This window comes from Rutidosis leptorrhynchoides, chromosome 10 (assembly GCF_046630445.1).
Source record: "Rutidosis leptorrhynchoides isolate AG116_Rl617_1_P2 chromosome 10, CSIRO_AGI_Rlap_v1, whole genome shotgun sequence".
Lineage (NCBI taxonomy): Eukaryota > Viridiplantae > Streptophyta > Magnoliopsida > Asterales > Asteraceae > Rutidosis > Rutidosis leptorrhynchoides.
The window spans coordinates 35952408-36024496 of record NC_092342.1 but is presented as its reverse complement, the minus strand read 5'-3'; the positions used below and the strand labels follow the sequence as shown (position 1 = coordinate 36024496).

The 72089-nt window shown below is 34.4% G+C and overlaps 2 protein-coding genes across 2 annotated transcripts; one reads left to right on the top strand and one right to left on the bottom strand.

The window, feature by feature from the left end:
• Nucleotides 1–22257: 22257 nt before the first annotated feature.
• On the bottom strand, nt 22258–24964 carry LOC139869967 (uncharacterized). The gene is made up of 3 exons (XM_071857819.1): nt 24774–24964; nt 23387–24600; nt 22258–22840 (listed from the first exon to the last, which is right to left on the bottom strand). The coding sequence occupies exons 2-3, from the start codon at nt 24595–24597 to the stop codon at nt 22585–22587; spliced, it is 1467 nt and encodes a 488-aa protein (XP_071713920.1). The 5' UTR covers nt 24598–24600; nt 24774–24964; the 3' UTR covers nt 22258–22584.
• Nucleotides 24965–47022: 22058 nt separating this feature from the next.
• LOC139870190 (cell division control protein 6 homolog B-like) lies at nt 47023–50871 on the top strand. Its single transcript, XM_071858030.1, has 16 exons — nt 47023–47320; nt 47451–47553; nt 47657–47877; nt 47975–48049; nt 48144–48253; nt 48396–48502; nt 48585–48644; nt 48776–48849; nt 49092–49142; nt 49256–49305; nt 49562–49628; nt 49762–49851; nt 49966–50028; nt 50116–50211; nt 50299–50388; nt 50839–50871. Exons 1-16 carry the CDS (start codon nt 47117–47119, stop codon nt 50869–50871), a joined length of 1494 nt encoding a protein of 497 aa, XP_071714131.1. The 5' UTR covers nt 47023–47116.
• Nucleotides 50872–72089: the final 21218 nt, after the last annotated feature.

The following is a 72089-nucleotide window of genomic DNA, read 5'->3' as shown; positions in this document are numbered from 1 at the left end:
CTTTTAAAAAAAAAAATGTAATTATATTATAATAATTCTAATTAATTAATTATAATTATAATAATTATTATAATATAATTAGTTGGCGTCATTAAAACTTATTTAGAGGATTGACTCACAATTAATACTACTAGTAACGTACACTTGCCTATTACTAACCTGGCTTATACAGTTATACTATATGAATTCAGTATACTTATATATATGGAAGATGGAAGATTTGATGGCTATATCTTGGCACAACTATTACTTAATTTAGCCCTAAAGTACACTCCAGTTCCGAGAGGTTTGTGGTTTAATATCTTCCTAATTTTAGTTATCACAACCTAATTAACAAGCGTCAACCTACATATATACACAAATAATTGTTAAAATAAAAAGTACGTAGTATAATAAAACCGAATAAACGATCTTGAGCTGAAATTTTGCATGCAGTAGCTGATTTTAGACTAACCAAAATAAAGAAACAATGAAAATTAAAACAACTCAATTTATTTGTAGCTAGCACAAATTAATTAAAAGAAACTAATTATAAGAGCAATATACCACCTACAAATCATCTGCAAAGAAAGAATCAATGAGATTATATCAAACATTTACTACCCTAATAAGAAAACTGGGAAGATAACACCATCTCCATTAGATCCAAATCATTATTCCCATTTGATGACAAATCGGAACCACCACTCTTTTCGGTCTCAAATACCGAGCCCGTATTTGCCTGTTCATAGCAGCCATGATCACTAAACATAGTGGACGATCCTTCCAAGAGATAAGAGATATAAACATCCGGAGCGTATTGGGTTTTTGTGGAATTATCATTATTATTATTATCATGATGAATTGATGAAGATAAATCAAATCCGTATTGTGAACTTTCACCAAACCCTAGTGTAGAGATTTTCGGACTGATTTGGAATGACGAATCGCTGGAGATTGATGAAGGTGAAGTAAAACCGTATCGTGGACTACCATTAACACGAAGGGGTTTCAAATCTTTGAGTTGGGCTGATCCATTTGATGAATATGATGAAATCTTATATTGTGAATTGCTATTTATAAACCCTATGGGGTTATTCTTAATGTTTAAAGAGGATTTTGGTTCGTTGATATGTACCGATGGCTCATTCGAATCTTGTCCACTTCGGTTTCTATCGCCGAAAAATCTTTGCATGAATGTTAACTCATCGTCATACGATTCAGTGATGTCTAGAGATGCATTCTCATTAGAGTTTGAATTTGGTTCGTTGAGAAAATCGAGGTTTAACGTAAAGTAAGGATCTTTGAATGGGGCGGTAGTTGTGGTGATGGTGGTGGTGGAACTACACGAAGTTGTTTTTCCGGTGGTTATGGTGGTGGTGGTGGCAGAAGGAACGTTATGATCATTAGCATTAGATGCATTTTCGCTTTTGATGTACTCTTGTAGAATAGATGAGCGCGACTTTACGTTCTTGGATTCATTTTTCTTGATCTTACGACGAGAATTTTGACGCCTTTTGGTTGCATTCCAATGGTTTTTGATTGCATTTTCTGTCCTCCCGGGAATTACTTTTGCGATTTCAGCCCATTTGTTGCCTACCTTTCGATGAACTTCAACCAACATTCTCTCTTCATCTTCAGTCCATGTATCTTTCTGTTAATTCAAATAGCAAACAATACGTACCAAATCGATCATTTTTTTAATTTTCTAAACAATATTGCTTAAACATCTTAAAAACCTTATGTGCATAAATGGAGTACTGACATAAACTATATATAGATCAACCCACTTCGGTTTGTAACAAAGTAAATATAAATTATAATAACACAGAAGCTTAATGAAAGGAAAAACATGATCAAGAATGGTCAAGATTGTTTAGTTATACAATGGATTCCTCACTAATATTAATTTGTGGTAATAAAGTTAGGTATACAAACAGTATGTTTATGGAAAAACAATTTCGAACCCTAAAGAGATTTTTGCAACATTTTGCAACTGTCTAAAGTGATAAGGAAAAAAATTTGTAGATGAAGAAAGTAGTACTCGATTATCAGCAAAAAGATTACCTTCAAGTTTTATAACAATGGTAGCTTATTATTTATTGATAAGAAGTCTTTATTTTTTAATTATAGAATGGAAAGAAATTAGGGTTTGACTTTGAATGGGATAAAAATCAGGGTTTTGGTTTTATTGTAAACTCCTGAATCACATCACAATCTGATAAAAATCTAAACGAAATCCACATTTCATAGATCATATAATTTTTGTATGATCCATGCATGTTTTAACCCTATTTCATAAACTTGTTATATTTAGTGCCAACAAATTGATTGTTAACTCGTTATATGCAATGAGAGACCTTAATATCAGGACGCAAATGATTATGCCAACGCTCACGACACTGCTTCCCTGCTCTACCGATCATCTGCTCAGCGATGTGGGCCCATTTTCGAACTCCATATTGTTTCACTAGCGTATAAAGTTTACTACATAAAACAAGTATACAAAAAAGTTGTTCATATATAATTCAAGATAAGAGTATGCATAAATTAGTGAAACCATATATATATAACAAGGTATTAGAAATTTGGTTTGTATAATAACCTGTCTTCTTCATCTGTCCATTGTCCCTTGATCAAATTCTTATGACCACCTCGTTTCGTTTTTATCGTCTTACCAAATTTGATCTCCATATCATTGTTGTGTTCAATATTTTGATAATTATTAGAAAAACCACCATGAATATTAGTAGCAGATATTTTGTCCATAGGGACACAATTAGATACTAATGAAATATGAGACGATTGATCACCGTACAAGCCACCGATCCTTCCATTAGAAGACGATGAGAATCCATAAACTCCATTCGGAGAGATGAATGCTCCTTTGTTCTTCTCAAAGTTGTGATGAAAATATTTGTTTTGACTACTTTGACCTTGCAAGAACCTACCAATGGCAGTCAATGGAGGAGGAACAAGAGGTTGTTTTTGTAAATTTACATAATTAGGAAACCGTCCATTATGATGACCATGAACACCATCTTCCATAGGCATCATTTCTCAAAGAAAATTGTTTAATTAGATAAAGAGAATGAAAGTGGCCTTTTGGTGTCCTTTATTTCTCTTCTTTATAAGAAAACTCAATAAATATGGTGAGTAGAAGTACATGTCCGTAGGATGATCCTGATCCAACGGCTAAGAATGTTTTTTGATTATAACTCCTAAGCTTCCTTTCTTGGACAAATTGGTAATTAATCATTTTTGTTCTTCCATTATTTAATGGTAATTATTGAGGAGGACCCTAATGGGGAGAACATTAAGCCCAATTTAATCGAATTTCTTAGAATTTTTTTTTTTTTTTTTTTTTTTTATTTACTTCATATGCAAAGTAAAATGCATGGTATAAGCTCTTGATTTCCTTTGAATCCTTTGGTTTCTACTTTTGTATTTTATTGCGAAATTCAGATAGAGTTGACCATGGTTTCTACTCTTGACTATATTTAATTTAGCTCCACACATATTCTCGTTAGTACTAAAGTAACTCATGGAAGCTAAAAATTGGAATTATGTTATAAATTAATAAACAATTTAACCATGACGTTATTATCCGAGTTCAAGTACAGGAGTGGACCATATATTTGTGGAAGAATTTGTGTAGGTGTGAATTGTACTTGTTTCTAAAGAAATCGTTTAGCATGTTAAAATGTTGTTGACTATTGTTTTGACTTTTGTGAGCTTCATACAATGCAATGATTTGTTCAAACCTTGTAATTTTAGATGGTTAAAGTACATTAATCAGATTTACGTTATAACAATCTCAGTAATGAATGGCTAGTTTCTATTTTCGATACAAAAAAGCCTCAAGTTAAACCAGAAAAAAAAAAACATTCATTATCGGCTCTCAATAATATTAAGAAAACCACAATTTATTTCGTCATTGGTATATTATTACGATATTGATTGTCATCAACTACAATCAAATTCATTTAATTCAAAGTTACTGATACTATGTAGTGACTCTTGACATGATCTAAAATAAGCTTATATAAGGAAAAATGTACCTTTAATTAGAATTAGGATGGATATTATATTAAATCTCTACTAGTCTTATGATTATGATCAGGTTTTACTAAAACATACACATTTTTGTTGATCTATTTTAAAACTAACAGTTAAGTTAGTTGTATGCAATTCGCCTCGAGCTTTCACTTAAAGTTAACAGGGTTCCGAGATGTGAACATGTAGGCTCCTTTAGTATCAGATAAGAATCATGAACATTAGTTTTAAACAATCATCTAATTTGTCCACAATGATCAATATTTGCCATGTTTTGAAGATTTGAACTAACTTCGTATGCAGATTACAAGGTTAAAGGCGGGTCGAATTAGTCTAAAAACAATATACTTTATAAGTTTGAAGAATATACACATTATGCTTGCCAATATGGATAATATTGGATGTGGATGTTGTAAAAAGCAATGATCTTTGGAACATTTCTTCTTTTGTTGCAGTTGGTTGAATTGCAGATCATATTTGTGAGTGTAATTGATATCCTTCACTTTTAGGAGGCTGATAATTTTCAAGCTTATAGTGATAGTGATACAAGTGCCAAATTTGAAAAACTAACATAAGCAGATTAGTATTGATGAAAGTGTCAAAAAAGAATTGACTAGTAATAGACCTTGGAAAGCAAGTCACGGTTGTAACAATATCATAGTTTAATTTGGCATTTATCTTGTAGAATATTAAGCCTAAAATAAAGGCAATCCAGTTACTATAGATAGTTGATTACCTGTGTATATATAGGGACCGATACATGAATGAAAATATCAAGCGTTTATAATCTTTCATGGTATCAGATTAGAATACCGATCCTATCTTCATGTCACTTTTCTTCTTCATATCTTTTTATTCTCTATCGATATTACACCAAACACCTTCTTCCAAACAATGGCAGATAATGGAAAATTCCATCCAGCCATCACCGTTAACAATATCAAAAACTTCATCCTGATAATTCTTGATATGGATAATAGCAAATATGTCTCATGGGTCGAATTATTCAAGATTCACTGTCGCGCATTTTCCTGCACTTGGAAAAAGAACTAGAAACAGGAATAAATATAGTGATAATTTGATTCTTCGTCGTCGTAGTAAATAGGAGAGACAATTTTTGCTGAGCTACTAGGCGCCATCCTTAAACCAGACACCACGGCTGCCCAAGCCTGGGAACGTCTCCAATCGATCTTTCAAGACAACAAAAACACACGAGTCGTTCACTTACATCACAAATTTGCAAACACTCGCCTTGATCAATTTCCAAATATCTCTGCCTATTGCAACGAGATTAAACTAATTGCGGATCAACTTGAAAATGTGGGTCCTGCCCTAGAAAATGATCGAATCGTTCTTCAGTTGATTGCCGGCCTTGATCGATCATAAATGTCGATCGTGTTTGATATTAAGAGATGAATTTTACGTGTGCATGTGAGGTTTAAAAGGCTATTTTATAAGGTTTTCATAATGGGTAACAAGTCAAGACGAAACGCGAAAACGAGGATTAAAACGAGAAAAAGGCGCGAAAAAAGTGCCCAGCCGCAAATTGCGGCTGGTGAGCATAAGGGGCGGCTGGCTTGGTGTAAAAGTTTTGTTCAGGTCAGAAACGGGCATAAGGAGGCGCTTGGTTTTTGCGGCTGGGCGTAAATTGCGGCTAGTGAGCATAAGGGGCGGCTGGACGTATTTTTGGATAGAATTTAGAGCCGGATTTGAGGGATTTCATGTTTGGGGAATACCCTACTTCATCCCTATATAAGGTAAACCCTAGGCTACGAATTAAACACCTTTTCCATCAGTTTTAGAGCCAAAAACACACAAAATTACACCATCAATTATCATCAATCAAGGATTCAAGCTAGGATTCAAGGAGTGTTCATCATGCAACTTCAAGAAACAACCATGATCATCATCACCAACATGCTTGGCTAGTTTTCTTATCTTTATCCTTTTCATGAACAAGTAAACATGTATTCTTTCATTCAAGTTTATGTGGTTTATGATGTTTTAATACTTATGTCTTTTGGATTATGATATTGTAAACCAATCAACTATTGATCAATGCAAGTTCTATGCTTTTGTTATTGTAAGTTGAATTAATGTGATTTAACATTGTGTTCTTGATCCAACTTAGTGTTAATTAGATTAAGGATAAAGATATATTGTCTAGGTTGCATAGTTCAATCCCAAGATAGTAGAATTGATGAACTTAAGAGGTCTTGTCTATGAGATTTGATCAATACTTGGTAAATATAATACTTGTTTGAATGAATGCATGCTAGATTGGGATTGTGAAAGAATAAAGGCTTTTAATCTCATTGTTTACATTTCAACATTCTCAATTGCACTTTAGTTTAAGTTTTAAGCTTTAATTTAGTTGATTAATCTTAGTAGCTCTTAGTTAAACAAACAAACCGATCCTAAAATTGCTTGCTATTAACCACTATTTCTCGTGGAACTAATTCTGCCTACCCTATCTAAAGTAGAGTAATTACCCTATTTTTGACCGATCCTTCGACACCGATCAGGCCTCAATGATAATTATAACACCAATGCTTCTCAATTATCATATACAACCCCTCTTCCGACCTTCTACGCCGCTCGTTCGGCACTCATACTCGAAGAAAACCACAAACTACAACAAACATGTAAGACCCGTTTATTCGTACGATGTATATATGTAGAGCATGTACGACGTATAACGGATATATATATATATATATATATATATATATATATATATATATATATATATAAAGGGCGTACGATGGGCTTAACGAGATAATATTCGAGTTATGACGCGTAATAGAAGTGTTTGGGTGTTAGAACGGAGAATATAAGTGTGTAGGTATATATGTATGGAATATATACGAGGTGAAATAAGTATATTAATGTTGTATATGAATATAGAGTACGAGAGTGATCGAAGGGTGGTTATACATGTTCTAAAGTGTACATACATTGCACAAATGAAGAGTTCGAAGCGTGTACGAGAGGAAGGATTCTAGTACGCGAAAAGGTGGCAAAATGGCTGTTGGGTCGCGGCGCGGAGGAAGAAGGCGCAGCGTGACATTTCAAGGGATTCAAGATCAGGAGGCACGACAACAAACCACCAGACCATGCACGATCTCGCAGCGTAGAGAAAGAAGGCCGCGGCGCGGCACTTCTGGGTGTTTGGTTCCGGATTTTGCAATATTAAAGGGAAAGTGAGGGAAATTTGGTCATTTCACGTATGGGGCAGATTTAAGCCCCAATTCTGGTCCACTCATTTCATTTTATCATTTTCATTTCCTTTTTATTTCTCATTTTCCTCTCAAAACTTCAAACCCCAATTTATTCTAAGTGTAAATCAAGGAAGAGGAAGCGGGATTCGATCTTTGGAACAAGAAGAAACGTTATTCTCCTCGTTTTTAGCTACTTGTTGATACTAGCGGTAAGCTCTAACTCCGAATTTCTTTTTCGTGTTCATCATCTAAATTTAGGGCTTTTGATTGTATGTTCATAAATGGAACCTCATTACTTGTTAATTGAAGATTAACACCAAGATTCGGGTTTATAAGTGATGAAGGCGGGTTTTGGGTTTGGTGTGCAAGTTTAAACATGTGAGACTTGCAAAGAGTGAATAATCACTAGTATTAGTGATTATTGATGTATTGGAAACCATTTGAGTTCGATTGGTTGACTAATTTTGAATAGAGTCAAAATTAGGGTTTTATGATGTTTGTGCCCGATTGTCGATTTAGTTGAGTTTATAAACTTAAAATGAGTTAAGTTAAAGTATAAACTTGTGTTGGTGGCGTTTTGAAGTCAAAACTTGTAAATGTGATAATTTGACTATGTAAAGGGTCAAAATGGGTTTCCAAGCGAAACACGAGTTAAAATGCGTTCGAGTGCTAAAGTTGGTGCATTTAGGTATTTCGGGTACGCGGGAATTGGTCTTGTTGGTTTCGGACCTTTGAGTAGTATTAAAAGTGCAAAAGGGTGTGATTTGCACTTGTTGTTCATTTGGGCGGGTCGAGAGTCCAAATGAGTTTGTATTGATGATTATATGATAAATGGAATAGGTACGTTCCATTGGCAAGTTGCAGGATTGGATTGCACTTCATCGAGGCATTTAAGGTGAGTGTAAATTTACTATACGTATATGTATGTATAGGATGGGTGCGTGTGTGTAGGGTGACCCTTGCTTGGGTTTACTCTATATTTGTGTGGGAGAATGGACTCCTCTTGTGCTTCGGGTCCATGTGATATGCTTATGCATTTTGGGTTACTACCCTTGGTGTTGTGTTTGGCTAGCGTATTGGATAAACCCTTTGGCGATGGGTTTTGCTAGCATTTTTTGTTGAGGAGATGAATTTCAGGTAGTTTGGATTCATGATGACTCGGGTAGTTAGGTCATCTTGGCGATGAGGTGGTGAATTTCGGGTTGTGCGAATTCACTAAGGCTCGGGTAGTTCGGCCAACCTCGGTTGTTGAAGCGGGAATGAAGTGAATCTCATGTAGTGCGAATTCACTAAGGTCCGGGTAGTTCGGCCAACCTTCATGTGGTTTAGGTTAAGGGGTTAACCTTATTGACGTTGTTGATTATATTTATTGTATATGCGTATATACTTATTGTTGTATTGTTGATCCGGAGGATCATAACCAATCTTCGAGAAATAAGGAGCTAGTCAAAGGAATAATTGAAGTTTTCGTTAGTTCCTCAACTGGTAGTTATTTTGACTATGTAAAAACCATGATCCGATTTACATGTGGATGGTGGAGAGTATGCCATTTACTTGCCTATATATATGGAGTATATGAGATCATAGGGGTTTAGCCTTTAGTTGCAAAAAAAATCCAGTACATGTAACTAAAGAGATATCAATGCAAAGATAAAATTCCCAATTGTGTTTGCTCTTTATTTACGTACAAGCTAAAACTCATATTCATATTCTATTCGAATAACACAAAGCATTTATCCCACTACACTTTATCTTCTCTGACTGTTTTATCCGTTGCTTAATATCTAAAAACTAACCCAACTTTTCAAGATCCTTACGAATACGTTGTGCCATCTATTCGTAACGGATCAAGTGGTATCAAGAGCCGTGTTCCTACCTCGTGTATGGTGCACACTAAATCCGCATATAAAGATTCGGGCGAGCCATTGTTAGAGCTAAAAAGCCATCGCAAAATCACCACCAATAATCAAATGACATTGACAATGACAGGAGAAGGAAGCACACCACTCGGGCTAAACGAATTGTCCGCTAAGGTGGATCGATTGGCAGATCAGCTTGCATCCGTGTTGGAATGGATACAATCTCAATCGAAACTAAAGGCTCGAGAAACACCTTTGAAGAAGAGAACAGAGGAGGAAACCGATTGGAAGAGTGACACGGAAGACGATCGTGACAGTGAATCTAGTATGACGTGTGGTCGTGATTCAAATAGGCCTTTTAAAGTTGAAGCGAGAATCTATATCCCCACATATGATGGCGTAGTGGATGCCGAAAAGTTAGATTCCTGGATTGATCAACTCGAAACATACTTCACACTCTACGGTTTCAAGAGCACCGAGAAAGTCTCGTTCGCACGGTTGAAGCTCACAAGTCACGCTTTGGCTTGGTGGAACGCCTATTTGAAAACTGTGGGCGATGATGAAGTGAGATGGTCTGAATTTACCCGGCTTTTACGCAGTGAGTTTTATCCTATGGGTTACTCTCAAGATCGTTGGACGCGATGGCATCAGTTGCGTCAACAAAATAAGCAAACGGTGCAAGAATATACTATCGAATTCCGTCGGTTAGCGGTGTCATTGGGTATTTCAATTGATAATGAAGAAACCATCACAAAATATGTGGCGGGTCTGTCTCATCAAATTAGAACAGAACTACAATTACACTCTATTTTAATTATTTCCAATGCTAGCGGTGTAGCAATGGCCATTGAGAAAAAAAATGAGATGGGTCTTCAACAGCTAAGTTATAAGGCAAAGGGTGAAGGATCCAGTAGCAATTTGTTAAAAGGAGATTCTCAAAAAACAGAAGCCTTCTACAAATGCTAATAAATATTGTGATCATTGCAATATTGGAGGCCATGTCAAGGAGAATTGTTGGAAGGCCAATCCATCATTATTTCCAAAAAAATGGATCAAGGACAAAGAGAAGCACACAACCGCTACTAACACAATCAAGGAAGCCATAGAACTCGGGACTGTCGAAGAGGTGGACAAAAGTTTAATCCTCATGACCAACTCAAACAAGAAATCCTCAACTAACGAAAAGGAGGAACTCTTTAATTTGAAGATTCAAGTGAAAAAAGAGGTGATTGAGGCGATTGTTGATACGGGAAGTGAAAAGAATTTAATTTAGGCTAGTCTCGCGCAACGATTGGGGATGAAAACGACTCCACATCCACGTCCTTATGCGTTGGGATGGATACAAAAGGGGAAAGATACACACGTAACCCTTCAATGTAAGTTTCGTTTTGCCATTACCAATCAATACGTGGACGAAGTTACTTGTGAGGTTGTTCCCTTGGATATTTGTCAGGTCATATTTTGTAGTCCCTATCTGTGGGAAAGAAACGCTATTTATTATCGACGTGAGTAGAAGTACGAGTTTGAAAAAGAAGGCAAGAAGTATATCGTCAACAAAAATAAAACTGATAAGGGCATTGATTTGGTTGCGGTTTGTAATGTTAGAAGGCCAAGTGTAGTCATCAGGTGTTCTCCTAACACTTCTGGTGAAACTAAAATTCATCGTCATCATTGAGAGTAGGAACAGCAGGAGCTGTTTCTCTTTGCCGGAGAAGGGGAGATGTGATCCGGAGGATCATAACCAATCTTCGAGAAATAAGGAGCTAGTCAAAGGAATAATTGAAGTTTTCATTAGTTCCTCAACTGGTAGTTATTTTGACTATGTAAAACCCATGATCCGATTTACATGTGGATGGTGGAGAGTATGTCATTTACTTGGCTATATATATGGAGTAGATGAGATCATAGGGGTTTAGCCTTTAGTTGCAAAAAAAAATCCAGTACATGTAACTAAAGAGATATCAATGCAAAGATAAAATTCCCAATTGTGTTTGCTCTTTATTTATGTATAAACTAAAACTCATATTCATATTCTATTCGAATAACACAAAGCATTTATCCCACTACACTTTATCTTCTCTGACTGTTTTATCCGTTGCTTAATATCTAAAAACTAACCCAACTTTTCAAGATCCTTACGAATACGTTGTGCCATCTATTCATAACGGATCAGTTGTAGCTAATCTTGTGGCGTTAGCTTGGTGATTATGTAGCGTGTAGCTACTTTGTGTATGTGCTCTTTTGTAGCTTGTTTACCATGCGGAGGTGGTATGTGTTTACCTTTGTGCTTGGTGATGCGTAGTCATTTTATGCATATGTATGTGTATAGTACCTTTACATTCACTAAACATTAGCTTACCCTCTCGTTGTTGATATTTTTATAGGTTCGCGTGGTGGCGGCTCGGGTAAGCATGGGGATTAGAGATCTTGGCTAGGTTGCTTTAGAAGAACTTGCTTTTGGACTAGATTTAGGATTGGGTAGCGTAGTCCCAATCACCATGCTCGGTTTTGTGTAAAAGTAATTAGTCGGGCCATGTGACGTATATTGGTTTAGTCAAATGGGTCATGAGTATAACCCGGTTTATGATTTAATTATGTAATGTACGTTTTATTAAAGTCGTTAGACGTAACATGATAAAAAATACGTTTTGGAAATTGTGTAATGGGACCTAAAGTGTTATTTAATGTATATTAAAAGGGGGAAAATTTTATGGGCTGGTAATCGAAGGGTTGAGTCGTTACAAAACATCTCAATCACAATGGCAAACCACCACCACCAATACTGCCCTAGTCACCGCCATTGCTTCACCTTCACAACCACCGAATCAAAATCGAACAACGGGGCAACAATCACGTGGACGAGGTCGTGGATCTATTAGGGGTAATTTCAATCGAGGAAGAGGACAGTACAGAGGTCCGGGTAGGTTTACTTCTTATTCAGGTTCCAATTATTTTTATCCAGGTTCAAATCATGCTTATCCGGGTTCAAATCATCATTACAGCTCCTTTCCTAATTGGGCTGGTCAGCCCACTTACCCGAATCAGCCCACCTATATGAACCCACCACCCTGCCCCTATCCCACACAACCATGGGTCAGGCCCACTTCTGGTAATAACCCACAACAAGGTATATTGGGCCCCTGACCTCAGAATGCATATGCTCAGTCCATTAATTCTACACCTACAGACATCGAATCGACAATGTACACAATGAGTCTCAATCCACTGGACAACAACTGGTACAAGGACACATGTGCAACTTCTCACATGACAGGTTCACAAGGTAAGCTCCTATCTTATTCTCAATCAAAACTACCGCGTCACATTACTGTTGGTAATTAGAACAATATCCCATACATGGTTCGGGCCACTCATATCTTCCATCTATTACACGCCCTCTTTATTTATCTATTGTTCTTTTTGCTCCTCACCTTATAAAAAAACTTATTTCTATACATAAATTATCTACTGACAATAATTTTTTTCTTAAGTTTGATCCCTTTGGTTTTACTGTGAAGGATTTTTCGAAGAGGACACCAATTCTACGATGTAATAGCTCCGATGACTTATATCGATTCAACGCTTCTTTACTCCAAAAACATCTCACCAATCACTCTACCTTCTCCGCAGTCTCTTCTGATTTATAGCATCATCGACTCGGACATCCGGGTCCTACTATCTTAAAACAACTTAGTTTTAAGCGTTACATTTCTTGTAATTCGAATATTAGCAATAAACTTTGTCAATCTTGCGTTTTTGGTAAACAAGTGAAGTTACCTTTTTATGCATCTTCTTCTTCTACTTTTGCACCATTTGACATTATTCATAGTGATCTTTGGACCTCGCCTTTAATAACTAATGAAGGTCATAAATATTACTTGTTATTATTGGATGATTTTACTAACTACTTGTGGACATATCCTCTTAGTCAAAAATCTAATGTGTACACCATATTCGAACAATTCCATTCCCATATAGCCACACAATTTCAATCACAAATCAAAACCTTTCAATGTGATAATGGGGCGGAATACATTAATAAAAAGTTTCATGATTTTTGCAACAAGAATGGCACGGTGTTTCGTTTTTCTTGTCCATACACCTCTTCCCAAAATGGCAAAAAGATTCGAGCCATCAACAACATTATTCGAACTCTTCTAGCACACTCTAAAGTTCCGCCTCAGTTTTGGGAACATGCACTCTCAATGGCCACCTATATTTAAAACATTCTCCCATAAAAGAACTTACATCACCAATCTCATACACAATTACTTTACCAACGCACACCCTCATATCAACACTTAAAAGTTTTCGGGTGTCTATGTTATCCTCTCATTCCCTCAACACAAAAAAATAAACTTCAAACACGTTCTCTTCCATATGTTTTCTTAGGCTATCCCTCTAACCACCGCGGGTATAAATGCTATGATATTTCCTCTCACAAAATAATCATTTCTCGACATGGCATATTTGACAAATGGATCTTTCCCTTTGCCACCCCTCACGACTCATCTCCTGATCCTTATCAATTTCTCCATTCCACCTTTCATCCCCTGTTCTTTCCTCCATTATCTATCTCAGAAACAAAAAAACACTCCTTCCAGTTCATCTCCAACTTCGACCCAATCATCGGGCCCACACCTTTCCGCTAGCCCACCATCATCCCCTACTCAAACCAATAATTCTCCTCCTAACACACCCAACTTATGGTACACCTTCACACCATCTCCTAGTCCGTCCAATAATGTTCGGCCCAATATCACTTCCTACCACAGCCCGCCATCACCAACCATAAATACGCCACCCTCTAATACTTAACATGCTATTGTAATGACCCGACTTTTTCGACTTGTATTTGTGCTTGTTACTTTCTGCGAAACTGTGTATTTGTGCGTACCGTGCTATATTATATTCTGGAATCTTATTTCATGATTAATTACTTTCGTTCATACCTTACAACGTGCCATTAAGTACTTAGTTACTTAACTTGATCCCCGAATGATTTTATGACCGTTAGTGTCACTTGACGTTTAAAACGAGCTATGTATTCTGTTACACGTTTGACTTTGGTCATAATTGGAATATTATGACTACGTAATACTAATTGTTATTTTATAATGACAATTACTTGGGCGTTTGGTTGCTTAATTACGCTTAGTAATTTACTTATGCTCACTAGTTAGTCTTGTTGGACTTTCTACGTTGTTGGACTCAAGCCCACCCTACTCTAGCTAATGGACTATTTAATTAGCCCAATTTTAATAAGTTAGTGACCCATTAATATGAAAGACAAATGCCCATTTATTAGAGGGAACATACTAGCATTTTTGTTAACCATAATCACAATTGTTGCATGGGATCCCAACATAAGCACCAACTTTAGACAACCATTAACCAAAAAGCAAAAGTTTGTTCCCCTTGTCCCCCCCCCACGGCCGATGATCACCACCACCATGCCACCCATCACCTCCTATAAATACCATGCTAATTTCTCACATTTCACACTTGATCTCATTCACAAATTACACACACTTACTCTCTTATTCTCTCTCTAGTCTTTCTCACTCTAAAAAGTGTAAGTTTTAAATTTCATTCTTCTTCTTCTTCTTCTTCTCTTCTCATTGTCGACATCATCATCATCATTAAAGGATATAGCTTTTTAGCTTTTTGATCTTGTTATATCTTGTAGATTCAAACTTGGGTTTGAATCCTTCAAGATCATGAAAGATTCAAGCTTTCTAGCTTTGAATCTTCATTTACTTGTTAGATCTAGGTTTTCTAGCTTATGATTCCTTTATTTTATTATAAAGATCAAAACTTGTGTTTATGATCTTCAGGTAACTTGAAGATCTAGTCTTTTGCTTTAAGGATCTTCAAGAACATTAAAGATCCAAGCTTTCTAGCTTAGGGTTTCATTATTATGTTAAAGATCTTAGCTTTTTAGCTTATGGTCTCATTACTTTTACTAGATCTTAGCTTTCTATCTTATGGTCTCATTAATCTTGTAAAGATCCAAGCTTTCTAGCTTAGGGTTTTCTTAATACTTGAGATCTAAGTTATTATTGTAGATCTCACTTACTTGGAACCTTTTTGTGATTGTTGTGATGATAAAGATCAAGTCTTTATCATCTTACATGATGTAGATGCATAAACTTTTGTAGAAAGGACAAAGGTTGAAGCTTTATTGGGTTTATGCAATAAAGAGGCAACCTTGATGTTCAAAACTTGTAGAATGATAGCTTTTACTCTTAGTTGTGTGTTGATGGTTGAAACTTGGTCAAAGTGATGCTAAAACATCAAAGAGTTGTACACTTGAAGCCTATAGCTCTGATACCAAATAATGCAAAGAATAACGTGGCCAAACAGAAATTAAAGAAAAAATAAGAACACGAAAAAAGCCTATAGCTTTCCTTCACTTCACGTGAATAATAACTAAACAAAATTCAAAACTGAGTTGTCATGCACTTACAATTGAAAATATATAGAAAGTTAAACTAGAAAATAGGAAATTTGAAATACAGAGTAAAAGATAAATACTAATAAAGATAAGAATAAATTTAAATAGAGACTTTCAATTCAATCCCAATTCTTCTTGCTTCCAACCAACGTACTACTATCCACAAAATTTATAAACTTAAGTCCACCTGGATCATATGGATATGCATCATTATTCCCTTCTTCAAAAAGACTCGTCCTCGAGTCTAAGAAAATGTAACACGCATCGGTAGAGAAAATATCCTCCAACTCCTTCATTTTGACTTCAAATTTTTCAAACTCTTGCACCATTTTTTCAGTGTCTTTCTTTGATAACTTTCCCTTAGGAATAAGACTTTTGTACTTATGACCTTCGAATACTTGAACCAAAAAACCAGGTTGATTATTATAATAGGTTGTGAAAACTTGTCCTTTTGGTTCCTTTCACCCGTTAATGTAACACCTGGGACAGCTGCACCATAAGCAACAATTTCCTCTTCCTTAATTTCAAAAAAAGAAAAATATTCCTCACCATCAGTATCATAGATAGGTTCGGTATCATAAACGGATTCTCCATCATCACCATCTGTATCATAGATGGGTTCAGAATGATAGATGGATACTCCATCCTCACAATATGTATCATAGATGGTTTCTGAATTGATTCGTTTCGAATCGTACAGTGCAGGGAATCGTTGTTGGTTCAGTTTCAACTCAGCGATTCGCTTGTATAATCGTTCAATTTCTGCGTCTGGAGGGTCTTCGTTGGCTCTTTCGGCGTGTCTACGATTATCCTCATCACTACCTCGATCGGCGATTCTGCAATAGTCTCCTCGATAACCTCCACAAAACATTGTTTGGCCAAAACCTGAGCTCTGATACCAAATAATGCAAAGAATAACGTGGCCAAACAGAAATTAAAGAAAAAATAAGAACACGAAAAAAAACCTATAGCTTTCCTTCACTTCACGTGAATAATAACTAAACAAAACTCAAAACTGAGTTGTCATGCACTTACAATTGAAAATATATAGAAAGTTAAACTAGAAACTAGGAAATTTGAAATACAGAGTAAAAGATAAATACTAATAAAGATAAGAATAAATTTAAATAGAGACTTTCAATTTAATTCCAATTCTTCTTGCTTCCAACTAACGTACTACCATCCACAAAATATATAAACTTAAGTCCACCTGGATCATATGGATATGCATCATTGAAGCTTACACGCATCAAGGATGAGAACCGTGATGAGCATCAAGCACCAAGAAACTCACCGGAGCACTTGTTTACTGTTTTTCGGGGTCTGCTTAGACTCCTGGACTTCTGGAAAATTTATTTTCAGATATTTTGTTTCGAGTAGATTACTTTTCGTTTAGGCCTCTCCTAAATTCGATATACGGTTTAGAATTTATAGCCTTCCGAAAGTCACTACGCCTTTGTAACGAAGTGCTGAAAAATTCTGACCTACTTGCACTTAAACCGTCGCCACGGTCAAACGAAGACGAGTTAGGTTATGAAAATTGGACATCGGTTAGAGGACTCACATACGGAGCCTTGGCCACTAACCACGCATCTTTTCGTTTTATATAGAGGTCATAGCGGCTGTCCGAATTCAGCCTTTTGTTTCGATCTCTATTCTTTTTGAAAACTTACTTTATCTTTTACGAATGATGATGACGATGATGATGCTTAGGACTTTACTTACATAATTTTAAACCTTTTGGGACAATATACTGACTTAGTAACCTTTAACTTAGGTTGACGAACTTTCAGACCGACTTACTACCTGCATACTTTTCATATCGACTTTTACTGCTTATTCACTGTGAGTTATAGCTTCCCTTTTTACTTTACTATTTTTGGGACTGAGAATATATGCGCTTTTTATGTTTTACATACTAGACACGAGTACTTAAACTTTACATATGTGTGGGTTATATAACGGCACAAAGTTTTCCCTTAGCACGGTAACGTTTAATCATTGGTTTTTGAACTGGTGAACGCGAATATTAGATATGGATCCATAGGGTTTGACATCCCCACTTGGGCTAGTCGCGCTAGCATTTAATGGGTGTTTGATACTTCGAGAACATACGCACTCTCCAAGTGTACTTTTAGGGGGTGATACTATTATTACGTTAAGTTAGTTACCGGGTGCCCACGGATAAGCATATACTTTTCATACTGTTTTGAATACGAAATCTCGTGGTCTACATTACATTACTGAATACAAACTATAGCTCACCAACATTCGTGTTGACCCTTTTAAGCGTGTATTTCTCAGGTGCTTAGACGTTGTTGCTTCCGATGTTAGACTTGCTGTTACAGACCCGCTGTGTTAGACTTCCGCTGCATTACTTAGAGATGTCTCAATCATGGAACTTTTATCTTGCATTCACAACTTATGTTATTTGAATAATGGCTTGTAACGACCTTTGTGTCACGTTATCTTTTGTAAAATGTTATCCTTTTTGAATGCAAAACTTGTTTTAAAACAGCATGTAGTATTATACCGTGTAATGGACATGTTGTTGACGATTCATACATGATGGTTTTGTACGGGGCGTCACAGCTACTACTTCTCATAATCCTCTAAATTCTACTACTTCTCCAACAACATCCTCTGGTCACTCACGTATATCCGACTTCCATTCTTCTCCTCTCTTATCCTCTCCACCTCTCCGCACAATGACCACACGCTCTATGCACGGTATTTTTAAACCTAAAGCTCCGCTAAATCTTTCCTCCACTACTTCCATTTGTCCTATTCCCACAAATCCCAAACTTGCTCTTTCCGATCCAAACCGGCAACGAGCTATGTATGACGAATATAAGGCTTTGATTGATAATAAGACATGGATTCTTATTCCTCATGAATCTCATATGCAGGTAATCAGGTCAATGAGGATTTTTCGGCACAAGTTCAATTCAGATGGTACTTTTGAAAGGTACTAAGCAAGACTCGTTGGTGATTGACGCTCTCAGCAACTCGGTATTGACTGTCATGAAAATTTTAACCCGGTAGTCAAACCCGCTACTATTCGCACGGTCCTAAGTATTGCAACGTCAAAGTCATGGCCTATTCATCAATTAGACGTCAAAAATGCATTTCTACATAGACATTTAAAAGAGACGGTCTATATGTATCAACCTGTTGGTTTCCGTGATCCTCGTTGTCCCGATCACATGTGTCTTTTACAACGTTCCTTATATGGCTTAAAGCAGGCACCACGGGCTTGGTACCAACGTTTTGCTGATTTTGCAGCTACTATTGGTTTTAAACATAGCAAATGTGATCACTCTTTGTCCACATATCACAACGGTTCACAAATTGCTTATCTTCTCCTTTATGTCGATGACATTGTTCTTACGACCTCTACAGACTCGCTTCGCCAACAGCTCATGTCACTCTTTCCTAAAGAATTTGCTATGAAAGATCTCGACCCGCTTAGTTCTTTTTTGGGGATCTCGGTTACTAAAAACAAGGATGGTCTATTTCTAAACCAACAAGCATATGCACAGGATATCATCTATCGAGCAGGTTTAGTGGATTGTGTGATGACCCGAAAATTTCTGACCAAATTTAAACTTAATCTTTGTATGATTAACATTTCCGACACTATAAGCAAAGTCTGTAAAACTGAATCTCAAAATTTTTGAACTACTTTTATATATTTAAATACCCTTCGGTTGTTTTCAACGATTCGCGAACAATTATATGTAAATAGATACATATATACTATAACTTGAAAAGGTAACAATGTATTAATTATTTGATACCGTACATTAAACTTATTGGTTTAAATATTTATTTGAATATATATGATAAGTTGAAATATTTATTATTAAAATTTATTTATAAATAACTTCCAATGTGTATTTAAAAACTGATTTATGTATATTAAAAAGATATATACATATATATAATTTCAAGTTATTTAGTAAACGATAGTAACATTTTCAAATTGCTACAGTACCCAAAATGCTACAGTGTTTTTGAAAATCACTATTTACTACAGTGAATTGCTACAGCAAAAATTGACTTTGCTACAGTAACTTTGCTACAGTGGTATAGTTTATGGATGATTTAAGACTATATTTTGACAAAGGTACGAGTCACGAAATGTAAAATGCAAGTTTTCTAAGCGTACGAAAATGCGTTCGAGAAACCGGAACCGGGACATAAGTCGAGTGACGACGTACGACATATCGGAACAAAAATTACAAGTCAACTATGCACGTGAATTTAATATAATATATAATTAATTATATAAATTATATATATTATATATTAATATTTATATTATGTCAACAAAGATAAAAACAAATGAACCAGGCTGGTGACAGTTGGCCATGCGATCGCATGGCCATATGCCCATGAAACCATGCGATCGCATGGAAGGAGAAATCAGGCCACACTATAAAAGCTCGACCATTTCTACTTGTGATTTAATTTAATTTTACTCCGTATTATTTAAATTATTTAAATTATTATTATTATTATTATTATTAATAAGATTATTATTAATCTTATTATTTTTATTATTAGTGTTATTATTTTTGCGATACAAAAATAATAATGTACATAAAATATTACGACGGAGTGCTGTCCAAGTAATTTTCAAAACGAATTTCCGAGCGAGCTAGAGCTAAGGAAAATATGGGTTATTACCAAGGAAATTATGGGTAATGTTCGGGGGTATTTTTGTGAATCAAACCTCGTGTTTATCATCTCCGATGCGTCTACGTGCTTTCCTGCAATATTGTATATCAATATTAAACAGTGAGTTTCATTGATCCCTTTTTAATTGCTTTTGCAATATATATTTTTGGGCTGAGAATACATGCACTTTATTTTAAACACAATGGATACAAGTACATACTAAATTCTACACTGAGTTTGAACCGAAAATCCCTTAGCTTTGGTAACTAGTAACTGCCAGTTATAAGAACTGGTGGACGCGAGTAGTAGTATATGAATCCATAGGGCTTGATATCCCCGTCCGAGCTAGAGCACTAGCCTTTTAACGGACGTATGCTATTTGAGAAGCATACACGTTGGTTTGCGTGTATTATTAAGATGATTATACAAAGGGTACAAATTATATATACGTTAAGTTTAGTTACTAGGGTGCTCAATTTCGTAGAATATTTTGATAAACGTTTCGGATGAAACAACTGAAATCTTGTGGTCCACCTTTTATGTAAAACCTATTGATAAACGTTTTGAATAAAACAACTGAGATCTTGTGATCAACCTTTACATACAGATGATTTGAAATGTTAAAACATATTGATAAACGTTTTGAATGAAACAACTGAACTTTTGTAATCCACATTGATATACGGATTATGTGTAATATTAAAACTATGAACTCACCAACCTTTGTGTTGACACTTGAAGCATGTTTATTCTCAGGTTTCTAGAAGTCTTCCGCTGTTTGCTTATACGTGATACAAGATATGTGCTTGGAGTCATACATGCTATATACAAGAAACTTGCATTCACCAAACCATTACCATGTACCTTATTTTGACTGTATTGTCAACAGATGTATTATTGTAAACCATTTAAATGGTGATTGTCTATACGTAGGAATCATCAGATGTTAAAAACCTAGAATTTATATATTCATTTATGAAATACCTTCTCAAACGAATGCAATGTTACAAAACGTATCACATAGAGGTCAAAACCTCGCAATGGGACCAGATGTTGATGTATTCGTCCAGGTGGATTAGGACGGGTCATCACAGATTGTAAACCTGTTACGACTCCTGTCGACACTCAAGGAAAAATCAGTGCTTCCCTTGATAAACCTGTCGCCAATCCCACTAAGTTCCGAAGTCTGGCAGGCGCTTTACAGTGTCTTACTTTCACCCGACCCGACATCTCATACGCAGTTCAATAAGTTTGTTTACATATGCATGATCCACGTGAGACACACATGAATGCCATTAAGCAAATTTTGCGGTATTTACAGGGAACCTCTTCGTTTGGCTTACACATTTCTCGATCTACATCTCACAATATGATAGCCTACACGGACGCAGACTGGGGTGGTTGTCCTGACTCCCGTCGTTCCACATCGGGTTATTGTGTATACTTGGAAGATAACTTAATATATTGGTCCTCCAAAAGACAAGCCACGGTTTCTCGCTCTAGTGCCGAGGCTGAATATCGGGGAGTTGCGAATGCAGTTGCCGAATCTTGTTGGTTGAGAAATTTATTGCTTGAACTTCATTGTCCAATTTCAAAAGCTACCTTAGTTTTTTGTGATAACGTGAGTGCTATTTACTTATCCGGCAATCCAGTTCAACATCAACGAACGAAACATATTGAACTTGACATTTATTTCGTCCAAGAAAAAGTTGCTAAAGGTCAAGTTCGCGTGTTACACGTTCGCACACGTTATCAAATTGCAGATATATTCACAAAGGGTCTCCATCGCTTGCTTTTTACTGATTTTCGGTCCAGTCTCTGCATACGTCCTCCGATCGCTTCAACTGCGGGGGAGTAATAGACCTTGGAAAGCAAGTCACGGTTGTAACAATATCATAGTTTAATTTGGCATTTATCTTGTAGAATATTAAAGCCTAAAATAAAGGCAATCTAGTTACTATAGATAGTTGATTACATGTGTATATACAGGGACCGATACATGAATGAAAATCATTAAGCGTTTATAATCTTTCAACTAGCCATTAATTATATAATTATATTAACATTTATAGACAAAAACTTAATTACAATTGTTTGGCCCTTACAAAAGTACATTTTGCAGTGGGAATAAAATCAAATCAAACTAAGACTCACCATCACAACAACCACCACCACCACCGCACCAGACGCCACCGTCACCAGCCGCCACATTTCTTGTTAACTTATCTGTAATAATACAATCTTGAATCACAAATATACTCCATGAACCCATTAACATCAATTATGCAACTACAGTAAAAAATCCAGTGTAGTTTTCATTTTTCAGTGGTTATAGATCATCAGAATTGACAATTTCGGATGAATCAATAGGGACACAAGGATCATCTGGGCCATTACTCCAAAGGAAATTTGCATACGTGGCTGCATAAAATGGGTTTATGGGATCAACAGATATGGCTTCCAAAAGTGTGTGTTCAGCAGCCCATAAGTCCTTTCTTATTTCCCATAAAAAGTTTGCATATTTACTAAGTGCTTCAGCGTCCTTCGGCTCTACTTTAGACGCCCGTTTAAAGTAGTCTTCCGCTCTGTCCACATAAGCAAACAAATTTACAATTTACAATTTACAATTTACAAATTACAAGATGTTGTACTTGCTGTTTTTTTGTCCAATACTATTTGTTTCTAATAAAATTAGTATAATGGTTTTTGTAGTTTGATAGAGATAGATACAATAATGCAAAAAAAGATGGTTATTCACAAATATCTTGATATATAGAAAATGAAACCACACATTTTTTCCTTATCTGTTTTTCCTACTTTTAGCAAGGTGACAATTTGGGTTGCACTTTATTGAATATGAAAGCTTGGAATAAGATTCTTATTTTCCTTGATGTCACGTTTCGCACGAAAAAGATATTTTATCAAGCAAGAACACAGTATGTTAATATGTGTTCACCTCACCTTATTATAGCTACATTGTCGATAAACAAATACAATAAAATTGATTATGTGAATAAGGTCTCTTATGAACTTAACTTAAAGGATTTCAAATTAAAGTATGGTGCAGAACATTAGTACTTATTAATGGTAAATAAAAATTTAAGGATTAACTTAATATTAGAGAGTTGTACCTATCGTAATCTTGAGCAACGATGTAAAGAAACTGCGCGTAATTGGCTAAAAGAAGTGGGTTATCGGGTTCTTCAGATAAACCCATTTGATATAGTAGCTCGGTTCGAAGATGACTCTTTGAATCATTCTCATCTCCCACGCAAATCTTTGCAGTAACCGGAGAAACAAATCTTAGCATGGTTTGATGATCAAGAACACCATATCTAATAACATCCTGCATATTATTAGCTTCTTGCACAATCAATTTCCATAAGCCCGTATCATGTTCTCGGGTCACCTGACCAGAAACTAACGGGCTTATTCTTGATGTTAACCAATCTACATCCGGAATTATATTTTTGTCATGTGTAACAACACCATCCTCACTTTCCCCACCGTCTGTGCCGCTAGCCATAACATTCGATCCACCACCACCACCACCGTTATTACCGCCAATAGACGCCGTTTTCCCACTCGATTTCACTTCAAACGTCTTCATCGACGAAGAATCGATTTTCGTGCTTTGCTCAAGATACGAAATAGTCTCTGCTACCGCGGGAGGTGGTCCCACGGCAAACGCGACATTATTAGACACGGCGTAAACACTATAATTAGCTAAAAGGATCATCACATGCACCATGAACGTAGGCGTATGAGAAAAAACTTGTTGAAACAACCAAACAAAAGATGCATTCATTTCTTGTTGTACCCTCACCAAAACCTCTTGTAAATCTTCATAAAACAAAGCTTCCCTCATTTGCAAAGTATAACTTTGCAGCTCTCGAATTATAAACACCATCGACGAAAACGCCTTTTTAACAGAACAATAAGCAGTTTCCCCAATCCCTCTAACCCCTTCCTTCCACTGCTTCTTTTTTTGTATCATTCGTAATGAAAACGGCAACTCAACGCTATTCGCTTTTCGCTCAATACTTGCAGGAATCATATTATCATTTGATGACTGAAACATAACAGATAATTCATTAATCTCCTTACTAAATTCTTCTTCTGAATAGAATTCTGTGTTTAAACTAGCATTGACTGCCTGCTCGATCCTTCTCTTTGATTTGTTCAATTTGGCGCCAAATTGAATAGGTTGGTGGACGTAACGAAATACTATACGTGTCGATGAAGGTGAAGAGATTGCAGACGCGTGAGGCGGTGAAGAAACGGGCCAATAATTCGATGTTTTCGACCAGTTTAAACAACCACTCGTCAATTTTACTCCCATTTCCTATACAATTCAACAAAATTAGAACAGAAACATGATTAGATGCATTATTATTATACGTTTATGTTGTGCGGCATTAAAATCGGATCACAAAGCAGTAATTAACTAATTACGGAAGGTTGATTTAATTAATTAATTAAATAAAAGTAATGAGTTGTGGAATAAGAGATAGAGACCTAGAGAAATTGTGTACGGAAGCACAATGGTGGTGGTTTTCCGGTGAAGAAGTTCCGGCGAATGGATACCGGAGAAGGGAATACAAGTTGGAGTTTAAGAAGAGAAAGATGTTAGGAATTGTCCTGTGGCATGATGAAAATATCTGTGTGTGTATTTACACATTTTGTGTGTTTTTTGTGACCGTAGACGAAGAAAAGTAGATATTAACATGTTACATTCAAGTCCACTCAATTTTGTTTTAACTCTTTCTTTATTTCTTTATTTATGTTTAAAATTTGGAGCCTCGTTAACATTCATAAAATCTCTGCTTGAATTTTGCTAACGACATCTTTAATGATTGTCGTTGAGACGCTTTAATATGTTGTACATAGCGATCACTATTCACTTTCTTAATAACGGTTATCAAGATGTACGAATAATTAAAGTGTGTCAACTATAACTCTTAGTGTTGTTTTTAACAAAATATTCGTTATTATTATTTTTGTTACTTTTTAGTTAAAGCAATATAGTGTTAGAGAGTAGTGGTGGAGGATTAACTCGATGTTTAACTCGTGAACTATGGAGATAAAAAGTGAATGGATGATCCAATGTTCATAAGGAGTAGATGTGATCTAGTAAAGAAAAATTATGTAACTTTGATATTTCAAATTACACTCCATTAAAAGAACAGCTTTTGCCTATTCGTTCGACAAAACTCCTCCATTGGGACACTATTTTGTTGCCTATGGGGATGGGCTAGCCCTGACTTTTCATAGGTCCTTGGTTCGACCTTCTAATGAGAATTGAGGTCTTTACGAGTTTTTCGAGATGAAAGTACCACTATTTAGCACACAATTGATATAATTTTCGGCCAGCAAAAATCTTTCTTAAAAATCTTTTCGAAGTATTATAAAGAGGACTTAATCATTCAATGACTTTGGCATTCGACATTTTTCAAATGGGTTCATCTGCCTTCATTAACTATTTGTGTTTCTTCAACTAGATCGGGTGGAAACCCTGGTCAGACGCATGGCCTAATTAACCCTTTTTCGATCCTGAGTTTTAGACAAACGCACATTCGCTTAGGTCGAGGTTGTTAGTGTGCCACTTGGCTTAAGAGGGATCAAAGAAGAGTAGAGAATCTCTCGCTGGGCTTCAAAAGACATGCATGGTTCCATAGAGTAATTTTGAGTAGGGAATTTTGAAGTGAAACTTCGATGGAGGAATGGGAGAACTTTAGGAACATCGAGGGTGGTGTGTGTGTGTGTGTGTGTGTGTGTGTGTGTGTGTGTGTGTGTGTGTGTGTGTGTGTGTGTGTGTATATATATATATATATATATATATATATATATATGACTAACGGTTGAACCAATATATTTTTCTCTTTACATTAGGTTCACTCGTGTAAATATAATTAAGTGAGAAGCACGTGAGTTTTTATTAATCATCGATACGCGCATTGTAATTGTAGATTATAAAAGTATCTTTTAATATATTGTAAAATTATATATTGCTACAAATGATTTTCCCCAACAATTTTTAGATAGTCCTTTACTCATGCTATGCTATTATTATTTGTAATATTAAAAGCCATGAGCCAAATTATTGTTCAGAGTGACATGACTATAATTATCCACTCCTTCGGAGGTAAATCGGTCATTTTTTTTTCTTCTAAAACTTTTTTAAATTATTTTTTCTCAACCTTTCTTTAACTTATTTTTCCCCTTCATTTTTAACCCTATTATATTTTTTAAACATTTGATTAAGCGACAATTAACCGTTTTATGAGTTACTAAAATCACCATGCAACAGACCGTCAAGCGGTTTTGTTTAAACGTTCAGGTAACCTACCGTTAACCGATTAAACTGTCACGACCCTACTTTTTCCGTTATCTTTTACCGTTTATTATTTAACGCCCGTTAACTGTTAGTCGTGCCACGTCATTTCTATGACATATATTATTATTTTAGTAATAATATATTATTTATCATGTGTTTATGAATATTTGTATTCGTATTTTAAATTGTACGTTTCTAAGTGTCGTGGATTTCTATCCGGCGAATCTTTTCGGTTTTCAAACCAACGGTCAGACTTTTGAGATTTTTAAATCCCAATTATTTTAAATATGATATTTTTATATCATATGTTTATATAGTGTTTATATATTTTATTTGTCGCGTGTGCGTTATCTCTCCGAAGATTTAATCGCGTAACAGTGTTTTCGCGTTTCGGGCTTCGATCGGGCGTTCGGGCTAAAAGCAATTTATCAAATATCAAGTGTGACAACCCGGAAATTTTTGACCAAATTTAAACTTTATCTTTAAATGATTTAACGTTTCCGACACGATAAGCAAAGTCTATGAAGTTGAATCTCAAAATTTTAGAACTGTTTCATTACATTTGACTGCTCTCGACGATTCACGAACAATTATATGTATGTATATATATATATGTATGTACAAGTAAAAACAACTTTCCTACAGTAAAACACTATTTGCTACAGTAAAAATGACTTTGCTACAGTGAAACACTATTTGCTACATCGAAATCGTACTTTGCTACATTGCTACAGTGAAAACGACTTGCTACATTAAAATACTATTTGCTACAGTGAAACCGTACTTTGCTACGGTGCTACAGTGAAAACAACTATGCTACAGTAAACACTATTTGCTACATTAGCACACTATTTGCTACAGTAAAGCACTATTTTGCTACAGTACACTATTTGATGTCGACGAACTAGCAAAAAAAACGGATAAGGCGGTCATGCGATCGCATGACAAAAACACTGAAAACGCATGCGATCGCATGAGGTACTGTAGCAAGCCACATACTATAAAAGCTCGATTCATTCCTCCGTATTATTATTTTTTATATTATTATTATTATTATTATTATTATTAAGATTGATAATATTATTATTAATCTTATTATAATATTATTATTAGTAGTATATATACCTAAAATACTACGACGAGGTTATGAGCGTGTCACCTTCAAAATGGGTTTTTGAGCGGGATAGAGCTAAGGAAATTATGGGTTATTGCCAATGAGGTTATGGGTAATGTTTGAGGGTATATTTGTGAATCAAATATAGTGTTTATCATCTCTGTTGCGTCTACGTACTTTCCTACAATATTGAATCTCAATATTGATACGTAAGCACTCATATTTTATCTTTTATACATTAATTGTGTATCCATGTCTAGTGCACGAGTATATATATTTATATATGCTTATATGCTAAATTTCGTCGTTAAACAGTTTATAATGAATCACGACTTAAATGCATATATTACTGGTAAAATGTATATGATATACATGTTTTTGGAAAGCTGGCGAAAAATCAATAATTTTTCATTTAGATATCGAATAAATTCGATGAAAGGATTAAAAGATATGATCAATTGAATTATGATTGACGTTAATTGAAATTGCTTTTGAATCTGCAATTAAGATTTAAACAACTTGTTTACGAGATTGATAAATTGGATTTTTGAATATTACCAACTGAGTAAATGAATCCTTATATAAGGTACGTCTCGTTTTGTTAAACAACTGTCAAAATTGACTTTTTGAAACGACTTTGGATAACTTTTGTATGTCGATCTCGAGCATTAGGATTGTGATACACTATGACCTGACCTAGCTTGATAGACATTTATTGACCAACATATGTTCTCTAGGTTGAGATCTACGGTTATTTGGTAATCCGAGTTTCGATCACATTTTGGTGAACGACTTTATATGTTGCTAAGGTGAGTTTTATTTGCTACCTTTTTAAATGCTTTTGCAATATATATTTTTGGGCTGAGAATACATGCAATTTATTTTAAACACAATTGATACAAGTACATACTAAATTCTACACTGAGTTTGAACTGAAAATCCCTTAGCTTTGGTAACTAGTAACTGTCAGTTATAAGAACTGGTGGGCGCGAGTAGTAGTATATGGATCCATAGGGTTTGATATCCCCGTCCGAGCTAGAGCACTAGCCATTTAACGGACGTATGCTATTTGAGAAGCGTACACGTTGGTTTGCGTGTATTATTAAGATGATTATACAAAGGGTACAAATTATATATACGTTAAGTTTAGTTACCAGGGTGCTCGATTTCGTAGAATATTTTGATAAACGTTTCTGGATTGAACAACTGAAATCTTGTGATCCACCTTTATATACAGATTATGTGCAACATTAAAACTATGAACTCACCAACCTTTGTGTTGACACTTGTTAGCATGTTTATTCTCAGGTTCCCTAAAAGTCTTCCGTTGTTTGCTTATATGTTAGACAAGCTATGTGCATAGAGTCATACATGACATATTTTTCAAGGAAACGTTGCATTCACCAAATCATCACCATGTATCTTATTTTGACTGCATTGTCAACGGAAGTATTATTGTAAATTATTATATTACGGTGATTGTCTATATGTAGAAATCATCAGATATCGAAAACCTTTGATTTAAATATTCATTTATGGTGTGCCTTTTCAAAAGAATGAAATGTTTACAAAACGTATCATATAGAGGTCAAATACCTCGCAATGAAATCGATGAATGACGTGTTCGTCCAAGTGGATTTAGAGCGATCGTCACAGTTGGTATCAGAGCGTTGGTCCTAACGAACCATGTCTTGCATGAGTGTGTCTAACTGATAGTTGTTAGGATGCATTAGTAAGTCTGGACTTCGACCGTGTCTGAATGTCAAAAGTTTTGCTTATCATTTTTTGTCAGAAATTACCTGCTTATCATTCATAGTCTAGACACGTTTTACTGCATTGATTGCATGAATAGTGTATACACAAAATTCATATCTTAGCGTATCTGTTACTGTAAACTTTTCCTGACATCTTCCGAAAATTTCTCCGTAATTTATGGAATTTGGTATTATATATACATATGTAAATTATGTATTGAAGAATACCAAACTAAATTCTATAATCTAATTCATATAAAAAAAAAATCATCTCCCTAATTATACAAGATGGATCCCGTATCTAGTTTAAATTCCTTAAACTCTGACAGCTATTCCGATATGGATATTCACCTGAATTCCGAAGACAGTGTAACCGGAATGGATCAACCAATTAGCCATCATCTATTCTGGATGAATTGGGGATGGGTTCGTAGCCTACTTAATTATTGGAGACAAGAAGAAGGCGATCCCTTCCATCCACCACATTGCCCTCTTGGCGAAGAACCTGAAGCACTTACCGGCGAACCTGTTCGTAATACCATTTTCTCTCTCATCTCCAGAATATCTCGTCATGATCATATACTCTCTCAAATTCTGGATCTTATTCATCCGCTCGTCCTAACCGCCAATCATCCCGGTGTAGTAGAAGAAGTCAACGAGCTTCACGCTCGGGTAGTGGCTTTGGAGAATATGGTGCAAAGGTTACAAGCACCAGCAGAATCTCCGACATCAACAGTACCACCGACAACAACACCAACAGTACCATTACCACCACCAACAACATCCGCACCGCAAGCCTCAACATCACAATATGTACCTTGAACATCAACGTCATACGCATCGTAGTTACCAAGAAATACCGGCAACAATAACCGATGAAGTATTAACTTATTTCCCCTGAAGAAATTTTATGTATATTTAATTTATATGAATTTTGAAATTAAAATAAATCTTTTCGTACTAAGCTATTACGTGTGAATCTTAACTGGTAGGTACTACTCGATTAGTTCATATTACTAATATGCAATGATGTACATCATTCCTTAACAACTTAACCATTGTTAACTACAATCTCTGTTTCAACTTAATGAATTCCATTTCACAATAAACCAAGTGTATTATTCAATTACATAATTGATTTTACATTTTCATTTTCGATGTACTCGAAACTTTCCAGAAAACATCATCTGTGCCTTGTAAGGTTCACAAAGATTCCACAAGCATCAACATCCTTCACCGAGAAATAAGAATAAATAATAAAGTATCGATTACATTAGCGAAATACTCCGCAAAGATTATGTAATCTTTAATGTTTTAGAGATTAATCATTTCTAAGTCAAGTCGAAAATCAAATGAGCTTAATATGATATTAACTCATTAAATCTGTATTAGTTTTGAAAAAAATATACATACATATATTTTCATAAAGACGGTAATAAAAATTCTGTTGTACAAAGTATTAATTGTGAAATCTTTAACGGGTAGGTACTACTCGAGAAATATTTAAGTTCACAATTAATATATTACACTGTACATTCTTCAATTTTGATTCAAAAATCATTAACTATACTCACTATCTTCACAATGATACACAATCATTTCATACAAATTCAATCACATATTCTGATATCGACGGATCAGAATCCAAGCCATAACTCTGAACCGGTGACATCATTCTTAGATCTCTACATCTTTCAAAGCTATACTTTGACTTCAAAACTATGCAAGATCCTTTAGAATTGTTTTTACGAAAATAACCTTGCAATTCCTTTTCAAAGTATCCAGTATTATCAACCATTCAACCAGTCAACGACGACCTTTCAGACTTGTAATTTTGGCATATACGTTTTCATTACTGGGGAACCTTTCATGTTCCACCACATTAGCAGTAAATTTACCAACAACTTCATTGATCTTTGACCTTCCGAAAAATCCTTATACTCATTGAAACTGTATCATGTGCTCATCCACATCTTGTAACGGCAATTGCCATACCAACTATCGGGAATTAGCAATCAGTATTTTGAAATCTTGTAGCACGTCTATGCCAACAGTTATATGTGTACATATAACGTCTACCTCCTGGACTTACATACTTCGAATGTGAAGTGATAAGGCTAAAAAGGAACATATATTTCATAGCAATATCCCTCCTAAATAATAGGTTTTCATATGTAATTGTATTATATTTTCATTGTAATTGTTTAAATAAATAAGTGCGAAGACAAAAGGCGAAAACGAAGATTTGAAGACACAAACGTCCAAAAAGCTTAAATGTACAAGATACAATTCAAAAGGTTCAATTTATGGATGAAAAATGTCTAAAAATGACAAGAGTACAAGTTACAAAATGCAAAGTACAAGATATTAAATTGTACGCAAGGACGTTCGAAAATTCGGAACCGGGACATGAGTCAACTCTCAACGCTCGACGCAACGGACTAAAAATTACAAGTCTACTATGCACAAGAATATAATATATAAATAATTATATTAATTATTTATATTTTATATTTATATATAAATTATATCGACAAGCAAGGTTCCAAAATTTTGTGAGCTGTATTTTCAAACTCCACGACTCGCGGAGTTTGAAGGCCAAAAACTCCACGACTCGCGGAGCTGCCAGATTCCAAAATGCCTATAAAAGGCCACGAGCTTCTGCAGTTCTAAAAATATATATAATAAATAATAATAATAATACTATGTAATAAATAAATATATATATATAATATATATAGTATAGGGTAGTTTTATATTAGATTAGTTCGGGTTATGTAAAAGTTATTTTTACGGGTTTTTGAAGTCGAAATTCTGTCCGTGTAACACTACGCGATAAATACTCAATGTAAGTTATGTTCTCCTTTTTAAATTAATGTCTCGTACTTAAGTTATTATTATGCTTATTTGAGCCAAAGTAATCATGATGTTGGACTAAATATTAAAGACGGGGTAATTGGGCTTTGTACCATAATTGGGGTTTGGACAAAAGAACGACACTTGTGGAAATTAGACTATGGGCTATTAATGGGCTTTATATTTGTTTAACTAAATGATAGTTTGTTAATTTTAATATAAAGATTTACAATTGGATGTCCCTATAAATAACCATATACACTCGATCGGACACGATGGGCGGGGTATTTATATGTACGAATAATCGTTCATTTAACCGGACACGGGAATGGATTAATAGTCTATGGAATTATTAAAACAGAGGTGAAATTATGTACAAGGACAATTGGCATAATTGATAACAAAGTATTAAAACCTTGGGTTACACGCAGTCGATATCCTGGTGTAATTATTAAACAAAGTATTAAAACCTTGTTACAGTTTAAGTCCCCAATTAGTTGGAATATTTAACTTCGGGTATAAGGATAATTTGACGAGGACACTCGCACTTTATATTTATGATTGATGGACCGTTATGGACAAAAACCAGATGGACTTATCAAATAATCCAGGACAAAGGACAATTAACCCAGGGTAATAAATAATCAAAACGTCAAACATCATAGTTACGGAAGCTTAAATAAGCATAATATATTTTATTTCATATTTCCTCGTACTTTTATTTATTGTCATTTTAATTATTGTTATTTATTTTATTGTTATTTAAATATCGTCATTTACTATACGCTTCGCTTAAAATATAAATCGATAAACCGGTCATTAAACGGTAAACCCCCTTTTATATATTATTATATATAATTATATATATTTTGTACAAATATAGTTGTTTAAAAATATAGTGTGCAATAAGCCCGCTCCCTGTGGAACGAACCGGACTTACTAAAAACTATACTACTCTACGATTAGGTACACTGCCTTTAGTGTTGTAGCAAGGTTTAAGTATATCCATTCTCTAAATAAATAAATATCTTGTGTAAAATTGTATCGTATTTCGTAGTAAAATATAGTACTATCACGTACCCCCACGCTACCACATCAAGTTTTTGGCGCCGCTGCCGGGGAACTTGGCGAAACGCAATATTTTTAATTTATTTTTGTATAAATATATTTATATATCATTTTAGAAAAACAATATAAAAAAAAAACGTTTTTCAAACTCCACGACTCGCGGAGTTTGTAGGCTTAAAACTCCAAGACTCGCGGAGCCGCCCTGACCAGCCTGACCAGAAACCCTATTTCGCATTAATTACGGAATATTATTAATTATTATTATTTATAAACCCTATTTAATTTATTATTATTAATATTCAGTTTTAGTTTTTAAATTAATTTGTATTTTGTATTATAATTAGTTTTATTATATATAAAAATTAATACTTTTATAAAATAAATATAAAAATAATATTTTTATAAAAATAAGTAATTTTATCACTTTTTATTTTTATATTTTGTATCCTTTTATTTAGTGTAATCGTAATATTTTTATTTTTATCGTTCGTAGTTAATTTTAAATTTAGTTTTGCCGTAGCTTATTTTTATTTTCTAGATTTTTAGGTTTTGCCGTAAAATCCCTTAAGTGCTTTTTATTTAGATTAAGATTTAGGCGCTTTAGAATTTTACGACGCCGTTTTAAATTTTAGTGCCTTTTAAGTTATTGCCATTTTGGATATAGAATTCCTTTAAGCTTTAATACCTTTAGGCGTAACTTTTTAGATTTAATTTTTAGACTTTTAAGTTACGACGCACTATTTTCTTATTTTTATTTTTCGACGTTTTTCAACGCGCATTCTTTTTCTTTCTTATTTCTCGACGCTTTAGTTTTTAGGACTTAGAAATTTTCTCTATTTCTTATCTAATATCTCAAACGGAAAGAAAAATTATTTAAGTGGTTAAATTAATGGACGTTGACAATTTTCTGCTTCGTAGTAATAGTTGGATTTGTTAGTGGCTGAGTTGTGAGCTTCCGATTTAAAGGGTTCTGGCTCCCTGCTGCATCTTTTGGCTATTCGAAACGTGGGCAAAAGCATAAAAGTCTATTAATTGGACAACTTATATAAGTTTTTCTATTTTTATAACTAATAGCATAATTAGTAAATGCACCACATTGTAGCTAAAATTTGGTCATCGCAATAAAATGGAAAATTTTGAAAACAAGGCTATGGAAACCCTTTTTGAAATCCAAAATCAATTAAATCAATACTCTCAAACGAGTGTTGATGACAATTCGTTCGGTCAATCTTGGATCACGAATGACGAAACAATAACTGGTTGTGAAATCTGTGGAGATTATCACTCAACATGGGAATGTTATTATTACGTTCCTATGGAAAATTACGCACCCACGGAACCTGAATGGAATGATTATGAAGAATACAATTCAAATTGGGATTATTCCCAAGAATATATCCAAACTCAACAACCAGTAGACGAGGAAAATTACGTGTCTAAAAATTTATTAGACAATATGAAAATCAAACTCGAAGAACTCAATGCTCAAAATGAACAAATGAGAGAGTTTGTAAACCGGCAAGCTGAAACTCTATCAGACTACACACCTGTTGATCTGAGGAGTATTGTGCAAGAAAATCTCATATCATCGAATTTTGATGAATTCGAGAGCTCCGAAATCACCAACTATCCCGATGATACTTTTTATTCAGCTTTACCAATTTCACAACATATCGACACATTAGCCTCTACCGACGAAATCAACGATCCATCAATGGATGAAGAAGAAGAAGTAAGGGTGAAAAATTGGTACTCTTGGGAAAACGATAACGTTGAAAATTTTACCCCCGAGGCCAAACCGAACTTCACCATTACACAACCTTCCAACCCAATATTCTCAATAGACGAGTCATCTACCGAAAATGAACTACGAGCTGTAATAGATAATGACACCTCGGATTTTACCCAATTAGGTAATAGAGGTGAAAACTTTTATCCCGAGAATGAACGGAAGGAAATGTTAGGAATTGTCCACCCTATAGATATAAGTATGTCGGTGTATATCGATCCATTTGACCAAGAACCAGAAAAGAGACATATCCATTTACTAAAAGCTACACTTAAAAAAGAATTAAGTAGTGACGATCGGGTGAGTCTAAACTTTAAACCCATTGATATATTCTACACCACCCGAAATGTAAATAACTGGCTCACTACTCTAATTCGTGGAACTTATTCTACCGACTTCACATGTCGTCAGCTAAGTGTGGGGAAGTCTAACCCCACTTAATGTTAAATTAGGGGTTCGGGTTAGTGCATAACTCGTTAATAAACATGCATAATAAATTAGGGTAAAAGACGCATTTTCAAAAATTATCAAACAGTTCAGAAAAGCAACCGTTTTTGAAAAGAAAAAAAAACATGTGTGATAAAACAAGAAGGAATGAACGATGAGGTGCACCATCTATCATCCTGCAATTTTATGGTATCTTTAACTACTTTCTACACTAATCACCCTCATGAATTTATAATTATAGTCTGATTTCATGCAAATGAGGGCATTGCATGATCTTAAGTGTGGGGAAGGGTTATAAATTCTCTCGGGTTTACACTTAGTTTTATTTGCCAAATTTTGTGAAAATTTGAAAAAATTTCAACTAAATGAAGTCAAAATCATGTTTATACATATTTATGAACGATGAAAACTAGGTGTTAATACCGAAATTATCGTTACCTCGGAAAGGACATAAATTGAGAAACAACCAAAACGCTTGAATTCATTTAAAATGGAATAAAGGAGAATAAAAAGGCAAAGAAAGAAACTAAGTGTGGGGAGAATGTACCTAGTTATTCAATTAAAAACTATCTAGCACATGTTTCCGTAAAGTTATTGCAGGTGCTTTTGTTTTGGACTAAATTAACTATTTTACCCGATGAAAGAAAAGAAAAGATGGATCTACACGATGAATCAATTCCATCATTAAAAGGAAGTAAAGTCTTCCGAAAAAGACACGCGCTTCTTGATTTAGGTCAAGAAGTTGTCGTCCAGACCAGCTGTAGGTTGACGAAAAATCTAGAAAAGTCATCACTAAAATCAGCAGGAAATCCACGGACCTCAGCATAAAACAGGGTCGCCAAGTGGTCAGATTTATCCTAACCATGAGAAGGATTTATCTCGTACAATGGGGGACACCGTGCAAATTAGCTTGATAAGACTAATGAATCAGATCCCCAGAAAGGATAATCTCCTTAAAGATTAAAAATCAGCTTTTAAGACTGATATTACTCAATCCTTGAGATTGACCTTAAAGATTGAGAATTCAAACTCATGAAATTCAATGATATCTAAACTCGAGCTTGAACGAGAAAATATTTTGATCAAAATTATAAACCGATTTGTTTTCTGAAAACCCATTTTCAATGCGTTCATTACCATTGAACGTAAAATCCTAGGAATTCACCTGGAATTCATTAGGTCACCTGAACCAAATCGGGTGTCAACCGTAAGAACGGTGGTTGCATAGCATGGTCGAAGACAGGACCTTGTGCCAGACCGAAAAATCATAGGATGATCTTTACTATTGCTCCTACAAAGGATAGTACTAGCATCCGACACGTTTATAGACCATATTCAAAAGCAAGTCACGGGACATTGCCTTAACAGTTGCTTGTTCATCGCTTTCCTTTACAACCGGACGGTAGTTTATCGAAGGGTAATATACGGGACAAGTGAACTGGACGTGTTGCTTTCCTAATACAAGGTTAGCAAGTGGGTAACACAAAACCACAAGTGTTGAGCTAAAATTTTCAAATCTGAAACCCACACAACCCACAAAAATATTTTGCAAACACCGGTGAAGGGTTATTCCGGAAAACTTGTCTAGGGTAAAAGCTAGATTGAATTTTCAAAAGATCAAATGTTTTCATAAAGATCCAATTTTCTAACGGATCTAAATTTTCATAGTCATGTGGGACTGTAAACCGCCTTTCAAATGTGCACTTTGCTTTGGAAACTGAAAGTAAATCGGCTATTTGATTGCAAGTGTCGTTGACCTAAACCCGAGGCAACTGTGGATGACACACCCACCTTTAACCATGGTTCTATCGTTACTATCATTGTTTATACCACCATATCAAAATCACTGATGTACAAAGTGTGATGAATAAAAAAGTGATTCATGTATGTTTTTATTTCAAGTTCTGTATTGCTTGAGGACAAGCAACGCTCAAGTGTGGGGATGTTTGATAAGGCTAAAAAGGAACATATATTTCATAGCAATATCCCTCCTAAATAATAGGTTTTCATATGTAATTGTATTATATTTTCATTGTAATTGTTTAAATAAATAAGTGCGAAGACAAAAGGCGAAAACGAAGATTTGAAGACATAAACGTCCAAAAAGCTTAAATGTACAAGATACAATTCAAAAGGTTCAATTTATGGATGAAAAACGTCTAAAAATGACAAGAGTACAAGTTACAAAATGCAAAGTACAAGATATTAAATTGTACGCAAGGACGTTCGAAAATTCGGAACCGGGACATGAGTCAACTCTCAACGCTCGACGCAACGGACTAAAAATTACAAGTCTACTATGCACAAGAATATAATATATAAATAATTATATTAATTATTTATATTTTATATTTATATATAAATTATATCGACAAGCAAGGTTCCAAAATTTTGTGAGCTGTATTTTCAAACTCCACGACTCGCGGAGTTTGAAGGCCAAAAACTCCACGACTCGCGGAGCTGCCAGATTCCAAAATGCCTATAAAAGGCCACGAGCTTCTGCAGTTCTAAAAATATATATAATAAATAATAATAATAATACTCTGTAATAAATAAATATATATATAATATATATAGTATAGGGTAGTTTTATATTAGATTAGTTCGGGTTATGTAAAAGTTATTTTTACGGGTTTTTGAAGTCGAAATTCTGTCCGTGTAACACTACGCGATAAATACTCAATGTAAGTTATGTTCTCCTTTTTAAATTAATGTCTCGTACTTAAGTTATTATTATGCTTATTTGAGCCAAAGTAATCATGATGTTGGACTAAATATTAAAGACGGGGTAATTGGGCTTTGTACCATAATTGGGGTTTGGACAAAAGAACGACACTTGTGGAAATTAGACTATGGGCTATTAATGGGCTTTATATTTGTTTAACTAAATGATAGTTTGTTAATTTTAATATAAAGATTTACAATTGGACGTCCCTATAAATAACCATATACACTCGATCGGACACGATGGGCGGGGTATTTATATGTACGAATAATCGTTCATTTAACCGGACACGGGAATGGATTAATAGTCTATGGAATTATTAAAACAGGGGTGAAATTATGTACAAGGACACTTGGCATAATTGATAACAAAGTATTAAAACCTTGGGTTACACGCAGTCGATATCCTGGTGTAATTATTAAACAAAGTATTAAAACCTTGTTACAGTTTAAGTCCCCAATTAGTTGGAATATTTAACTTCGGGTATAAGGATAATTTGATGAGGACACTCGCACTTTATATTTATGATTGATGGACCGTTATGGACAAAAACCAGATGGACTTATCAAATAATCCAGGACAAAGGACAATTAACCCAGGGTAATAAATAATCAAAACGTCAAACATCATGGTTACGGAAGCTTAAATAAGCATAATATATTTTATTTCATATTTCCTCGTACTTTTATTTATTGTCATTTTAATTATTGTTATTTATTTTATTGTTATTTAAATATCGTCATTTACTATACGCTTCGCTTAAAATATAAATCGACAAACCGGTCATTAAACGGTAAACCCCCTTTTATATATTATTATATATAATTATATATATTTTGTACAAATATAGTTGTTTAAAAATATAGTGTGCAATAAGCCCGCTCCCTGTGGAACGAACCGGACTTACTAAAAACTATACTACTCTACGATTAGGTACACTGCCTATAGTGTTGTAGCAAGGTTTAAGTATATCCATTCTCTAAATAAATAAATATCTTGTGTAAAATTTTATCGTATTTCGTAGTAAAATATAGTACTATCACGTACCCCCACGCTACCACATCATGAAGTTTCCGAAAAACACCCCAAACTACGAAACTAGTTCTCCTAATTTTGGAAAAATGTTAATGAAGCAGCAAAAACTGTAAACGACCTTAACAGTCAAAAGTTTGATGATAAAGAATAGTATGGTGGTAAAGCTGAGAAAAAGAGAAGGTTTGGAATTGAAAAACGGATTGAGCAGACCATGAAGGAGGCTGTGGACAAATCACAAAGACTAAATCTACCTTCAAAGAATCTAAATGATTCAGAGTCTACTGAAATCATTAGCGAATACCTTGCTCCTTACTCTAAAACCTTTGCGGACAATATTCTTCATCATCATCTTATCTTAAATATTCTAAGATATCATCGTATCTCCCATTATAAATATCCTCCATATTTCTGAAGATATTTTTCGAAACCATTCTTATCTGAAATCATTCATCTCTTCGCACTATCTGTGTTACATCATAAAAGAAACTATTTTAGTTTCTAAAATCTGAAAAATTCGAAAAAATGGATGTTTTGAAGTAATGTTGGGAACTGAAGCATGAGTTAGTATAATATAATGACACTTGATCAACGTGATTATATTACAGTAAGTCATGTTGAGTTTCTAATGGAACGTGACAAAGGTTCACATATCACACCCTCATCATAAACCATGTTACATAACTCTTTCATTCTATATAATCTCTAAATATATCAAGAAAACATATTTATTGATGATTCGGTCTTTTCCGGATATTCTGGTAATTTGACAAGTAAGATTGTGCCATTACCGTTTCTTTCTTAGAACATTAATTATGTTTATTCCGAAATTCATACCTACGAATTCTGGACCATTATTCGCTTGACTTAAAGTCGGGAAGAGAAAACGAAAGCATGAAGCTCCGAAATATAATGGAAAATATAAAGCCCGAAAACAACCCCGAAATTACAAACCGTGTATATCAATGCGTATAGCAATATAAAGACACGGGAGAATGAAAAACAATATAACCCCAAGGAAATAGTAGAAGAAAATAACCTCCTCTGGTGGCAGATGAAAAAGAAGAATGAATGATATGATAGCCAAGAAAATATCAAGAATCAGAACTGGATGAAGCATTTTCACAAATCTTTTGTAAGTATGAAATAAGAAAGAAGATTATAGGAGTGGTGAGAATAAATGAAACGGAAGAGGTTAATTTATAGCAAAATATCAGACATAGCAATCGAGGCAGATTACGCATTTAATCAAAGGAAATCCTAATTTCCTTAAATTCCGAAGAATCAGATCTTATTTAAATTATGAAGATTTTCTATTCCTTAAATTCCGGAAATCAATCGTTACTACATCAAGAGATAAGACGAATCTCTATTCTCCATTTCACTCTATTACGATAACTTCTCACATACGCTTCGAGTAATTGGAATGTTTTATCCGTATTATTCAATGGTGATAAAATTCTATTTACCAACTCATATTCGTCATGAAAACATTTTTATTGTCAGCCATGACGACCTCACTCAAATTTCGGGACGAAATTTCTTTAACGGGTAGGTACTGTGACAACCCGAAAATTTTTGACCAAATTTAAACTTTATCTTTAAATGATTTAACGTTTCCGACACGATAAGCAAAGTCTATGAAGTTGAATCTCAAAATTTTAGAACTGTTTCATTACATTTGACTGCTCTCGATGATTCATGAACAATTATACGTATGTATATATATATATATATATATATATATATGTACAAGTAAAAACGACTTTCCTACAGTAAAACACTATTTGTTACAGTAAAAATGACTTTGCTACAGTAAAATACTATTTGCTACAGTAAAATCCTATTTACTACATTGAAACCGTACTTTGCTACAGTGCTACAGTGAAAACAACTATGCTACAGTAAACACTGTTTGCTACATTACACACTATTTGCTACAGTGAACACTATTTTGCTGCAGTAAAACACTATTTTGCTACAGTACACTATTTGATGTCGACGAACTAGCAAAAAAAAAGGATAAGGCGGCCATGCGATCGCATGGCAAAAACACTGAAAACTCATGCGATCGCATGAGGTACTGTAGCAAGCCACATACTATAAAAGCTCGATTCATTCCTCCGTATTATTATTTTTATATTATTATTAAGATTAATATTATTATTATTAATCTTATTATAATATTATTATTAGTAGTATATATACCTAAAATACTACGACGAGGTTATGAGCGTGTCACCTTCAAAATGGGTTTTTGAGCGGGATAGAGCTAAGGAAATTATGGGTTATTGCCAAGGAGGTTATGGGTAATGTTCGAGGGTATATTTGTGAATCAAATCTAGTGTTTATCATCTCTGTTGCGTCTACGTACTTTCCTACAATATTGAATCTCAATATTGATACGTAAGCACTCATATTTTATCTTTTATACATTAATTGTGTATCCATGTCTAGTGCACGAGTATATATATATTTATATATGCTTATATGCTAAATTTTATCGTTAAATAGTTTATAATGAATCACGAATTAAATACATATATTACTGGTAAAAGGTATATGATATACATGTTTTTGGAAAGCTGGCGAAAAATCAATAACTTTTCATTTAGATATCGAATAAATTCGATGAACGGATTAAAAGATATGATCAATTGAATTATGATTGACGTTAATTAAAATTGCTTTTGAATCTGCAATTAAGATTTAAACAACTTGTTTACGAGATTGATAAATTGGATTTTTGAATATTACCAACCGAGTAAATGAATCCTTATATAAGGTACGTCTCGTTTTGTTAAACAACTGTCAAAATTGACTTTTTGAAACGACTTTGGATAACTTTTGTATGTCAATCTCGAGCATTAGGATTGTGATACACTATGACCTTACCTAGCTTGATAGACATTTATTGACCAACATATGTTCTCTAGGTAGAGATCTACGGTTATTTGGTAATCCGAGTTTCGATCATATTTTGGTGAACGACTTTATATGCTGCTAAGGTGAGTTTCATTTGCTCCCTTTTTAAATGCTTTTGCAATATATATTTTTGGGCTGAGAATACATGAACTTTATTTTAAACACAATGGATACAAGTACATACTAAATTCTACACTGAGTTTGAACTGAAAATCCCTTAGCTTTGGTAACTAGTAACTGCCAGTTATAAGAACTGGTGGGCGCGAGTAGTAGTATATGGATCCATAGGGCTTGATATCCCCGTCCGAGCTAGAGCACTAGCCTTTTAACGGACGTATGCTATTTGAGAAGCGCACACGTTGGTTTGCGTGTATTATTAAGATGATTATACAAAGGGTACAAATTATATATACGTTAAGTTTAGTTACCAGGGTGCTCAATTTCGTAGAATATTTTGATAAACGTTTCTGGATTGAACAACTGAAATCTTGTGATCCACCTTTATATACAGACTATGCGCAACATTAAAACTATGAACTCACCAACCTTTGTGTTGACACTTGTTAGCATGTTTATTCTCAGGTTCCCTAGAAGTCTTCCGCTGTTTGTTTATATGTTAGACAAGCTATGTGCATGGAGTCATACATGACATATTTTTCAAGGAAACGTTGCATTCACCAAATCATCACCATGTATCTTATTTTGACTGCATTATCAACGGAAGTATTATTGTAAATTATTATATTACGGTGATTGTCTATATGTAGAAATCATCAGATGTCGAAAACCTTTGATTTAAATATTCATTTATGGTGTGCCTTTTCAAAAGAATGAAATGTTTACAAAACGTATCATATAGAGGTCAAATACCTCGCAATGAAATCGATGAATGACGTGTTCGTCCAAGTGGATTTAGATCGATCGTCACATCAAGAGTGGGCCATGTGGTGCCCATCCCTCTAAAAATTTCGGCCGCAAATGTCAAGGGAGGGAGGGATGTTTTTGTAATTTTGTGACTAGTCCATTTTAATCTCAAAATCAATTCATTTCCTTATCATTTCTAAACCTAGCAAGCTTTTTCTCTCCTCTCTTTTTCTTTTGGAACCGTCGACACCCTCAACCATTATCATCATCATCTTCAATCAATTCAAGCTTGGAATTTAGGGCTTTTAGCATCAACGGATTTCTCTCGTTCATCTCTACACGTTCATACCACTTGATTCATGATTAGGGTATAAACCCTAACCCTAAATTTTTCATTTTTATTTAATTTTTCTGTTTTTATGGTTATTATGATAGTATAGTGCTTGTGCGTTATTGGATTATTGATTGTATGCATAGAATCACTCGATTGTGTATGTTTTCGGTTTGAAAAATTTGGACAGCTGACTATTTGATCATTTAAGTACATTTAACTGATTTTTTTGTTAAATTAAAGTGTCTAGATGTGTTCCTCTCATCAAGACATTGATTTTAGACTCCGGATTCATGTTATTTCGATTCCCGAAACTTAAGTTATGATTAAAATGGTGTTTTCATGGAATTAAAACATAAAAACGAATGTGTTCAGGTTTGGTCCGACTTTGTGACCACTTTTAGAGCCTCTAGGTGTACTAGTGTGTTAGGATTGATGATTGGATGAACATTAATGTTCGGGTCATCGAAATCCGAGCAAGGGATCACCCAGTATGACTAAAACAAGTTTTTAATCGAATTAAAGTCCCAAGTTGAATTATGGCTGTTGGTTTCGACTTGGGGGCTGTTCTTGGGGTGTTCTTGAGTGTACTAATGTGTCGGGTGGCTTGGTTAGGCGAGGATATATATAAGACTCGTTGAAAACGACACCCGGGACTCAAGTTATGACCCGATGAACTTTTAATTAAAACTTATGGTTATAAAATGGAACTTATGATATAAAATAATGATTTTCATTATTATTAAATTACTTATGATATAAAAGTAATTATCTTTATTTAAGACTTGTGATATATAAATTTATTATATCATTTATTAATTACAATATGATTTAATTAAACATTTAATTAAACTTATGATTATTAATACTTTTATTATTAATGAGAAATACTTATGGTAAGTATTAAACTTATGTTATGAGATTATTATTATAAGACTTATAATAAAGATTAAATAATTATTTAATCATTATAAGGCTTAGTTATTATTTAATTATGATTTAATTATTACACTTATGGTTTAATAATTATAATTAAATATTTATGATATGATTAATAATGCACTATTAATTAATAATACTTATGATATGTTTAAAATTTTATTATTAATTAATAATACTTATATTATGATTAATATTTAAGTAATTAATTAAATACTAATATTATATTAATTATATCATTTAAACTTATGTTAACTTATTAATTCAATTTAATTTAATTAAACTTATGATATGACTTGATTATACATATATGACTTTAAATAATATTATAACTTATATTATTAATATAATTTATACTTTAAAAATTAATGTTGACTATGTTTGACCAAGGTTGACTTTTGAGTTGACTTTCGGTTGACTTTGACTTTCAGTTGACTTTTATTGACTTTCTAATTAAGGAAACTTTCCTAACTTAAAAACTTTCTAAAAATATAAACTTTCTAAATATGGAAGCTTTCTAAATATAGAAACTTTCTTAAAATAGAAACTTTCCTAAAATAGAAACTTTCTAAAAATAATTTTTTTTCAAAAATAGAAACCTGCCAAAAATAGAAACTTTCTAAAAATAGAAAGTCCGTGTTAAACGCTGTCCTGATCAAACCGAAGCATACTGAGTGTTGTTCTATGTTTACTTGCAACAAGTACTATAGCTATCATACTAAAAGTTGACCTAAGTTAGTTATTTATATCGACCTGCTTTATTTATAGGTCGCCGTTGTGATCATTCTTGATCATTTACCATTTGCTGTTCGCATTTCTGTGTTGTTGCTTCATTTGCTTTAAGATGAGTTATAGTCCCGTTTTTCATACTTTCTAAAGTATTTTTGGGATGTGATTACAAGCATTTTGTTTTACGTTTAGACACAAGTGGCAATTAAATTTAAATTATTCATTATGAGTTGAACGAAAATATTTCCTAGTCTGGTAACCGTAATCACTGGTTTCTACTGGTGAACGCGAATCCTATGGATAGATCTATCGGGCTTGACAGCTCCATTTCGAGCTAGTCGCGCTAACAATTTATAATCGGAATGTATTAGTACTTCATAATTATTTGAAGATACACATGTTTAGTGTATATTGTGTTTGGTAGGGGTGAAATTGGTTAAGTGGTTATCAGGTTGCTCACGGATTAATGGAATAATGTTTTATATGTTTTCGAGCATATAATTTTTGTGGTCCAAAATGAGTGTTTATGTTTTCAAACATAAATTTTTACGGTTTAAATTAAATATTGTTTGCAATATTAAACCTATAATTCACTCAACATTTTTGTTGACAGTTTACTCGCATGTTTTATTCTCAGGTTCATGATTGATTGCTTCCGCTGTGCTTAGAGAGTCTGCATATTTTATGATGGCAGCTTTTATTAAACATTAACTTGCATTCTATTTTGATACATTAAATTGTAGGTGTTTGTTGACTTTGTTTTGGTCAACTTTTGGTTAAGAATTTATGTATGGTTTTTCTAAACTTACATAATTTGGTAAGTTTCCTTTATAGGAAACAATTTTTAAATAAATAATGCAAAGTTATTTATCAAATTCATATAGAGTTATGATCAAGCTGTGGGACCAAGATAACGATGGTCGTCAAGTGTACCTTGACGGGTCGTTAAAAAACCACCCGCAACAAAGCGGAATCTTTATCCTCGTTTAAAATCAAATGCCAAATTTTAAATTGTTTAGCATTTAATTGACACAAACCAAAACAAAGAGACCTAATGCGCACTCATGTAACCATATAGACGATATATGTTGCTCTCTCCGTCCCACTATAGATGTCAATTATTTACTTTTCAAAGTATATATATTTGTCAACTTTAACTTTAAAAATATTTTTATTTGTGTTATATAATATTTGATGAAAATTAAATGAATAAATTGAATTTTATATTTGTTATCATTTCTATGATCTTCATCAAATATTATATAATACAAATGAAAATATTTAAAGTCAAATTTGACAAAGAAAGACTTTGAAAAACCAATACTGAACATTTGTAGTGTGGCGCATGTAGTATGTAAGTAAGTAATTAACTCTACTTATTTTTATTTAAAATTTTGCTAACGAAGTCTATCTTTAACATGCATAAAATAATTATACAATTTAACGTGTCATTTTTAAGTCCAACAAGTAAACGTTCAATACTCAATTAGTCCAAAATCTATTGTCCGTTATTCTACTTTAGAATGTGTTAATTTAGTTGTGCACTTTCATAATGGATAAAAATAATTTGATAAAAATCTTTTTTACCTTTATTTTATTCATGTACGATAAAAAAATAGGTAAAAAATAAAAGATAAAAATAGAAAGTTAATAAAAGAAGATATATGTTATACATATTTTTTTTAAACTGTATATTTTTTTTATTTGAAAATAATAGATTTAGAATGGAGGGAGTATACATTTTAAAGCAGCAAAATCCTTTTATTTATCATTATTTTGTTTCTCTGCAATAAAAAATGGCGGGAGAATTTCACGAGCATCTGAAAATGGCGTTTCCCGCGAAAGGCAGGTACCGCAAACCCTATATTTGCGCCATTGCCTCCATTTTTATAGTCAGTTACTGACGAATCAAACCTACCTCCGGCATCGATTCCCGATCAATCATCAGAATATGCCTTCAATCGCCGGAAGTAGATCGTCACCGATATCAATCATCGCCGGCGATGTTTCTCCACCTCAGAAACGGAGATTGAGATCCAATTCAGCTTCAATCGATGATCCCGTGCCTATAACTCCACTCAAATCATGTTCTCCATTGAAGACTAAATCACCTCGCAGATCTGCTAACGATAGCCCTAATCAAAGTCAAACAAATGTAAGCTGGTCCTATCTAGGTCCCTAATCGATTATCTGCAACAAATTTGATATGAATTATCATCTGCGTTTTCATATAACCTTAATTGTTACAGAATAAATATGAATTATAAGTTTCATATTATTTGCAGGTGAATGAAACAGTTGTCAGTGATAACGGAACGAACATGATGAAATTACCTAAAAAGAAGTTATTAGACAGTTTGATGGATAAACCGATCTGGAATCCAACAGGTTGAATAACCTAATTTAAAATTCTATTCAATCATGTATCTTATTATATTATTTTAATTTCAATTGACTGATATATGTGTTTGTATATGTTTATAATTTGTAGATTTAGGGCAATTAAGTGCTGTGAAGGAGGCTTTGCATGTATCGACAGCACCATCAACAATTGTGTGCCGTGAAGATGAACAGAAAAGGATAGTGGAGTTTTGTAAAGAATGTGTTGAACAAGAGAAGGCTGGGAGTTTGTATATTTGTGGCTGTCCGGGAACCGGTAAATCGCTTTCGATGGAAAACGTTAAGAGGTCTATTGCTGTTTGGGCTAAAGAGGTGATTGATTGTTTCGAAATTTGTATACGATCAATACCTACATTAATGTTATATATTTATCAGTAAGAACTAATGAAACTGTGATTGCGGTTTGCAGACAGGGGGTGAATTCCCGGATATATTGGCTATTAACTGTACTTCTCTCTCAAGTACTTCAGAAATATTTAACAAGGTTAGAATTTATAATGATAATAATAATGTTGATATTGACATTAATGGACTTATGTGTAAACAATATAATGCTTGAAATGTGATGTCTATGGCAGATACTCGAAAAGAGTCAACCAAATAAGAAATTAAATGGCCGTTCTGCATCCTTGCGACAGCTTCAGCAATTATATTCTCAAAAGCAGAAGTCAGATGACACTAAAATGATGTAAGATGCATGAATTGATGCTGTCTTTAACACATACTCAGTCCTAAATACATAGCTGTTAACTTTTTTAACACAAACATGATCATATGTAATCCTAAGTTGTTGATCATATTGGAGGTTATAACACTTGAGTTGTTGGCAGGTTGGTCATTGCTGATGAACTGGATTACTTGATTACCAAGGACCGAGTGGTGCTTCATGATCTATTTATGCTAACAACATTGCCCTTTTCGAAACTTATATTGTTAGGTATGTGTTACCAGAAAGTGCTTATATTGAATTTGTTCCAAATGTGTATAAGCACTTGATACCAGTATATCTTTCATTACAGGCATAGCTAATGCAATTGACTTAGCTGATCGTTTTCTTCCAAAATTGCAGTCCCTAAATTGTGAGTATTTGTTTCACTTTCACACTACCCTACATGTACACAGTTCTCTTTTTTCTAATCTGATGCATCTATATGGATATGGTGTGTTTGACATTATATTAAGGTCTGTTTCTTTCTTTGTCCAATACCAGGTAAGCCTATGGTTGTGTCTTTTCGAGCCTACACCATGAATCAGATCATCATCATTCTTAAACAGCGGTTGATGGTCAGTATTAGTTATCTTTCTCTTCAGCATTTATAACTTAATATTGGCAATACATGACCACATTCCTCATTTGACAAATTTTAATCAATAGAAACTTGAACAAATATTAAACTGAGAAAAATCAACCGCCTTTCATGGTTTTAAATATCTTCATGAATGTAGATTTCTAGATTTTACTTTAACCTTCATTTTAGTTTTATCCTTCTTCTGCAAAATCTTTATACGCTTGTATTTTTTGCCAGGCACTTCCTTATACCATCTTTCAGCCACAAGCACTGGAACTTTGTGCGCGAGTGAGTATTATCTACTTATCTTTGATTAGCGTGCTCTATATATAGTTTATACTCAAAGTTATACTTACTGCAAAGTCAAAGTTGCTTACAAGACACAATTTGACTATTTACAGAAAGTAGCTGCAGCATCCGGAGATATGAGGAAAGCTCTTGGTATCTGCAGGTTAGCTCTCTTTATTTATTTATTTACTGTATTTATTTATTTATTTATTTATTTATTTATTTATTTATTTATTTATTTGTAGTTAGATAAAAAAATATAGCTTACAAAGTTGAAAATTCTGTAATGCTAGAGTTCTTTAACATAATATGGTAATTACTAAATACTTTCTGAAGTTAAAAGTGTCTTACTGATTTAAAGTGTCAACTTATCTTTGTGAAGGCTATTGTTAACATTGTACCCTCATAATGGTTTTCAGGGGTGCAATTGAGATGCTAGAATCTGAGCTTAGAGATTCCACCTGCACATCAAATCTGACATCAATGGTAAGCTTTTCGTATTAAATAACTTATATGCTTTTAAAAGGATAATGAGACCATGAATTATTTAGCAAGTACATAACTGAATTTGGTTAATGTGACTTCTTTTATTGACTCTTTTCACTTGAATTTGTTGCAGGTGAGGGTTGACCATATGGCTATTGCTTTGTCAAGGGCTTACAAATCGCCAATAGTTGACACTATACAGTCCCTTCCCCAACATCAACAAGTACAGTTCAACCTTTTAAACTAGGGTAGCAAATTGGGTGGTTTGGTAATGGGTCAAAATGTGTTTGGATTGGATTTGAAACAAACTAATTTTCTTGCCTCTCTTTTGGTTTAGATTATACTCTGTTCTGCTGTGAAGCTTTTTCGTAGGGGAAAGAAGGATACAACAATAGGAGAGGTACAATTATACTCTCGTTCACCACAAAAGATGACAATTCATATTATTATTACTCCACTGGTTAATCAAAACTTGTTATTGATACAGTTGAACAAATCTTATATCGATGTCTGCAAATCAACATTAATACCGCCTGTTGGTATAATGGAACTTACATGCATGTGTAGAGTGCTAGGTGATCAGGTAAATACCAGATCCTGTCCGTTGATTTATATTAAATCCAACGGTCTTTTTTAATACTATTCCTTCTAAACTGCTCCCGCTTTGCAGGGAATCCTAAGACTTGGTCAATCTCGTGATGACAAATTAAGGAGAGTAACCTTGCAGGTAGATGAAGCAGACATCATTTTTGCATTGCAGGTACAAAACACAACTCATTTTTTTTTTTTTTTAATCTGCATGTTTTTATCTTAGATGTGTTCTAACATGATTCACAACATTACTAATTAGAGGTGTTACTTTTGACCCATCTAAGTTAAATTGGTGGATGCGGGTTATACTTTATCTTCAATGGGTATCAAAATGCATAAGACCTTCTAAATCTTTATTTAAAAGATCTTACTTTGATGACATTTTTTCGGTTTAATTCAACACTTTAAGTGGTCATCTCAACTAGCTCATTTTGACACACATGAAAAGGTAGCTATTATAACCCATTTCACTTGTTACCAAACCTGCTCATGTTCCCACGGTCCCACCTCTAACGACTTGGCATGTGTTTGATGTTCTAGTTTGTTATCTAATATACAGGGCATACGTTAGTGTTTCGTTTACTTCTAGTATAATAATAATTTAATAATTTTCTCTCAGGGCATCCGGTTCTTTCGTAACTGTCTTCAGTAAATTTTAAGCATTGAAAGTCGTGTTTTCTTTTACCTATAAAGACGGATGTTTCATGTTGATGAACCACCTTCAAGTTGAATATAAAGGTAACGCAGCATTGCTTCCAATTCATTTACATTTGATAAACTTAGTATGTTATGCAACTTAAAAGTCAATATCCTCTCGTTGCAGTTTATTGCCGTCTTGTGCTTAACCACAAAGGTTTCAAATTTTGTTTGTGATGATGCAAGGAACACATCAGATGAAAAGCTCCACATATTGACATTATTCTTTAAAGTTCTTGTTATATAGATACAGATATAGACCTTTTCAGGTATTTTGGTGCTATACAAATTGCTTTGTAGTTCATAACAATCTAAATATTGAATAAAGTTATTTTTATTCAACTTTAGAAGTTATGGTTATCACTAAATTGTGTTGTAGCTAATCACTTTGTGTGTCCCACATTCGAAAATGAGTGAAACAAATGTGTGCATATAAGGCTACTGGAACCTTTCTCTATCACCAATTGATTTTAGATTACTAAGGAACTAATGAGCTTATATGTTGTAATGTTGTTCGGCCTAAAAATCCTATTCCTTATGACAGAGGGAGAGGTTATGACGTATTTAAGTTTATGATTAACTGAGTTGCTCATTATTAGAGAATTTGCATCCAGCTCCACAGGTACAATCACCTCCTTGAAAAGCACGGCAAACTCCTCGTGCCTCCCTTTTCTCATGCTCTGCCTCTTCATCTTCTTTCTTTTTATACTTTTCAACATGATCAACTCTTATCGTTTGACCAACAACTTGTGCACCATTTAGATTATCTGTAGCGATCAATACTTTAGTTTCCCAACGGTGATTTAAACCCAAATACATGTAAATGGGTCAATTTGAGTTACGTGTCATCTGTAACAGACCAATTGTGTTTAAAAAGCCTTCAAAGAAAACGGGTCAAAAAGATTGACAACCAAAATTTGCCCTTAAATCATGCTATTCAAATAACTACTCTCGCTAAAATAATAAGAATTCACAATAATATCTAATCGAACGAGTTTCGGGTCAACCCAAAAGAACCTGTTTGACTCGTTGCCTGACCCAACCATTTTGTCACCGTGTATGATAAAATTGATGTAAATAATAAGAACTCAAATACACATTAACCAACTGCAAGAAAAGCACTTCTCTGATCCTCATACGCAACAAAAGCAAAACCTTTTGATTTACCCGTGCCTTTATTTTTTTTTTTTTCCTTTTGAAAACAGCAGTTCTGGATCACTCAGAGAGACTAAACCACTCATGCGTTCATCTCCCGTAGTTGCATAAACTGCCTCCAACTGCTGCCAGGAGGAAACTAGGCCTAATATGAGGGCATGGGCGGTAAAACCCCCCTCCCCCACTGCCCCTTCAATGCAATGTGCGGAAGGCACCCTTAGGTGGAATTCAAGGGCTAATGGGCAACCTTGTGTGCAATGTTACACCACACGGGAGTCGAACTCCTGACCTCTCGTTAAGAGAGACAGACTACTACCACATGAATTACAATACAAGGTTACACATGCCTTTATCTCTAACTAGGTTGATATAATAAAAGTTCAGCATGAAAAGGATTAAATTTTATTAAATATACTTTGGTTGATGCTCTCAACGGACCTGGGGTTGTTTTGTAGTGACCCGAACTTTTTCATGATTATATATTAATTGAAAACTATATTTGCATGATTAAATGTTTCCAACATGTTAAGCAATCAAATTTGTTAAGACTTGATTATTTGAAATGAGTTTCATGTAGACAATTGACCACCCAAGTTGGCCGGTGATTCACGAACGTTAAAACTTGTAAAAACTATATGATGACATATATATATGATTATATATATAGTTAACATGATATTATGATAAGTAAGTATCTCATTAGGTATTTTAACAATGAGTTATATACATAAAATTGAGTTTATTGAATTAAGAAACTCGAAACGATATATATAACGATTATCGTTATAACAACGCCTTACTAAATACATATGAATTATATTAAGATATTGATACACTATGTTTAACATGATAAAATGATAATTAAGTATATCATTAAGTGTGTTAACAATGAACTACATATGTAAAACAATACTACTAACTTAAGAATTTCGAAACGAGGCATATATGTAACGATTATCGTTGTAACAACATTTAACTGTATATATATCATACTAAGATATATTAATATATCATAATATCATGATAATGTAATAATTTAACATCTCTTTAGATATAATAAACAATGAGTTAACAACATTTAACAAGATCGTTAACCTAAAGGTTTCAAAACAACATTTACATGTAACGACTAACGATGACTTAACGACTCAGTTAAAATGTATATACATGTAGTGTTTTAATATGTATTCATACACTTTTGGAAGACTTCAATACACTTATCAAAATACTTCTACTTAACAAAAATGCTTACAATTACATCCTCGTTCAGTTTCATCAACAATTCTACTCGTATGCACTCGTATTCGTACTCATACAATACACAGCTTTTAGATGTATGTACTATTGGTATATACACTCCAATGATCAGCTCTTAGCAGCCCATGTGAGTCACCTAACACATGTGGGAACCATCATTTGGCAACTAGCATGAAATATCTCATAAAATTACAAAAATATTAGTAATCATTCATGACTTATTTACATGTAAACAAAATTACACATCCTTTATATCTAATCCATATACCAACGACCAAAAACACCTACAAACATTTTCATTCTTCAATTTTCTTCATCTAAGTGATCTCTCTCAAGTTCCATCTTCAAGTTCTAAGTGTTCTTCATAAATTCTACAATTTCTAGTTTCATAAAATCAAGAATACTTCCAAGTTTACTAGCTCACTTCCAATCTTGTAAAGTGATCATCCACCCTCAAGAAATCCTTGTTGTTTACAGTAAGATATCATTCTAAATCAAGTTAATACTCATATACAAACTTTGATTCAATTCCTATAACTATAACTATCTTAATTCGAGTGATAATCTTACTTGAACTTGTTTTCGTGTCATGATTCTACTTCAAGAACTTTCAAGCCATCCAAGATCCTTTGAAGCTAGATCATTTCTTGTCACTTCCAGTAGGTTTACCTACTAAACTTGAGGTAGTAATGATGTTCATAACATCATTCGATTCATACATATAAAACTATCTTATTCGAAGATTTGAACATGTAATCACTAGAACATAGTTTAGTTAATTCTAAACTTGTTCGCAAAAAAAAGTTAATCCTTCTAACTTGACTTTTAAAATCAAATAAACACATGTTCTATATCTATATGATATGCTAACTTAATGATTTAAAACCGGAAAACACGAAAAATACCGTAAAACCGGATATACGCCGTCGTAGTAACACCGCGGGCTGTTTTGGGTTAGTTAATTAAAAACTATGATAAACTTTGATTTAAAAGTTGTTCTTCTGGGAAAATGATTTTTCTTATGAACATGAAACTATATCCAAAAATCATGGTTAAACTCAAAGTAGAAGTATGTTTTCCAAAATGGTCATCTAGACGTCGTTCTTTCGACTGAAATGACTACCTTTACAAAAACGACTTGTAACCTGTATTTTCGACTATAAACTTATACTTTTTCTGTTTAGATTCATAAGCTTAAGTTCAATATTTTAAAAACCCGTCCTAATCCATCCGGACGAAGTCTTCTACAGTTGGTCCCATTGCGATGATCGACTCCAAGAATTGTCCTTGACATGAACAAATGCACAGCGAAAGACTTAATTCGTACCTGAGAATAACATGCTTTAAAATGTCAACATAAAGTTGGTGAGATATATAGGTTTGATGCTAGCAGCGTTATAACAATGGACCACAAGATTTTAAGTTTATACATAATACACTCCTCGTGTATAGAAAAGCAGTTGAGCACTTGGTAACCATACTTAACTAAAAGTCACAGCAGCATATTCTTAAATAAACCCTACACCGTACCAAGTGTAGTAACGAGAACGAAGTACTGTGCAACCGTTAAATGCTGGTCGTCCAGCCCGGTTGGGGATGTCAGCCCGATAAATCTATCAACAGGATTCGCGTTTACGCTCCTCACGTAATTAGCAGTTACCAAGTATAAAGAGATATGCCATGGTACAACTCAACGTAAATTTTATTTTTGATCACTTGTGTCCATAACGTAATTCATTTATTAAAACAGCGCATGTATTCTCAGCCCAAAATATTTAGAGTTTAAAAGGGAACTATATACTCACCTAATGTATTTTGTAGTAAAAATACATAGAACGACATTGAACAAGTATAGGGTTGGCCTCGGATTCACGAACCTATATCATTTGTATATTTATTAATATACATATTTGTAATCGAATAAATATATATATATATATATATATATATATATATATATATATATATATATATATATATATATGTATATACTAGATTAATAAGTTATATATATATATATTTTCATTTTATATAAAGATATATTAATATCGTTAAGTTATGTGCATTTATTTATGTAATTTTTATTTTTTTACTTAAAACATTAATAAGGTCATTTAAAACTTTTATTTTTAATATCATAATTATTTTAATAATAATGATATAGATAATACCGATAACGATAATAATGATAGTTTTAGTGAAAATAATAATTTTAATAATAAAGGTAATTTTTAATAGTTTTTAATAGAAATTATTTTATAATAATAATAATAATAATAATAATAATAATAATAATAATAATAATAATAATAATAATAATAGAGTGTATACCCTTCTTTAAAAGAATTGCCTAAAAAGAATTGTCCTCGACAGGACTCGAACACGCGACCTCTTGCTAATCAAGCAACACCCATTACCACCCTTCTACCCATTACATCTTGTTTTATTTTCCAAAACAATTGTATGTAAACCCTTGTATCTGGTTCTCCATCCTATCTAATTGGGTTTCGATGAGTTAAACACAAACAGGAATATGGCAGCGGCCCAACTGGAAACCGGCTATCTCGGCCCATTCATGAAAAAGGAAACTCTTGGCCCACTGTATACTCTAATGCTATTACGACCCACAGGCCCTCGATGTAATCCCATAGTTTAAAATCAGATAGCAGCCTTTTTCTTGAGGGTTCTAGTCGACAAAAAAAAAAATCTTGGAACGGGATAAAATAAAAGTGGGGTAGGGTTTCAATACAAGTAGACAACATAAAGGAAATTGCTTTTCACCAACATTCTTGAATTATTTAACCAATCCCTCATCCTTGGTGTACATCACTATCCAAATCATAATCATCATCTTTTCTTTAGTTTTTAAAACAGAAATATATCGAAGTAGCAGCAGACTTGAGGATAGGGAGGTCTGGTGATAATGGTTTGGTGGGGATTTGCTCACACCGAAACAGAAAGTATTCGCAGGTAGTGATTCGATGGTTAGATGGTTTTTGTATTCTATCTGTGATTAAACACGGGATAGATTTGTATATATCGAGAGAGAGAAAATAAAGAAGAGAAAGAATGGATAGTAAGGGTGGCGATATAGGTTGTAGAGTGGCGGTTTTATGGTGGTTGGAATAGAAACAGATAATCTAAATTGCAGCAGATAGTGATGACTTGGTTTCGTGATGAGGGTTCCTGATTAGTAACAGAAAACATAAAACATACTTTGTGGTGGTTCGTTTGGTTATAACTAAAACAGGAGATAGATAACAGCATCAATAAAGGTGAAGTGGTTCAAAGGAGTTAATGATGGGTTCATGAAGAGGAGGTGAAGAGAGATACAAAGAGAGAAAGGGAAGGAAGAGAGGAGTTGTAGGTGGTGGTGAAGGGAAGAATGAAAGATGGTAGTTTTCTAGACGAGTTAGATGATGAATATGGTGTTCGTGAGGTGGTTACTGTGGCACCGAAGGTTTTGGTGGTTATTTGGCTCGTCAAACAAAACATCAAACATGGTGGTAAAGGTTGTGGTTACGGTGGTGAATGGGTCAAGGGTTGATATAGGAAGGTGGTGACGGTATAGATGGTTTAGGGTTTGAGCAGGAAACAACTTGGTCGATGTTCTTGTTGGTTTGTGGTGAAGATAAATGGGTGATAGAGTGGTAGTCGAGGGTGGATGGTTTTAATGGTGGAGAGGAAGGAGGTGTCGAGCTACTTTAATGTTATTTCCGTTCAATTCTTCAAACAAGACTGATTATATATGTTAATTGATATCGTCTTTGAACATGGGAATGGGTTTTGATAAAATAATATGAGTAATGGAATTGTTTTATAGCAGCAAGCTTCAACAAATTGCTTCAATCAAGAACAGGGATAAAAGAAAAAGATGTATACTTATTATGTCTGTATTCACTTAATTATAGGGCTTGATGGCAATTGCTTGTACCAATTTACATATAAAAACAAGATTTACTACAGTTTAAAAGATATGGAAAACTAAATCGAATCCTAAAATTGTTCTAATGATTTTTTTTAAATAAATTTAATAATTAATAATAATCTAAATAAAAATAATTATAATAATAATAACAATAATAATTATCAATAATAATTTTATTTCGAAACCTAATATTGTATATCTAATACTTTGTTATTGTTATCAAATAATAAGTATATATCGTATACGCACATAAATGTTCGTGAATCGTCTGGCTTGATCAAAAGGGTAATTAATCATCCGAATATAGATTTCAAACTTTCTAGACTTAACAATGGGGTTTTTGCTTATCGTGTCAGAAACATATAAAGATTAGGGTTTAAATTTGGTCGGAAATTTCCGGGTCGTTACAGTACCCACCCGTTAAAGAAATTTCGTCCCCGAAATTTGGTAGAGGTTGTCATAAATAACAATAGGAATGTTTTCATGACGAATATGAGGTAATAACGGAGTTTTATCATTATTGGAAGATATGGATAAAACGATTCGATTATGTGAAGCGCACGAGTGAAGCTATCACAAAAGAGTGAAATGAATAAAAATAGAATTGTTGTAACTGATGACGTGATTGAGATTGATTTCCGAAATTTACAGAAAGAAAATCTTCGTAATAAGATTTAGTTTTGCGATGATTTAGGAGATCGAAATCTTCCTTTGATTAATGCAATAATCTGTTCCGATTTTTCTGTCGGATATATTGCTATAAATTCACCCCCCTTCGTTTCCTTATTCTTCACACCTTCTATTCTTTCTTTCTCTACTCATTCCTTAATATGCTCCATCCAATTCTGATTCTTATTATACTTCTATCTTTCATATCTTTCATTCTCTTCTTTCATTTGCCGCCAGAAGAATCTATTTACTTTTATGCTTTCTTTGGAATTATAATGTTTCTAATTCTCCCGTGTCTTTAAGTTGCAATACGTATTGATATACACGGTTTGTAGTTTCTGGGTGGTTGTTGGGTTTTATATCTTCCCTTATACTTCGATGTCCTTACTTTTGTTTTCTATAATCATTGTCATCCACAGTTAATGTTCTTTCCTAATTGCTGCGATCTTTACAACAATTTTTATTTCGGGGCTTCATTCTTTTTCTTTTCCTCCTTTTCAACTAAGCATCTTTTGTAAGGGTCCGGAATTCGTAGGTATGTAATTCAGAATGAACATAGCTAATGTTCTTAGAAGGAAATGGTAATGACACGATTCTGATCTGTCAAATTACCAGAATATCTTGGAAAAGACCGAATTATCAAGGAAATATTTTCTTGATATGTTTAGAGATTGGATAGATTGTAAGAGCCTTGTATCATGGCATATGATGATGGTACTGTAAATCATCACATTCCATTAGAAACTCAACATGACTTACTGTAATATAATGAAGTTGATCAAGTTTCATTATATTATACTAATTCATGCATCAGTTCCCAACACTGCTTCAGAACATTCCTAATTTAAACTTGAAGGTTTTAGAACTTAGAAACTAATACAGTTTCTTTTATGTTGTAACGCAGATGTTACGGAGAGATAAATGATACCAGATAAGAATAGTTGTGAAAATATTTCCAGAAATATGGAGAATATGTATAACGGAAGATATGAAGATATCTTATAATATCTAAGATAAGATGATGATGAAGAATATCATTTGGGAAGGTTTAGAATAAAGAGTAGGGTTCTTACTAACTGTTTCAGCAGGTTCTGAATCGTTTGGATTCTGTGAAAGCAGATTCATTTCTTATGATTTATCCACACCTTCCTTCATACTTTGCTCAATCCGTCTTCCAGTTCCAAATCTTTTTCTGAGCTTTACCAACACATGATACTTTATCGTCATCTTTTGACTGCTATATTCATTCACAGTTTTTGCTGCTTCATCAGCATTTTAAGAACTACTTCATAGTTCAGGGTGTTTTCAGAAACTTCACATTTGGAGTATGAATTTCTTAGAAATAAATATTATAGGTATAACTGGAGAAATGCTACGAGATTTTCAAAATACTAATTGCGGATTCCGCCGAAGAGATAACGAGCTGCTGGTATATCTGCTGATGATGTCGGAGATATAAAAGGTTCTCCAGTAACGTCGGCGAAAGGACAACGTATTTATATCGAGATGATAGTAAGACTAGTTTTACTGAGAAGTCGAAGTGGAGCTGTGACAAAATTGGCTACTTGAAAAGTAATCGTAGGGTTGCTTTTACTAATGGATGATAAGGAATTTTGACGCGGATACGTTTTAACTATAACTTCGATTTTTGAAAGTTTTTCAGGTGCATAACTGTATGCATGAATCTCTCTTCCATAAACGAGATGTGGCTGGTTCAATTTCTCAATCGAGGTGTTCTCAAGAATCATGAAAGATTTGAACGCGAATTGTAATTGTCAAGATACGAATGAGGTTTAAGGTAGAATCAAGTGGCAAACTTGAAGATTAGTTTAGTTTCATATGTTATAATCACTATTTAATTCATTTTACTTGTCCATAGTTAGCAGTCTATTGTCCGATTGTCCAATGGTCCAATAACAGTTCAATATATTCATATATAATTTAATATACATAATTAATACGTATCGTGACCCGTGTACCGGTCTCAGTGTCGATCACAACTCAAAGTATACATATATTTTGGAATCAACTCCGACCCTGTATAGCCAACTCCCACCTTCACATATAGAGTGTCTATGGTTGTTCCAAAATATATATATAGATGGGTCAATATGATAAGTCGAAACCTTGCATACGTGTCCCGTTATTTAAAATGCGTAAAATATATATCATGACCCATTATACAACGTGTTGTCTCAGAATTAATCCGACGTATTGTTGTACATGTGTCCCGACAGTATGTAAAGTGCAGAAATTAAATAACAATAAATAAAATTGCGAGAATGTAAATTGCGATAAATTAAATGTTAGCCGGGAACAGTTAGCTAGGAACAGTTAGCGTGGATTCCTAACAATATTTCAATTAGTTAATTCGTCTGTTTCTAACAAATTTTATTTTGTCCAATGTTTTCTTCTTTATGCCACTTGTTGAATTCTGATAGGTAAAAATCCATATATGAAATTTGAATGGAAATGAGTGTTCTTGTGATGAACGGATACGTATATCGGTGGTTGTAAATAGGATAGTAAATGACCGTTGAATCAGATTCGAAGAATGTACAGTGTAACTTATTAATGTGAAATCTAAATATTCCTCGGGTATTACCCACCCGTTAAAATATTTTTCACCATTAACAGTTTGTACAAAAGAATTTTTAATTACAATCTTTATGAAAATATACTTGCATATATATTTTCTTCAAATGTAATCATAGATTTAATGAGTCAATAATATATTAAACTCATCAGGTTTATTGTTAATACTAAATTACATAATCTCTAAAGCATTAGAGATTACTTAGTCGCCATATTGAACGGAGGTAATGAGGTAGAATGGTACATAAATCGAAGTTAATCGATGTAGAACGATATGTAGAACGAAAATAATGTGGATAGAGTGATACATAGAACAGTGATTATACTCGAGGTGTAATTTGTGACGTTGAGATTTACGACGTGGTTGTGGTTTGAGGGTGATAAGAGTACTGTCGGCGTTGATGATGGTAGTGCTGATTATACTGCTGGTGATGCTGCTGGTGTTTGCAACCTTTGCACCATGTTCTCCAAGGCCGTCACACGAGCGCGAAGTTCGTTAACTTATGCTAGTACACCGGTATAATTGGTGGTTGGAGTGAACGAATGAACAAGATTCGAAATATGGGAAAGTATATAATCGTGACGAGATACTCTAGAAATGAGAGAGAAAAGGGTTTCTCGAACAGGTTCGCCGGTAAGTACTTCAGGTTCGTCGCCAAGTGAGCAATTTGGTGAATGAAATGGATCTTCGATGTGGAATGATCGTCAGATATCAGATGATATTCTAGCTATATAGAATATCTATATATATAATACTAAAGATTTCGTAGACTACAGAGGAACCTACGGCATATGTCAGGCAAGTTTAGAGATGCGCTAAGATATGAATTATCAGATACGCTAAGATATGGATTTTGTCTATACACTATCGATGCACTAAATGCAGTAAGACGTGTCTAGACTTAAGAATGATAAGCAGGTAGTTCCCTAAGGATGATAAACAGATGATTTCCAACTAGATATGATAAGCAAAACTTTTGACATGTAAACACGGTCAAAGTCCAGACTCATTAATGTATCCTAACAACTACTAGTCAGACACACTAATGCAAGACCTGGTTCGCTAAGATCAACGCTCTGATACCAACTTTAACAACCCGTCCTAATCCATCCGGACGAAGTCTTCTACAGTTGGTCCCATTGCGATGATCGACTCCAAGAATTGTCCTTAACATGAACAAATGCACAGCGGAAGACTTAATTCGTACCTGAGAATAACATGCTTTAAAACGTCAACATAAAGTTGGTGAGATATATAGGTTTGATGCTATCAGCGTTATAACAATGGACCACAAGATTTTAAGTTTATACATAATACACTCCTCGTGTATAGAAAAGCAGTTGAGCACTTGGTAACCATACTTAACTAAAAGTCACAGCAGCATATTCTTAAATAAACCCTACACCGTACCAAGTGTAGTAACGAGAACGAAGTACTGTGCAACCGTTAAATGCTGGTCGTCCAGCCCGGTTGGGGATGTCAGCCCGATAGATCTATCAACAGGATTCGCGTTTACGCTCCTCACGTAATTAGCAGTTACCAAGTATAAAGAGATATGCCATGGTACAACTCAACGTAAATTTTATTTTTGATCACTTGTGTCCATAACGTAATTCATTTATTAAAACAGCGCATGTATTCTCAGCCCAAAATATTTAGAGTTTAAAAGGGAACTATATACTCACCTAATGTATTTTGTAGTAAAAATACATAGAACGACATTGAACAAGTATAGGGTTGGCCTCGGATTCACGAACCTATATCATTTGTATATTTATTAATATACATATTTGTAATCGAATAAATATATATATATATATATATATATATATGTATATACTAGATTAATAAGTTATATATATATATATTTTCATTTTATATAAAGATATATTAATATCGTTAAGTTATGTGCATTTATTTATGTAATTTTTATTTTTTTACTTAAAACATTAATAAGGTCATTTAAAACTTTTATTTTTAATATCATAATTATTTTAATAATAATGATATAGATAATACCGATAACGATAATAATGATAGTTTTAGTGAAAATAATAATTTTAATAATAAAGGTAATTTTTAATAGTTTTTAATAGAAATTATTTTATAATAATAATAATAATAATAATAATAATAATAATAATAATAATAATAATAATAATAATAATAATAGAGTGTATACCCTTCTTTAAAAGAATTGCCTAAAAAGAATTGTCCTCGACAGGACTCGAACACGCGACCTCTTGCTAATCAAGCAACACCCATTACCACCCTTCTACCCATTACATCTTGTTTTATTTTCCGAAACAATTGTATGTAAACCCTTGTATCTGGTTCTCCATCCTATCTAATTGGGTTTCGATGAGTTAAACACAAACAGGAATATGGCAGCGGCCCAACTGGAAACCGGCTATCTCGGCCCATTCATGAAAAAGGAAACTCTTGGCCCACTGTATACTCTAATTCTATTACGACCCACAGGCCCTCGATGTAATCCCATAGTTTAAAATCAGATAGCAGCCTTTTTCTTGAGGGTTCTAGTCGACAAAAAAAAAATCTTGGAACGGGATAAAATAAAAGTGGGGTAGGGTTTCAATACAAGTAGACAACATAAAGGAAATTGCTTTTCACCAACATTCTTGAATTATTTAACCAATCCCTCATCCTTGGTGTACATCACTATCCAAATCATAATCATCATCTTTTCTTTAGTTTTTAAAACAGAAATATATCGAAGTAGCAGCAGACTTGAGGATAGGGAGGTCTGGTGGTAATGGTTTGGTGGGGATTTGCTCACACCGAAACAGAAAGTATTCGCAGGTAGTGATTCGATGGTTAGATGGTTTTTGTATTCTATCTGTGATTAAACACGGGATAGATTTGTATATATCGAGAGAGAGAAAATAAAGAAGAGAAAGAATGGATAGTAAGGGTGGCGATATAGGTTGTAGAGTGGCGGTTTTATGGTGGTTGGAATAGAAACAGATAATCTAAATTGCAGCAGATAGTGATGACTTGGTTTCGTGATGAGGGTTCCTGATTAGTAACAGAAAACATAAAACATACTTTGTGGTGGTTCGTTTGGTTATAACTAAAACAGGAGATAGATAACAGCATCAATAAAGGTGAAGTGGTTCAAAGGAGTTAATGATGGGTTCATGAAGAGGAGGTGAAGAGAGATACAAAGAGAGAAAGGGAAGGAAGAGAGGAGTTGTAGGTGGTGGTGAAGGGAAGAATGAAAGATGGTAGTTTTCTAGACGAGTTAGATGATGAATATGGTGTTCGTGAGGTGGTTACTGTGGCACCGAAGGTTTTGGTGGTTATTTGGCTCGTCAAACAAAACATCAAACATGGTGGTAAAGGTTGTGGTTACGGTGGTGAATGGGTCAAGGGTTGATATAGGAAGGTGGTGACGGTATAGATGGTTTAGGGTTTGAGCAGGAAACAACTTGGTCGATGTTCTTGTTGGTTTGTGGTGAAGATAAATGGGTGATAGAGTGGTAGTCGAGGGTGGATGGTTTTAATGGTGGAGAGGAAGGAGGTGTCGAGCTACTTTAATGTTATTTCCGTTCAATTCTTCAAACAAGACTGATTATATATGTTAATTGATATCGTCTTTGAACATGGGAATGGGTTTTGATAAAATAATATGAGTAATGGAATTGTTTTATAGCAGCAAGCTTCAACAAATTGCTTCAATCAAGAACAGGGATAAAAGAAAAAGATGTATACTTATTATGTCTGTATTCACTTAATTATAGGGCTTGATGGCAATTGCTTGTACCAATTTACATATAAAAACAAGATTTACTACAGTTTTCAAATCTATAGTGATGCTTCTAAGCATGGTTTGGGTTGCGTTTTGATGCAGCATGGTAAGGTAATTGCTTATGCCTCGAGGCAGTTGAAACCCTATGAGGTTAATTACCCTACTCATGATTTGGAGTTAGCTGCTGTCATCTTTGCGTTGAAAATATGGAGGCATTATCTTTACGGAGAAACTTGTGATATTTTCACCGATCACAAGAGTCTCAAATACATATTCACGCAAAAAGAGATAAATATGAGACAACGAAGGTGGCTCGAGTTATTGAAGGATTATGATGCAAACATTCAATACCATCCTGGAAAAGCGAATGTGGTAGCCGACGCATTGAGTAGAAAGTCATTTGGTAGTATCTCATGTTTGGTTACTCACATTCGAGAATTCGAAAGACTTGATATGGGATTGAGTAAAAGAGGAGCGTCGGGGATGTTGGCAAATCTAAAATTCGAGTCTGATTTAATTACTAGAATAAAAGAGGCTCAATTGGATGATGGTGATTTATGGACAGTGTTTCAAAATTTGGAAGAGGGTAAAGTGAAAGAGTTCAGAGAAGATGATGATGGGGTTATTTGGTGTGGGAATCGATTATGTGTTCCGAATGATGATGCTATTCGTGAGGCTCTGTTGTCTGAGGCTCACAGCTCACCTTTTTCTATACATCCTGGTTCGACCAAAATGTATCAGGATTTAAAGCAGCACTTTTGGTGGAGTGGCATGAAGAAAGACGTTGCTAGATATGTTGGGAAGTGCCTTACTTGTCAACAAGTAAAGATCGAGCACCAACGTGCTAGTGGTTTGTTGCAGCCGTTGGACATTCCCGTGTGGAAGTGGGATGATATCTCAATGGATTTCGTATGTGGTTTACCGAAGACTGTGAAAAGGCACGATGCTATTTGGGTGGTGATTGATAGATTAACCAAATCGGCACATTTCTTGCCTATTCGTATGGATTATTCGGTAAGTAAGCTATCCGAGCTTTTTCAGCAAGAAATTGTGAGATTACACGGGGTCCCTTCGTCCATCGTATCCGATCGTGACCCTCGATTTACATCTAGATTTTGGAAGGGGCTACAGAAAGCTTGGGGTACGCGATTGAAGCTTAGTACTGCTTTTCATCCACAAACTGATGGACAGTCTGAGCGTACGATACAGATTTTGGAAGATATGCTTCGAGCGTGTGCCCTAGATTGGAAGGGAAATTGGGATGAGTACTTATGTTTGGTGGAGTTTGCCTATAATAATAGTTGGCAGGCTAGTATCCGTATGGCGCCATTTGAGATGCTTTATGGTCGAAAGTGTAGAGCGCCAGTTTGTTGGAATGAAACGGGAGAGAAACTAATTGAAGGACCTGAGTTGGTTAGAGTGACTAATGAAAAGGTCGCTATAGCTACGAATCGACTGAAGGAAGCCCAATCGAGACAGAAAGTGTATGCCGATAAACACCGACGTTCGTTAGAGTTTGTGGTGGGTGATAAGGTGTTTTTAAAGGTATCACCTTGGAAGGGTATACGACGTTTTGGTTTGAAAGGGAAGCTCAGTCCTCGATATATTGGACCGTTTGAGATATTAGATCGAGTTGGTGAAGTATCTTATCGTTTAGCATTACCGCCACAGTTATCTCATGTTCATAACGTATTTCACGTATCTCAGTTGCGGGGTTACAACTATCATCCATTGCACGTGGTGCAATATCCTTTTTCTGAAATTCGAGCTGATCTTTCTTATGTTGAGGAGCCCGAAGCTATTATAGAACGCGAGAAGAGAGTAACTCGTAAAAGCTCCACCCCTTTTGTTAAAGTTCAATGGAAGAATCATTCTGCTAGCGAGGCCACTTGGGAACTCGAGGAAACCATGCGGGCCGAGCACCCTCATTTGTTTGCAAATTGGTGCGTTTCGATTCTATAACTTCTTTCAATTTCGAGGACGAAATTTTTTTTTTAGTAGGTGGAGTTGTAATATCCTCTAAAATTAAAAACTAAAACAATATAAAACTCAAACTAGAATAATTAATATATAAAGGTAGATGCATAAGTAATAAGTGGTAAATAAGTTAATTGGTAAGTTAATTAACATAAACATCTTGAAACGTAATGTGTATATATACTAAACAAACTTGCTTTTGTATTATACTAGAAATATAGTAGTTAAGGTTGAAAAAAAAATATAGTCATTTATCTTGCACTAAAATTTAAAACTAAATTACTAAATTTAATATTAACTAAGTAATATAAATCCATCAGTTACATGGAATTCGGTGGGTCAACAATTATTAAGAGGGACATGAGAAGTCTCATTAAGCTATATCTTTCACAAGTATACTCCATTTGACACTCTCTTGAACTAAACCAAATGAAATGAAATTTTTACCAAATTGATCCATACTATTCACTACAATCTCATAAAATTAAGAGGAAGAGAATTGGGACATTCAAGGAAGAATACAATATTTTTGCGGATCTGGAACACGTTTTAGCGGTAACTACTAACCAACACCTTTGTTATTGATGTAAATTTGTTTATTAGTTTTCTCAATTAATTTATTGATTTAGATCAACTACATATCACATGGATTATAATAAAGATGAGATGTTAAAATTTGAGTATGAAAATTGATATTTTTTTCTTCTTCTTAATATTGATCATAAAGAAAAAGGAAGAAACTGTACTTATATTTGTAGTAAATAGGTGTGTATATGTTTAAAGTTCAAAGTGATGATCACGTGTAGTTATATAGTATTTATACATAAAATGGTATAAAGTAAACTTAAATATGAGTTGATCATCTACATGTAATAATAGTATATGTAAGTACTCATTACATATAAATATTTAGTTCTGTTATAATCTCGTGTGAGCATGTACAAAAATCACATGTGAGTAAACCTCAAAATTTACTAATTATATATAATGGGATATTTACAATCTATGTGTAATATGGAAAATAAGTAGAAACTGATATTGGGAGTCTATGTTTTCAATTACAATAGTGGGATTTTAGTCTTAAGATATCAAAGGCAATAACAATTTGGAATATGAAGTCATAATAACATAGGGTAACATAAGTATATCGTTAATATAAAATACACGAAACTATTTAGATAACAATAAACTCATAAGAACCATATGATAACACTTTTTGAATAAAGGATATTACATACTCTCTACTTGAATGTATTTTGTGCTTATACGTGCGTGTTCATTAGATTCGGCTCGGTGATTGCATCATTTGGTGGTGTTTGGTTGTCCTTGGAATTTCGTCAATCAACATAAGGTACGGATATTCTAGGTGGTTTTAGGATCGCTTCGGTAAATCTTTCCTCTCAAAACTTTGTTTCGAATCGTATAATTATTATTGTATGACATGCTTGTTTAAAATGTTTGTTTATTAGTCTTTGAAATGTGTTATGTGTTCCTCATTTTGATGTACTAACGAGGTTGCTAATTATGTTTGTTAATTGAGGAATCATAATACTTTGGTGTTTGTAAATTGTGCCAAAACCGTGTCTCAAAAATCCAACCAAAACAGCCCCGAAATTGGTCCCGAAAACTGTTCCGGACAGCCCCGAAATCAGCTTCTGAAACTGTCACAAAACAGCCCTGAAAGTGTCGCTAAATAGCCTGAAAGTGTCGCGAAACACCCTGAAACTGTCGCGAATGTGCTGTCTGGAAACTGTCACGAATTCAGCTCCAAAAACAGCCCCGTACAGCCCGAAAACAGTCCCGAAAAGGTGGGAAACGTCCCGGTAAAGAACGTGTGTGTGTGTGTGACGAGTGGTACGGTGATTCGTATCGAGTGTCCCTCATTCCGCGTGGCTTTACATGTCCCGTTTAGTCCCGTTTAAGTTGTTCATATGTAAAGGGCTAAAGAATTATGTAACATGACTCGTGACAAAGGTTAGGCCGAATGGTTGGGTTGACACGTGATTTTAAAATATTTAAATCAACTCGTTAATTCTTTTTAAAACATATTTTAAAGTCCGTTAGTCACTTTAAAAATATTCGAACATTTATAATTAATAAGTCGGTTTAAACGGTTTCTTAAAATATGCCTAAGAGTAACCTATCCATGGAGGTCCCGTGGGCGCATTATTGTGACACCGATAATGTGGCATCGACCGTAGCGGTGTATTTGTTTATATCTACGGCGTCTCCTTTTGATTACCCGGTAGTTGGTACGAGCTCTTTATTATTATATTTTGATAGGAGGCGTATGGATCGATCCTAGGATTTTGTTTTGACGGTGAACGTTCATCGTAGTGTCATACGAAACGTCACTGATATGAATGATTAGTGGAGTTGCTACCCTATGATTTCATTTTGATACTTTGTTGCTATTTGTTTTGACTCTTAGTGCATTATTTTATGAAATTTGCATCATGATATATGGTATTGTGGATCTATACATATTCGTACTTTGTTTTGCAACTAAGTTATTTTGAAAATAAGTTTGTTTTGAAATTAAGTTTGTTTTGAAATTAAATTTGCATGTCATACTATACTCCGTTATTCGTTATATCCGTTCACTGGGCTTTGGCTCAGTCGTATTCTTTGTTTTCCTTCTTATACGACAGGTAATCAAGGGGGCGTCGGGAACGAGGGAAGAGTGTAGAGTGGAGCGAACTTAGCACCTTGCCTTAGAGATTTCCTTCAAGATTTAGTAGCTTGTTTTTGGTTTAATAGTACTTTTGAATAAGTTGTCAACTTTGGTTTTGACTATGGTTTGAATTCGAATAAGAATAACGCTCATTTATCTATTAAGTTATCTTTATTTATAGGTACTGAAATTCGTAAGATTAGGGTCTTTACAGAATGGTATCAGAGCTTAGGTTCCCTCCTGTAGAAACTTTAGTCCTAAGTTATGGCCTGTGAGATTTGGGTAGACTTTTGGGTTAGGATTTTCCTTCCGCTATATTATTCTAATTCCACTTTGAATATTCTCTTTTATTCTTCGTACTAATCGTAACCGTTATATCCTCATCTCGTTCATAGATGGCACCGAAAAAAAAGGGAATGTCCGAGGAGGAGGTAGATAACAAGATTAACCAAACTATCACGAATTTGTTATCCAACATTATAGCTCAAGCTATTGATGCTATGCGTAATCAAGGTGGCGAGACTTTTAAGCATGAAGACGAGGATGAGTATGTGGAGAAGAAAGCTGTAACGGGGGATGCTATTCATGTTTGGTTAGGACGCTTTCAAAAACAACGTCCTTTGTCATTCAGCACTGCTAGTACCCCCGTGGAAGCTGAGAATTGGATCACTCACATTGAGAAGATATACCGAGTGCTTGGTTGTGAAGAGAGGTTTTGGGTGCCATTAGCTGTTTATAAACTAGAAGGGGATGCTCAGCGCTGGTGGATCGCTTTGAGACAAGCGAAAGGGGGTATCGATTTTGAGGATTCATTAGATTGGGTTAATTTCAAAGAGTTGTTTTTCCGTCAGTACTTTTCTGAGGCGGAGAAAGAAGCTGTGATTCGGGAGTATGCGAATATCAAGCAAGGGAATGATGAGTCTATTAATGATTTCACCAAGAGGTTTTTGAGGCTTGTGGGTTTGATTGGTGCTGCTGCTGGGTCTTCTGAGGACCAAGCCCGTAAGTACAAATGGGCTGTTCATGGGCGTTACCGCTCTAAAATGATTAATCTGAAATGTTTTGATGTCGCTGAGGCAGCCGATTATGCTCGGAATTTGGAGATGGAGCGAGCTGAGTATTTGGCTACTAAAAATGAGGATGGTAAAAACAAGAGGGTTAAGATTGCACAACCACTACGATCTGTGCCTGCACCGACTACCAAACAGGGTCAACAATCTGGGAACCAAGGGTATCGTAGTAATAATTGGAATAATAGAGGAAATCAGCAAAGGATTAACAACGGGCCAAATAATAATAACCGTGGTCAATTACAAGTGTACCGTCCCCAAGGGCAGCAAAGGGGTAATGGAAGTGGTGGTGTTAATGCCAACGCACCGTGTGGGACTTGTGGAAAGAATCATCCGGGAAGAGTTTGTTATCGTAGTGCGGGTTCATGTTTTGCTTGTGGAGAGGTTGGTCACTTAGCTAAGGATTGCAAGAATCCTAGACCTGGGTTTGTTCCGAAGGTTCCTCCGCCAGCTCCTGGTGGACGCGTCTTTGCCATGAATGCTGCTCAGGCTGCTGACGCTACAGGTATATTTCGATCCCTATTCATTTTAAAAATATTTCCTTCGAGTTATTTGTTCATTCATTCTTGATGTTATTAGGTACTATTACTGGTCATGTATTTGTACACCATCATGCCCTCTTCGTTCTATTTGATTCTGGCTCTACGCACTCGATTGTGTCTGTTAAGAGCTCGAAATATTTGAAAGTGCCTCCAACTTGGTTGTCTACTCCATTTACGATCTCTACCCCAATGGGTAGTGTTGAAACTATAGATCGCGTGTATCAAAATTGCCGTTTGGAATTCAATGATTGCATGTTTCCTGCAAATCTCTTTCCTATGACCATGCATGACTTTGACATTATTCTTGGCATGGATTGGTTATCTCGCCATCACGCAAATATCGATTGTTATTCTAAGAAGATTTTGTTTGGAAATTATTCTATACCCGATTGTGTCTTTAATGGTGATCTTCCCGTAAAGTCTATCAAGGTTATCTCAGCGCTTAAGGCGCAAAAGCTCATTACACATGGTTGTGTTGGTTATTTAGCTTCGATTCAGAATTTGTCTATCGAGAGTCCTTCCCTTGAAAATATCGATGTTGTTCGAGAGTTTCCCGATGTATTTCCTGACGAATTACAGGGTTTCCCAACCGATATCAAAAGCTCCTTATCGTATGGCACCACTCGAGTTGCAAGAACTCAAGGAGCAATTGCAAGAGTTGATAGATTGTGGTTTTATTCGGCCAAGTGTGTCACCTTGGGGTGCGCCGGTTTTATTTGTTAAGAAGAAGGATGGTAGCATGAGACTTTGCATTGATTATCGCGAGTTAAATCGTATTACTATTCGAAATCGTTATCCGCTTCCACGTATTGATGATTTGTTTGATCAACTTCAAGGTTCAAAGTATTTTTCTAAAATCGATCTTAGGTCTGGGTATCATCAGCTCCGTGTTAAAGAAGAAGATATCCCTAAGACTGCTTTTCGCACTCGTTATGGGCACTATGAGTTTTTAGTGATGCCGTTTGGATTAACTAATGCTCCTGCGGTTTTCATGGATCTAATGAACCGTGTGTTCCATGAGTATTTGGATAAGTTTGTGATCGTATTCATTGATGATATCTTGGTATTCTCAAAGAGTAAAGAAGAACATGAGAATCATCTTCGTGTTGTACTTGAAACCCTCCGAAGTAAGAAATTGTTTGCGAAGTTCTCTAAATGTGAATTCTGGTTGCAAAGAGTTGCCTTTCTGGGTCATGTTGTATCGGCTGAGGGTATAATGATGGATCCAGCGAAAATTGAGGCTATTACAAATTGGTCAAGACCTACTTCTGTTGTTGAGGTTCGAAGTTTTCTTGGTTTAGCTGGTTATTATCGGCGATTTGTTGAAGGTTTTTCGACGATTGCTTTGCCGCTTACCAAGTTATTGAGGAAAGGGGAAAAATTTGTGTGGACCGAGGAACGACAAAAGAGTTTCGATGAGTTAAAGAAAAGACTTGTATCAGCTCCTATTCTTGCATTGCCATCAGGGAGTGGGGGTTTTCAAATCTATAGTGATGCTTCTAAGCATGGTTTGGGTTGCGTTTTGATGCAGCATGGT

Coding starts and splice junctions, on each gene's coding strand:
- LOC139869967 (XM_071857819.1), bottom strand. CDS start 24,597: ATGGGAGTAAAATTGACGAGTGGTTGTTTAAACTGGTCGAAAACATCG. Junction 22,841..23,386: donor GTTGCTCAAGATTACGATAG/GTACAACTCTCT, acceptor TTATGTGGACAG/AGCGGAAGACTACTTTAAAC.
- LOC139870190 (XM_071858030.1), top strand. CDS start 47,117: ATGCCTTCAATCGCCGGAAGTAGATCGTCACCGATATCAATCATCGCC. Junction 49,143..49,255: donor CACTGGAACTTTGTGCGCGA/GTGAGTATTATC, acceptor GACTATTTACAG/AAAGTAGCTGCAGCATCCGG. Junction 50,389..50,838: donor ACATCATTTTTGCATTGCAG/GTACAAAACACA, acceptor ATTTTCTCTCAG/GGCATCCGGTTCTTTCGTAA.